Source organism: Hydra vulgaris, chromosome 05, assembly GCF_038396675.1.
Source record: "Hydra vulgaris chromosome 05, alternate assembly HydraT2T_AEP".
In the NCBI taxonomy this organism is placed as follows: Eukaryota; Metazoa; Cnidaria; class Hydrozoa; order Anthoathecata; family Hydridae; genus Hydra; species Hydra vulgaris.
The window spans coordinates 36,695,592-36,767,680 of record NC_088924.1 but is presented as its reverse complement, the minus strand read 5'-3'; the positions used below and the strand labels follow the sequence as shown (position 1 = coordinate 36,767,680).

The window sequence follows — 72,089 nt, the reverse complement described above, 5'->3', positions numbered from 1 at the left end:
TCTAAAAATAAAATTTACATGACCGGGGCTCAAAGAAGTCAATATTTGCCTTATCACTACTTATTAAGTTTGAGACAATTTTTTTTCATAACATCCGCAGCTTATTAGGACTAATTGCAGTAGTGTCTCGCTTAGTTGCGCAAATTGAAACAGGCACTGCGGTGCGCAATTAACTAGGAGTGCGCAAGTAAGAAAAAGATAAGAAAAAATTTAGCAAACTAAATTATTAGCTATATAAACAAATCTTTATTAAGAAATATATTATGCATGACGGAAAAAGTCATGAATTGTAGGCTGATATGCATTCTGCAGCTTTTCTCGTTTAATTTTCATAATTACTGACCGTATGTTTGATGATAGTTGTTCTTAGCTATTCATTAATTTACCGTTGTTGTCTTTTAAAATTGCTTTAGCTTTTTGACATTTTAATTGCTTGCCAATATCGATCAGAGATGAATGTATAAATTCAATACCTAAGAAGTCTGTACCATCGTCTATCTCATCATTATTAGCTTCTTCTTCATCAGAATTGTTATCCATAGCAACTGCATTATCATTATTTTCTTCGAGAGACAAACAATCTTCAACATTTTCCTTGATTGCTTCAATATACGTTGGAGAATCTTCACAGTCAATTGATTCAAAGTTGCTGATATCTTCCGAACTGATCATATTCCCTATTCCTTCAATTTCGTTCAGCAGCAAGTGCATATTAAAAGATGCGAAGTCAGCCTCCTCAGAGCATAGTTCAGTGTTAACGGGACTGGAAATCTGAAATAATTCTGCCTTGTCGAAGTAATTTTTGAGAGATGAAGGTTGAATTGATTTCCAGTTCAAATCGTCATACTTAGCAGCGTCAAGAAGATGTGCGGGCTTCCCGTATTCAACTCCTGCGGCACCTTTTTTGCACACTTTCTTTCAGACATTCCTTTGTATTTACATCGAGGCTGTAATATGACAATATGCCTGAGAGATATAGTTATTTATATCGCTTCTTGAGAGCTGCAATAATCCCCTTATCACATGGTTGCTTCCAACTTGTGCAAATTGGAGGGAAGAAAACAACTTTTACAAGATAAAATAAAAGAACAGGCAAGCCAGTTTTGCATTTAACTATAGGATAAAATACTTCATTGAACCATTTCCAACATATATCCATCCATGCATTTTTCTGTGAAAAATACGGTATAGGCCATGTTTTGCCGACTATACAACCAGCTCGTACAGCTTTCCAATAATAAAACAGGGTATTTTGTGAGATCCTGTTGCCTTGGAGCAAACAACTAAAGCCACTCTTTCTTTTGATTTTTTTTTACCTCTTGTAGTTACTAAGCTTTCTGTAGGTATTAACAGAGAATATCTAGGCAGCGAAAAAAAAGTCCAGTATCGTCCATATTATATACATTTTTGGGTCTGTACATTTTAATAACTTAGTAAGGGTCCTCAAGTTGCTGAAAAAGAACAGGATCACCTTTATCAACTTCAACTCCTTCTTCATAGAGATGCATCGATTTTAAGCCTCAACGACGACGAAAGTTTGCATGCCATTGCCAAGAAGCTTTAAATTCTTCTTCTTTTAAATTTAATTTTTGCGCTATTTCTTTTGCTTTCATAATTGCTAGCGATGGAGACACTTCAATCTTTGAACGACGCAATGCATCAATCCAAATATATAGCTCATTTTCTATTGCTTCAAATTTTCCAGACGATAATCGAAACACTTTTTTTATAGCTTCTTCTGTCATTAGTAAACTTCTTTTTTCTATTTGATCTCGATTATTCCAGAGAGATCGAATTGAATTTTCAGTTACATTATATTCTCTTGCAATCGCTCGTTTGCTTTGCGCATCAATTTTTTTAAGTTTAGCTATAATTTCGACTCGTTGATCTTCTGATGATCTTTTTCCTTTGCCTTTAGCCATAAGAAGTAAGGATAAAAAAAGTGGAATAAGAGAACTGTGAATAGACGGCAAAATTGAAAATGAAGTTTTTTTATTAAAGTCTTTTTAATGAGACTTGACTGATAAATCGTTAAAACTTATTATTATCTGTTTAAAGCAAGATTTATCATTTACTTCGATTCGAATTCGAATTCGAATTATTTATCTATTTACATTCTGATAAAATCATTATCTCAAAATATTTATGATAAAAACTAGTTTTTAACTTAACACAGGAAAATAATAGTTACATTTTCTGATCTAATTACACTTTCAACAAAAAACTCAGTAAAAAATTGAAACACAAATATTTTGAGCCAAAACGCACAATTAACTGGGATGCAAACTGTAAAACTTGAGAAGTGTTTTAGAATGTTTTAACTTTACTTAATTTGAAGTTTACGTACGTTAGATATTTGCATACACGTTCGTTCACGCTTTCTTATAAAGCAAATTGCTGTGACTCTTTCTCGCCACTACCTCCGTTGCAATCGGTGCCAAGGATTCTATGTCAAACAGGCTCGAATGAGCACTAACACTATTAAGCTCGGTAATAAAGGGTTGTCCATAAAGTACGTACGCCAAAAATATTGAAATTTGACACCCTTCCCTCCCCCCTGTTGCCATGCGTACTTTAAGTCCCCACCCTCTCTTAAAAAGTACGTACGTTTTTCAAACTCCCCCCCCCCCAACTTTTTTGTTTCAATAAAAAAGTTTATTGACAAAAAGGTGGAGGAGGTACCTTAATACCTAAGATACTTTATACGACCGCAAACCCCTTTGTTTGCGTCACAGAATCCCAATTTAAAAAACCTCTTTAAATATATACAAAAATGTCAATTTGTTTGCTTGGCCGAGAGGTTAACGTTATTTACTTTGACGGCGGAGACCGGAGTTTGATTCCTTGTAATGTCCTGTTGTACTTTTTTTTTGTTTTAATAACGAATCAAATTAAAAAAAACTATACAGAAGGCGGACGTTTTTTTCAGGCACCCCTCTTTAGTAAGTCCGTAAAAAACGAGTCTTACCCATAACCGTTAATTGGAGGAGGGGAAGCAGCTAATTTGTGCTCTTTTGCTAATTAATAGAGATTTTGCGACCCTAATGTTACGTTTTTTTGGGGGGACCTCCGACCCATTAGCCACTGCACTGCTAAAACTTGTTTTTTGTTGACTCGATAAATAGGTGCCTGAAATACGGCTTACTCAGGGCCAGTATATATGGGGTGGCATGTGTGCATGGGCGCCCGCAGAATTTTTTGATATTCCAAATAGGACACTTTCATACATTGGGCAAACTTCAAACCTAAATATATTTATACCTATGCCAAATGAGGAGGCCTAGCAAAAAATTGGTATAGGGGACGCCTAAAAACAAAAAGCCTTAAAACGCTTGCCCATCTCCCCCTGCCAAACGTGAGGGCACTAATGTAGTAAAACTTTCAAATATAATATCTAAAACTAAATTTAAATTTATCGACAGATTTTAAATTTTGTTGAAATTGTATTGTAAATTACAAATGTTATGATCATGCAAAATTTACAGCCCTTCCTTTTTTTTTAGGAGGAGGGGGGAGGGAAAGGGGGGTTCGCAAACTTTGCTCCCATGCATGTGTGTGCATAGAAGGTAACTATACCCTCTACTCCCTATACCTATATCTTTTTATGTTAGCAAACTAGGATCTTAAGTTAAGGGCATAGGAAATAATAATGCTTACAGCACCTTTATTTTTACTAGTGTTACTGGATGTTGTGTCAGAACACAATCCAATAACTTGATCCGATATTTCATAGTATTATAGCATTGTTTGAATTGCAATGGCTTCATCACTTCCCTTGGAGCTTTTGATTTTTAAGATGCCAAGAAGAGGTCTAGTGGACTAGACTCTGGTGAAGATGCGCTAATAGCAATATATTCTATCCTCATATTTAGATATTCCTTTTTCCCAATCGTATATCTTCAAAATCTTGGTATTGAAATGTACAACAATTTTTAAACCTCTTATTTTATCTATGTTTTCCTCTCTAATTATCTGTACCTCAAACTCCACAACATTATGAGTTTTCCTGTTTAGAGTTGATCTTGATATCGACATATTATCAATATTCAACCACCAGCCTTGTTAAGAGAAGACAAAATATACATACCCGGCCTGACTCCAATCCCAAATCTGGTCATAATTGAAATCCAATTGTTAAGAATATTTTTCATACTTAACTGAAGGCAAACTTTGATGTCACTCTGAAACCTTTCCTGTTTTTTCTGGACTTTAGCTGGAGGTAAATATAGTTCGTCGCACTCAGTTTGATTGTCACAATCTGTACTTGAAAAGTCACTGTCCGAATAGCTAATCTCCTTTTTCTTATTTTTATCTCTATGTCTTTGGATTTTCTCAGACGTCTTAATTATTTTTTCTTGTGCTCTGTGAGCATTTTCACAAAACTTGTTGTCCATGTTGCCTAATTTGACCATATCCCTTCTCAGACTAAGCCTCAAGAATTTTTTGTCTTCCTTCTTAGCCTCATCATCCCTATTTTTATCACTTTTTATTAAATCAAATATGTTTGTTTTATTAATAGAGAAGAGAGCACTTCTCTCTTTAAAAAAAGTGTTTACCTTCTTTTTGTAGCTACCCTCTGGTAGTTCTAATGTTTTTAGCATTTTTAAAGTGTGGTATTCCTTGACTTTCATGGTAATTCTGGTCTTGATAGTTTGCTCCGTCACAATGAAAACATTGTTAAACCCAGCCTGCTCCTATAAATTGACAAGCTCTCTCAGAATACAGACACCAGTAATTATTTGCTTAGTGTTCTCTCTGCGCACTCCATCAGCAAACCTGGAGCATCTTAATATGTCTTCCTGGAAGCAACTGGACAACCAATTTTGATGTTGATCTGTGTGGTGCTAAAAAATAAAAATAAAAACATTAAAAAGTTAACATTAAACATGTAAAAAATGTAATGCTTTTGTTAATTACTTTCAGATTTATCTTATGCTTTTTTCAAGATTAAGCCAGTAATACCTTCTGAGCATTTCTCCATTTGTTGGAAGTCTATTTAGGGGCAAAACTCTGTAAAAGAACCCTAGCAAATAAAATTTTTTGTTTTGTTTTAAATGTAGTATTCCGCACATTAAAACTCGATTTATGATATATTTTTGGGACACCCAAATACACATCATTATTATTAATTTACTGTACTTATAAAGTTTTGAGTTGCAAATAAAAAGTTATACATAAAATTAATTGATTATTTGCTTATATTTATAAGCAAATAATCAATTATGTTCTCTATTTAATCATATTTAAATTTTAGATATTTTGCTTAACATAGTAAATTTTAATTATCAAAATGAGTTAAGCAGGCCATACAGGGAGGCGAAATAAAACCGTATTTGCCAATTTATTCATACCTATAAACCAAATTAGCAAAATGGAAAGATTTAAATGTTCCTTTTGCTTTGACATTATGTCTAAAAATGGAACTCGAATGACTAAGCATATTGAAAAATGTCGAAAATGTCTTGATAAAGTAAAAAGTCTATATGCAAATAAATCGGGTCATAGTCAAAAACAGCAAAAACAGCTTGTCTTTGGTTCGGCTCTCCTGCAGATGCTGAACCAAAGACAAAAAATCCACGATCATATTTTTTTGGAACATCCTTTTTTGAATCAATTTGTTGAAGTAAAACATCAATTTCCATGTTTGATAGCATGACAAAAACTGAAAAAGTGTGTATTGTATTTTTATAATTTTAAGATTTATTTGAAGAGTCAGCTGATATGGCAACTACCTTATTAAAAGTTCATGATGTATAGATATTAGATTTATTTCATGATTGACTGATGTACCAGTATGACATTATCTTTAGCAGGAATTGATTGATACACATCTAGCCAGAGCAATATATGCTACTGGATCGCCACTCCATGTAGTAGAATATAACAATTGCAAAATCTTTTTGAACAAGTTTCGTCCTGCATACGTAAGCTTCCGTCAAGACATGAAGTGTCAAGTGTGTTATTAGATAATGAATTTTCAAGGATTTTAGCAAATGTTTAAAAAATGGTAGCAACTGCAAGTTATTCTGGATTTATGTGTGATATATAATATATCAGTAAATAGGTTTATAATATTTGTTTAGTACAGTATATATAATATATGTGCATATATAGCAAATGAAATAAAGAAAGTTTTAGAAGAAGTAAATTCTAATAAAGTTTTGGGCATTGTGACTGAAAATGCTGCAAGTATAAAAAATGCATGGACTCGTCTAAAAGATTGTTATCCCCATTTTGATTGCCATGGATGCATTTTACATGGTTTAAATTTGCTGTTCACAGATTTTGTGACATCAAAACACTTAAAGTTGTCAATTTTAAAAAATCTGTGAACAGCAAATTTAAACCATGTGAAATACATCCATGGCAATGAAAATGGGGATAACAATCTTTAAGACGAGTTCATGCATTTTTCATATTGTTTTCATATTTTTAATGCTTGTAAGCAACTGATATTGTTAAAGAGATAAAAAAATTCTCATTTATCTGTTGAAGCATTTAGAGATATACAAAAAAGTAAGCTAGTGTAGTAACATGCATTTCCTCAAATCCACGATCACCAACTAGGTATAAGATTAAAAGTACATATATACTGCACATTACAAAAAAAATTGAACTATTTAATTAATTTTATTATACATTCATAAAAATAGATTTTTTTTAGTAAATTACTTTACTCTAAATTTATTAAAGTTATCATAATTTCTTTGTGTTTTATTTAAAGGTGGGGATCAACTTCAGAATGCTTAGATAGCATACAGAAAAATAAGTAACCATTATAAACATTAGCTATTTCTGAAAACAGTGGACTTAATTCAGCAACATAAAATATTCTTCTATCGGATGTCTTTTGGAACAGGGTTGAAGGTTTTTTCAAATTGCTGTTACCAATAGCTGGTGCAATAAAGAAAACTGAATCAAATACTCCATGTTATCTATTGTTGTGGAAACTTTTAACTTCTTGGAAGACCACATTTTTAAAAACTTAACAGTTAGCCCATCCTCAAAAAAGGAAGAAGAAAAAGCTAAAAAGATCTTCAAGAAAAGAAAAGAATTTTATTTAACAGAAATTCATTTGGCAGCCAATATACATCCCAAATTTCAATGCTGATTCTCGACTGGAGAGCAAAAGGTATTTACTACACATAATTCATATATGATTCTTAAAATCAAATACATTTTAACCTTGGGCATTTAAAGTATATTTTCTGAAAAATTTTGAATTATTTTAAATACTATTTTCAAATTAGAAAATACTATTAAAAATAATAAAGTAATTGTAAAATTATTGAAAGAAAAATCTCTTTTTTAGATTGATGCATGTGAGGCAATAAACAACATTGCTGCAAGTATGTGTTCTATTAAAGTTGGTGAATTAAAATTACGTATACGTGGTAAAAGCCACGTAGATAAACGTGATGAAAGTCACGCATTCATTTATGGTTTTTAATGACTATTGTTGTTTTATAATTGTCATGGGAATTATAACTTTGTATTTATATACGATTTTATGTAATAAAACAGAAGGTTGAAAAACGCTCAGATAGTTGTTTTTAATATACACATATAAACGAATACAAGAATGAAACAAGCTGTTTCGGCTATTATGCCACCAGTATTTGATGGCAACCATCAACGGTTTATCCGTCAACTGCGAACATATATGGCAGCAATGGAAATTGACGAAGCAAAGAGAAAAACGATAACATTAACACGTTTGCCACCACAGATTTATTCTGCATTAGAAGATCTATGCTTGCCGGCATACCCAGAAGACGATTTGCGAACTCAGTGACTTACGAAGAGATCGAGGAAAATATTATGAAGGTTTTTAAACCAAAGTCATCGTTAAAACTACGCTTTGAATTTGCAACAGTTGAATAAGCAAGTAACGAGAGTGTGACGGAATTTTCACGACGGATTGCAAGAACTGCTGAAGGATGCAAATTAATGGATAGAGATGACAGGATGCGCAACCAATTTATCACTGCCTTTTAACAATGGAGCTACAATCAAACGGTTATTACTGGAATCTGAAGAACTTACATTTGCAAAGGCTGTTGAGGTTGCTGCTACTTTAGAACGAGTGACTTAAGAAACCCGACAGTTGGAGTGTTCCGCTAATGTGATGGTTACAGCAACATTGCTACTTCCCCAAACAACTGGTTTTGCCGGAACAAATAAAATAACCTGTTTTTAATTCTGGAAAATTTGGACATTATGCAAGAACTGTTCACACAATCATCAAGCCAAAGACTGCATCAAACGATTGCAAGGTTTAGAAGGAAAAGGGAGAATTTGGATATAATGGCATCCAGTATTCTCCCTGAAACAGCGTTGCCATCATTAAACGTTAAAATAAACGGAATGTTCCGAATAGCATTAATTGATTCTGGATGCTCAATTACAGTGGTGAATCTACACGTGGACTTGTTTCAAAAAGTGAAAAATCCATCACAACTTTGGGAGGAACTGTACAAGTATTAGGTGAAATGGTAATCAAATTTGAAATTGATGGAATATATCGGATGGTTATTTCGTTAATTGTAAAGGACAAACCATTCGGGTTTTATTTGACTTTTGGAATGGATGCTATTGAAAAATTCGGAGGAGCCGTAATCTATGGTGATAAAAACCGTACCGTCCGAATGTTAGCATGTGAGCCGGTGACGCGAAATAGATTAACTCCCCAAAAAGTTAACTTCCGGTTAAAACATTTTAACTCCCCGGTTTCTCTCTCTCTGTGCACGCGTGTGCGTGTGTGTGTGTGTGTGTATATAATATAATACAAAGATTATATATATTTATATATATTTACATTTATATATATATATATATATATATATGCATATTTATATATATACTATATATTATATATATATATATATATATATATATATATATATATATATATATATATATATATATATATATATATATATATATATATATATATATATATATATATATATATATATATATATATATATATATATATATATATATATACAATATGTATATATATATATTTTATATACATATATATATATAATATGTAATATAAAAATATACATATATATATATATATTATACATATATATATGTATATTTATATATTACATATTATATATATATGTATGTATATAAAATATATATACATATTGTATATATATATAGATAGGTAGATATATAGATACATATTGTATATTTATATATTGTTATTATATTTTTTCTTTGATAAAGAAAAAGTTATTATTTTGTGCATACAGTTACCTAATATGGTTAGAAAATACAAACGTCTAACTAATCGACAATCCTGGGAAAAAAATTCAATGAAAGCAGCTATTGAATCAATAATAAAGAAGGAAATGGGATATAAGAAGACATCGTTAATGTTTTGTATCCCAACAACGACACTGCGAGACAGAATAAAAAGACTTTAGCAAGGGAGTTTAGAACTAAGTAGTTGTGCAGTAAAAAAAACTTGGGAATTTTAAAAAGTTTTTAACCTTGAACAAGAGCAAGAGTTAGTTAAACACCTAATTTTTCTCGAGAGTCGCTTGTTTCCAGTTTCAATGAAAAATTTGAGAAAATTGGCATGTCAGCTAGCTAAAAAGAACAAGATGCCACATAGCTTTACCAAAAAAACAGGAATGGCAGGCTATTAGTGGGCAGAAAGCTTTTTAAAACGCAATCCTGTTATTTCTTTGCGTATGCCAGAGGGAAATTCTGGAGCTAGAGCAATGGGATTTAACTGACCTGCTGCGAATAAATTTTTTGAACTATTGACTAAAAGCATAGATGAAAATAACATAACTCCAAATAATATATATATAATCTTGACGAGACAGGAATTTCTTCAGTACCAAAAAAAAGTGTCAAAAGTAATTGCTAAGAGGTGTAAAAAACAAGTTGGAACTCTAACATCAGCTGAACAAGGGAAAATCATAACAATCGAAAAGTGTATATCAAGGTAAATCATAAAAATCGAAATGTGTCTTTGGTATATACGTGCCCCCCTTGATGATTTTACGCCGTGTTAGAGCTCCCAAGAATGTTAATATTATCGAAAAAGCTCCTCTCGTTACTATTGCATCATATTACCCTAGTGGTTGGATGCAAGCAGATATATTTTTGAAGTGGTTTGACCATTTTCTGTCCTTTGTAATCTCATCCAAAAAACGGCCTGTACTGCTATTATTAGATGGTCATGCAACACATACAAAAAATGTGGAGTTCATAATGAAATCACGTGAAAACTATGTTACTGTTATTTGCCTTCCACCACATTGTTCACAACGTCTGCAGCCACTAGATGTCTCCTTCATGGCACCATTTAGTAGCAACTATTCGAATGAAGTTCGTATTTGGCTGCGTACACATTATCCTAGAGTAGTGATCGAATATCAGATTCCAAAACTATTTTTATTTTTTATTTTTATATGTTTGCAGATTTCTTATAAACTATTCCAGAACAGCTTATGTGAAATCTGCAAATATGTTGACAGCTGTAAATTGTTTTAGAAAGACTGGAATAAGTCCACTTAATCCTGAAGTTTTTGATGATTGGATGTTTGAGCTTTCAGAAACAACCAACAGGTCATTTCCTGAGATGGATTCAGCAACACCAAACCTAACAACCAAGTCTCAAACACAAACTATTTCACTGCAAAAATTATCCCTGACATCTTGCTCTGAATCAGAAACTTTGTCTTCGACATCTATGGCTTCTTTCACGATTGCTTCACCTGCAGAAATTGTAAGTATTTCGAATGAGAAAACTCAGCAAACTCGCAAACGATACCAAAAGGGCAAAACAGCTATACTCACCAGTTCACCACATAAAGCGGAACTAGAAAAAAGATGGTTATAAAAACTAAAAAAAGAAAAAGCGCTCAAACATTTGACAAGACTGTAGAAACAAAAAATAATACACCTGCAGAAATTGTACCACGAAAAGTATACCCCCAGCGATTTTTGTGATTATTCTTTAATAACATTTTCAAAAACTGTTACATTTTTTCCTAAGTTGCTAAAATTAAAAGTTTTTTGTTGTTGTTGTTGGTTGTTGAAATACACTGATAAAAAAACACAGGTCGTTTTTATTTTCATATTTCATTAATCAAAACCTTACGGGGGCTGTTATGCCCCCTCTTCCCCTATATATATATATATATATATATATATATATATATATATATATATATATATATATATATATATATATATATATATATATATATATATATATATATATATATATATATATATATATATATATATATATATATATATATATATATATATATATTGCCACTATTAATATATGATATAATAATAGTAGAAATATAATTTATATCCATATCAATAACTAATTAACAGATTTAAAAACAACACATTTGGAAAACATTAAGTTAAAAAACTTTTTTTGTAATTCCTATAAATTGTTCCAAGGGAGTTAAAATATTATAAGGAATTAATTTGTTTCGCCGGGTTAATTTATTTCATGACACCAGCAAAATGTGGTGCAAATTATATAAGTAAAAAAAACGAATTAAACGAAAAGAACGAAGTAAACGAAGAGAACGAAATAAACGAACAGAACAAAATAAACGAAGAAAAAGAATTAAACACGCCAAAATGTGGGGCAAATTATATAAGAAGTAAAGAGAACGAAATAAACGAAAAGAACGAAATAAACGAAGAGAACAAAGTAAACGAAGAAAACGAAATAAACGAAGAAAGCGAAATAATCGAAGAGAAAGAAATAAACAAAAACAACGAAATAAAACATCAGGATTTTACGGCAAAGATCGACGGAAAAAAGTGGACGGCATCATGGAACTGGAATAAAGAACCCGCAATTAATAATACGATCCGCGAATATAAGATGAGCGAAGGGCATGAAAGTAGTTACCGAAAAGAAATAATTGAATGGATCAACTCTGGCATTCTTGTGCCGTATAACGAGCAAGCATTGTCTCCACCTAAAGTAATGATACCGATCATGTGTGTTGTGCAAGAAAATAAAGGCAGAAAGATACGCCCAGTGGGGGACTTCCGAGCTCTCAACGAATTTGTAAATTGTCACACAGCAAATGCCGACTTTTGTCAAGAGAAACTGCGTCGTTGGAGGAAAATTGAAAGTGCTCAATATGAATTCTACCGTGAAGAAAGCATGTGATAATTACATTGATGATATATTTGTCGATGAAAGTATAAAAACAGCTGAAAATGTAGCGAAGCATCTTGAGAAATTTGGGTTGCAGTGTAAACCTCCAGAAGAGCTAGAAAAAGGACGTGTTTTAGGATTGAGAGTCAAAGGAAATAAAAATGGGGAATTGATATGGAAGCAGGACAATGTAGTACAATTCGAATCTTCAAATGCAGTTACACGATCACAGCTTTTTAGCAATTTAAGTAAACTTATTGGACATTACCCGGTGGCAGGAAGATTGCGTTTACAAGCTTCATACATCAAACAATTAGCTGGATATTCCATGGAATGAGTATGTTTCTGAAAATTGCAAAGAAAAAATGAATGAGTTGCTTCACCGTTTGGAAAAAGAGGACTCGGTTGGTGGGAAATGGCTGGTACCAGTGAATGGAAAAGCTAAGCTTTACTGTGATGCATCGTCCATAGGATTGGGTGTAGTTCTTCTAATTGGAGGAATAATTATTGAAGATGCAGCATGACTACGACCGAAGAGTGATACGCACCATATTAATATAAGTGAACTAGATTCGATACTACGAGGGTTAAATTTAACCAGTAAAGGGGATATAAAAGAACTCACAGTATACAGCGATAGCAAGAGCACCGTTAAACGCAGTTTTAAAAGATAGCAAGAGCATGGTTAAACGCAGTTTTAAAAGAAGAATATCCCGTAAAGACTCGGGGAATTATGATAAAGGAAATAGCAAAAGATATTATAATTATTGTACAATGGATTCCATCTGAATTAAATCTGTCCGATCGACTTTCACGAATCTCTCAAAAATGGTGCAGAACAGTGTGTGCAACCGGATTAATCCAACAGAAAGACATATGGAATTTCACTCAATTGGTCATTTTGGTGTCGATTGAACATTGCAACTTTGTTTACGAAACAACTAGAATGTATCACGTAAGGAGGTCTCAGCAGTAATTGCAAGTTGTAACCAGTGCAACTCCATCGATCCTTATTCCGTAAAATGGAAGCATGGTCAGCTGAGTGTAAAGCAGAATTGGAATCGGGTTGCTCTCGATGTGACGCATGTAGGTGCAGAACTATACTTATCAATGATTGACTGCGGCCCATCACGGTATACAGTGTGGCGCAAACTGGTAACCAAAACAGCGGCTGAAATTATTGAAAAGCTGGAAGAAATATTTTCCTTATTTGGACCGCCAGTTTGCCTTCTAATTGACAATGAATTTCGTTCACACACGCTAACAAGGTTTGCTGACAAATGGGACGTTGATTTAGAATATCGAGCAGCTTATCGAGCTCAAGGCAATGGTATCGTTGAACGCATACACAGATCAATTAGTAGAACAGTCGCCCGCTCACGTTGCTCAATCGCTCTGGTAGTATTACTGTACAATGAGACGATATCATCAAATTGTAGTAAAAGTTCATCGCAGCAATTTAAGCAAAAACCAACGTCGTTTATTCCAGGTGTCGATACACGTAAGAAAGTCGAAAAATATGGAGTAGACAACATATTCAAGGAAGGTGACAATGTTTGGGTAAAACCAGCTCAAGAGACAAAATGTGATTGGTCTAGGATACCTGGTATCGTACGGAAGCAAAATACCTGGTCGTTTGACGTCGAAACCGCAAATAGGGTATTCCCACGACATATCTCACACTTGCATCGCCGTATTCCAGACTCTCATAATAAAAAAGACTCATTTAATGATGGTCTTGATATACTAAAAGATGAATTTGGTAACGGTAAAGGAAGATATAACGAGGATGCTGTTCGAAATGATTGCAACGAACAAACGATAACGCGCTCCGGACGAATAATAAGAGCCCCACAACGATTAGACTTATGAGGTAATTCACCAAGAGGGCACGTTCTATTAAAGTTGGTGAATTAAAAACTTATACGTATACGTGGTAAAAGTCACGTAGATAAACGTGATGAAAGTCACGCATTCATTTATGGTTTTTAATGACTATTGTTGTTTTATAACTGTCATGGGAATTATAACTTTGTATTTATATAAGATTTTATGTAATAAAACAGAAGGTTGAAAAACGCTCAGACAGTTGTTTTTAATATACACATATAAACAAATACAAGAATGCAACACTATGCCTGAAGTAAACAAAGAAACCATGATGTTTGACTTGGTTAATTACCAATCAAAGGGTGGCATATTTATTTGGACTGCAGTTGGAATAACTCACCCCATAAATTAGTAGAAAGGGTTGTGTTCCTTTACTGAACTATCAAAAGTTGCATCTAGAATTCTTCAGCTACCAGTTTCAAGTGCAGCATGTGAGGGAAGTTTTAGCACTTATTTTAACATTCATAGTGCGAAAAGAAATTGCTTAACAACTGAAAGGGCTGGAAAACTAGTTTTTATTTCACAAAATTTAAAACTCAAAAATATTGAAAACATCAGTTATAAAAATGGTACAAGCATAACTACTCTTCAAATTAATAACTGAGTGTAAATAAAGTTCCTAGCACTTCAATGCCTTGGTCAGAGTCTGAAACAATTAATATAGAAAGTGACAGTGACTTTGTTTATGAATCATTAGATGAAGTTAGTCTAGGGCAGGAAGACTCGGACTCAGAAAGCACATCTAATTAGAATATCCTATGTAGTTTAAATACAAGTTAAAATGACTAAATTATTGGCTTTTTTGCTTAAATATTTATACTTTTTTAATTGTATATATACTACACAACACAGTGCTACACTACGTAGCACTAAATTAATTACCAATTAAAACTAATAAATAAACATAGTGATTATTCAAAAATATCAGAGTTATCAAAATAAAGTTAGAACTTTTTTTATAAGGGGTTACTGGCAATATAATTCAACATATGTAATAAACAATGTAAGACCGATTTATTACATAACAGATATTAGGATTGTCTATTTCTATATAGATTTGAAGTCTAATATTAAATAAGCATGATATTGTTATTAGTATATTTGAATTATAAAAATGGTTATTTTTTTATAGGACAAGTATGTTTTCTGTATATAAGGAGTGTGGTTATTTTGTTATAGGACAAGTATATTTTTTGTATATAAGGAGTGTAACATTTAGGAAATACAACAACACTTAAGAAGTAAAACATGACAAATAAAAACATGACTGTCTAGGTATTGGTCTTGAAGCCTAAAGTCTTGGTCTTAGTTTTGGTCTTCAAAAGGCTGGAGTATATGTCTTGGTCTCGGACCTTTTCTGTCTTTTACTTTCTTGATTCTTTCGAAAAATATCAACTTAATGATTGGATTAGTTATTAATAATAACCGTAGTTATTTACATTATTATTTCTTTATTTGTTTATGTATTCTTCTTTTGATTGGTGTATAAAAATACATAATTAAATAAAAAATAATAAATATTTTTATTTAGACTTACTTATATTTAAAAAACACACCAGCTAAAAAATCTAAAATTGCTTTTTAATGTGACAAATTTGTATGCTAATTTTATTAAGAAAAAATGATTTATTTGCTATTCTCCTAATATAAAAAAAATAAGTTAGAACCTTGTTAAACCAACGCGGCAAGTTGTATCTAAAAAGACGTGTACTCTTTTTCTTTAAGCATACCTTTGTTAAACTGTCAAAATAGCTTATAAATTTCCCGCAATTGTTAAATTCAATACTAACAACACTATCATATCAACACTATCTAATTTGAGTTCAGCTAAAATTCGTGTCACAAAGAGCATGTAGGTCTGGTGAACTTTGCATGAAATAAGATTCAACAGAAGAAAATTTACTTCAAAGACGACGAATATTAGAGATTGATAGATTTAGAGAGCTTGGTTATGATAATGGTTTTTTGTGTTTCATAGTTATTTATACTTTAGTCATTTTTTAAATTGACTAAAGAACTTGACTCAAAGCACAGGTAGTACTCAGTACACTATCTAATAGCCCAAGCAATTGCCTCATTTCTATTAATTAACTCAAAGCCGTAACAAAGGCTCCAAATGAAGCCTGAACAATACACACCAAAAGTACGAACAGCTGTTGAAAATTGGAGACCAATTTTCAACAGCTGTAAAATATAAGAGTCTTAGAGCTAAGACAAAGTTAAAGAAACCTGACCAGCCGCCCTTAGAACCATAAAACTGAGATTTAGAGCTGTACCCTCATGAAGATATAATATAATAAGTTGTCTAGTCATAAAAGCAGAGACACATGCAAAATCCATACAATAAGTTAAGAAGATCCAGCATTCAACATTCTAAACTGGAAACAATGTATTATAAATACATCTACAACATAAATACCCAATAAGTAAAGAAGGGGTGCAAAGTAGGTCAACAGGTTGAACCTGTTTACCCCTATATGTGTGAGCATGACTTTCATCGTGTTAGACATCTTAGAACCTAGGTCTTGATCTCGGTCTTGTAAAAACTTTCAAAGTCTTGGTCTCGGTCTTGGGTTGATTTTTTGATGTCTTGGTCTGGGTCTTCAAGCATTCAGTCTTGGTCTTGGTCTTGAGCCCAAATGTCTTGGTCTTAGTCTTGGTTTTAACCTTTACTCTCTTGACTACATCTCTGATATATGGTATTAATTTTTAAAGGATAAAATAAAGGAGAACTATACATTTTAAAATTCTTTGTTTCTTTAAGTTTTTTCAGCTAAAAAAGTCACAAATACACTAGAATGCGTTATATTTAAAAAACACGCTGGCTAAAAAATCTAAAATTGCTTTTTAATGTGACAAGTTTGTATGCTAAAGTTTTACTTTTTCCAATAGAAATTTCCGTTTTTCAAAATTTATATTAAAAGAAGGAAAATTTTTGTTTAATTTTGTTAAATAGGTACTTTCCGTACAAATATCGAAAAATAGTTCTTTAAAAGTGCGGAGTTTTTTAACAGTGTATAGGGTGACTTATGTAAAACTCTTTCGCCAAGTTCTTCATGTCCGCAAATATTAAAAATTTATCCTTTTTTAAAATTGTTTTGTTCTGTATGCGCAAAATATGAATATAAAGACTTATAAATTCCAATAAAAGACTTATACATTTATTTTTTAGGTATTAATAGAATGCTGAACTGTGATGTGCACCAAAGGTAAAAAAAGTTTACGAAACCTAATTTTGATATCATTTACAATGCTTAAACCATTCAGATGATAAAGAACCGACAGAAAATGACGGAGATATTACAATTTAGTTAACTAAAAATCTATAAATAATTAATTTTATTTGTAACATATATATTATTATTCTTCGAAAATGTAAACTTCATTTTCGAAAAGTTGAAAAAATCTAAATTTCATTTAGTGATTTATTTAGCGAAAGTGCCTCCTACAGAAAATTTGCTGGCCCTATTATTTACTTAATAACGCAAATCATCTAATTTTTATGAAACATGATGTTGTTTCATAGATTTTCACAAATTTTTTAAACTGAGACAAAACCATTATTTTAATTAAGAAAAATCTCCATTATTTAAATTGAGACAAAACACTCTAAACATTTATTGTGAAAAATTTACGAAAAATATATTTATTTATATAAAAGTGTTACGCAAGTTTGTCTTTGTTTATGTGTTTCCTCAAAAACAAAGACCTTATACAGTTAGCTTAAGTCTATTTATTCAGACCGATAGTAGAGCCTTTTCGTTTATGTTTATTATAGAATAACATTTGCGAAAGTTCAACTGCCAATATTTTCACCATAGTGTCTATATTTACACCATTAATTTAAAAATTTATATATATTATTAAAAATCAAAAATGTGATATTTATGTTTTCGTAGATGTTTTGAATTATAGCAGTTTGACTGAGGCCATTTTCATTTTATAATATAAACTTTTTATAAACGATTTATAATTCCCTACAGAGGCAATTTTACGGGTACTAAACGATATTTTATTCCCTTAACAATAGTTGAAGACTTTTGATTGATATACAACGCTTTTAGTTGTGATAATTTAGCAACGTACAGATGGTTTAGCAATGTACGGTCATAATCAGTAAGCAACGTACAGACATAGTCAGTACGTTTTAACTTAATGTGAGACCCTAAACAAAATAAGTTGTTGAATTCCTTACCCCTTACAATCTTATCATAAAGCCCTTACATTACAAACCTTTACCTTAAATTTTAAAATAAAAGACACTAACAATATGTTATATGTTACAAGAAAAAATAAAAGACACTAACAATATGTTATGTGTTACAAGAAAATATAAAAGACACTAACAATATGTTATGTGTTACAAGAAAAAATAAAAGACACTAACAATATGTTATGTGTTACAAGAAAATATAAAAGATACTAACAATATGTTATGTGTTACAAGAAAAAGTAAAAGACACTAACAATATCTTATATGTTACAAGAAAAAATAAAAGACACTAACAATATGTTATGTGTTACAAGTAAAAATAAAAGACACTAACAATATGTTATGTGTTACAAGAAAAAATAAAAGACACTAACAATATGTTATGTGTTACAAGAAAATATAAAAGACACTAACAATATGTTATGTGTTACAAGAAAATATAAAAGATACTAACAATATGTTATGTGTTACAAGAAAAAGTAAAAGACACTAACAATATCTTATATGTTACAAGAAAAAATAAAAGACACTAACAATATGTTATGTGTTACAAGTAAAAATAAAAGACACTAACAATATGTTATGTGTTACAAGAAAAAATAAAAGACACTAACAATATGTTATGTGTTACAAGAAAATATAAAAGACACTAACAATATGTTATGTGTTACAAGAAAAAATAAAAGACACTAACAATATGTTATGTGTTACAAGAAAATATAAAAGATACTAACAATATGTTATGTGTTACAAGAAAAAGTAAAAGACACTAACAATATCTTATATGTTACAAGAAAAAATAAAAGACACTAACAATATGTTATGTGTTACAAGTAAAAATAAAAGACACTAACAATATGTTATGTGTTACAAGAAAAAATAAAAGACACTAACAATATGTTATGTGTTACAAGAAAATATAAAAGACACTAACAATATGTTATGTGTTACAAGAAAATATAAAAGATACTAACAATATGTTATGTGTTACAAGAAAAAGTAAAAGACACTAACAATATCTTATATGTTACAAGAAAAAATAAAAGACACTAACAATATGTTATGTGTTACAAGTAAAAATAAAAGACACTAACAATATGTTATGTGTTACAAGAAAAAATAAAAGACACTAACAATATGTTATGTGTTACAAGAAAATATAAAAGACACTAACAATATGTTATGTGTTACAAGAAAATATAAAAGACACTAACAATATGTTATGTGTTACAAGAAAAAATAAAAGACACTAACAATATGTTATGTGTTACAAGAAAAATAGTTCTACTTCAATACAAACGTTATAGCTTATTACGTTATCGCCACTTAATTGAAGTAAATTGTGCAGTTATCAAAATTAACCTAAACTTAATCATTTAGGCACTAGATTGACAACATATTAAGACGTTCTTATCCTATTGTGATGTGCAAATGGTGTTTTAATAGCCTAAGTTACAAAAAGATGATTGCTTTTTTTGTGCAGTTTAACACCAAAATTCACATATACTCACATAAACGAAACTTGAACATTTGGAAAAACAAAGATTTGTATTCAATCAGAAGTAATTGTTGTAGATTCCAGCAACATTTTATTTGATCACCAAATTTGAAACATCTCTATTGACTTCACATGTAATGCCTATATCTATTGAAGAGATCAACAAGAAACGTCTCGGTAAAAAAGTTCTTAAAAAATAAATTACTCATAAACTTTTAAGTTCCTACTAAAAAACATTTGGAATATATATAAAGAGTTAAAGCATAATATCAAAAAGTTGTGACGTATGTCGATAGCAAGAAGGATAAAATTTAGTATAACATATTGTTTCGAATTGATATTTGGAATTATATTAGTTCTAAAAGTGATTGTGATTTACAGCTAAACGTCGGTTTATTTATCTGAGTTGTTTCTTAGTTGCGCCACTGCTGCTTATTGATTCTTTTTTTTCTTCAATAAAATATTTTTTAAAGTTTCGTTTAAATCAACTTTAAACTGTTTTTCTTATAAAAATTTGAAAAAAAATCAATCTATTACCAGAGAAAAAAACTAATAGTATAACTTTATTAAAGCAAAAGTAACCTATAGATTTTAAAATTCAAATTACAAAAAACGAATGCATAAAACGCTTATTTGCATTATTAGTTATTAAATTTAAATACGTCTTCATGTCGTTGTAGACCACTTTTTGAACCTTTTTTTACTTTTATACTTTTCAAACCATATTTTCTTTTACTCAAAATGTCAGCATAAGCTTGTTCGTGGCTTTTAGTACATTTTCCGGTGAATATTTTACCTCACAGGCAATGGTTACATTAGGCAAGGATTTTTATTGAGAATCTTTTTCAAATATAAATTGTCTGTATTTTTTACTTTTTTTAGTTTTAAATCTCACTAAATTAAAAGTTTATAAAATTTTATTAATTTATGTTCCAAATTTGCAAACGTTTTTGTTACCAATAAGCTAACATCCCAATAAACTTACATAGCCTGTTACCGTAAAACGGAAGATGAATAGGGACAATTTTTAAGGTTATTTTGGTTTCTCGTATTAAATATTGGTCCTTTTTTTACATTTGTATTTATAGTGTTAAGAATGACCATACAATGCTCCTTTGAAAATTTTTTGATAAATAGAGTTATTAAATGACCTTATTTTTTGTTTAATTTCTGCTTGTTCCGACGTTTGTCTGCATGTGGGGTCAATAGGGACCCCAAATGCGGGGTCAATGTTTTATTAAACCTATGTACCTAAAGTGCACAGATACTATTCAACACTTTCCAAGATGTACAGTGGACACACCTTTGTTTACAATCGGACAAAACCTTTATTTACTAGAAAAAAACAATTTATTATTAAAGTTGACTTCACATCTAGTATTTACATCCATTGAAAAGATCAACAAGAATCGTTTTGGTGAAAAAATTCAAAATATGCAAAACATCGAAACCGAAACACCACTTGATTGATTAGTTTTGCCACTAGAGCGATGCCCAGAAGCTCCCTTTGAGGGTTTATTACTTATGTCCAGTTATATACGGGCGAACCTCTTCGAGTAGAGGTAGACAATATAAAAGCAACTACGTTGTGAACCTCTACCAGCTGTCATAGTCAGCCCTCGAGCCATACATGCTTCCTAACATCTTCCACACAAGTCAAGTAGCAGCTAAAAACAGAAAAATAGAACAGATACTACACTTAATTTCAGCCATTATGCCAAGAAGCATTAAAATAATAGTGTTTTAAAACAATTAACAAATTTTCTACAATAAGACAAATCAAACCACTATCTTCCTCTTATCAAAACTTCCTCTGCGGAAATGTTAAGTAAACTAGTCTATTGATTGTGGCTCTTGCTTCAACTTTGTGGTCTGCAATCGTAAATAAAAAGCCGCAACCAAAAACAAGATGTTAGAGTTTATTCATCAAAAATTTATATTTCTAAAATAGAACTTTTTGAGGTTTCTATTCTTTGAAAAGTAATTTACCGACAGTTTAAAAACTTTATTTGCAGTTCACAAATAACAAGAAAGAATCTTTTATATGTAAAATGTAAAATGTTTTATCGGCAATACTCAGAAAATAGTTATGCATAGTTTCTGTTGCGTATATAAAACTCTCTAAATCAATAAAAATAATACGTGTTAATAATAGGGTAAAGCTAACAATGACTATTTACAAATACACCAGTAAACCAAAAAAACTCGTTTTTTTTACGGACAGTTTTACTTTAAGTTTAACACGTGTTATATGATGTTTTAAAGTCAAATTTAAATGTCGCGTACATTAACATATGGTAATACTATATTAACATATGTTAATGGTGATTGAAATCTGAGGAAGATATGCTGTCCACCTTGCACATCTCCATTAGCACGTAAAATATGTAAAAATATTACCAGAGGTAAAGTAGAATTATCTTTTTTTAAATAATTATTGTGTGGCAATTACCAGGGTGAATAAGTATTTAAGATAAAATAGTATAGTATTGATGTCTTAAAAATAATCCACTCTGGATTTAAAAATAGGTACTATTTGAAATAATGTTTTTCATAACCATTTTCTGAACATGTTTGTAGTTTTTCAGTATATATTTGTGTTTATTTGCTTATGATACCGAAAAAATTTATTAAAAAACAATTAAACCCTTTTCATTTATTCAAAAAAATGAAATATAATGTTAACTAAGAAATAATAATATTTTAAATAATAAAATCTTTAGCCTCAATAAATATTTCTGAGCTTTTCTGGTTGGAAAGCAGTGGCTTATTATGATCATTACACTCTGAATATCTTAACAGTATATTTGTCGTAAGGAAGGGGGCCCAAAAAAAATTTTCCACCCACACATTTTTATCCTCTCCAGATTTGGAGAGCACAATAATGGGCAAATATAAAATATATACGCATAACTCTATAAAAACACAAAGTTTACTACTTTTTTAAAATAAATTAAATTTTTACTCTCTCTTACTCAAGATAATTTACTTTACCACTGATAAATAGTAATATAAGGCTACTTTACAATGTTTTTGTAAAGTAGCCTTATATGAAACATTTTTTGTTTTAACTTTATAATTACCTACCATATTAATTGTAATGCTATTTCAAAATTAATGCAAATAAACAATAAATAGTTATTACTAATTTATATTTTTGTGTGTTTTACTTGTGCATCTTAATTTATAATGGAGCCCAGGCCTTAAGGCATGGCAGGGGTCGAGGGGAAAATCTCCCCCCCCCCCCCATAACCTCCCTGGCTAGTTCGACCTTGTTTAATTGGCACAGCATTAAATTGTGTATGGTTAAGTTGTATAACATTTTATATAATATTACCCAGCATTAGTGACACAGACCAATAACAAAAAAAAAATTCAGCTGTCAAGCAAACAATACGTTTTTTGCATAGTATTTACGCTACTTTTAAGAGCCAGGTTGACACACTTTTGAATGATTTTATTTTGACAATCTTAGTGATTTGCTTAAGATTTGAACACAAATATCTTTATTGCTAAACATCAAAAAAAAAATTTTTGTTGGCCTGGCTTTTTTCTAGAAGCTCCAAAAAGAAGCCGCTCAGTATTTTTAAATTAGTTTCTTCTAAGAAATTATTTATGCTTAATGACTCAAAAAGCAAAAATTGCAAACAATACTAAAAAATTTATTGACGAAACTTTGGAAACTTTTTATGATTAAAGTCTCAATTTTATCTTGCGTGTCAAGTAAATCTAATTCGAATAAAGTTAACACGAAGCTACTTTATACTTACATACATAATGTAATATAATATATACATATATAACATACATGTATATATAAACTTTAAAAAGCTCTCTTTCTTCTACTAACCATTTTTTCATTCACTTTTGTAAGTTGTACTATCTGTATGTTGTAAGTTGTACTTTTGTAAGTTGATGTTGTAGTAGCTGCGTGACTATGTAATTAAATAATGGTTGTATTTCACAAATCAACAACATTTTTATGATTTAATGATCAGGAAATATTATTATAAAAAGGTATTTTTTTTAATATAACGGTAATCTTAAAATATTAAGAACGATTTAAACAAAATAGAGTCAATAATTTTATTAAAAAACTAAGCTATCATTATGATTTTTTTTACATATGTAAAAACAAAGAAATATTAAGTTTCAAAGGATGAAATAAAAAACACAAAACACACTTTTTCATTATAAATATATATTCAATAGAAAAAAAATTCTGATAAAAACACAAATTTAAAAAGAAATTCTTTTTCTTTATGTAAAACTAAAAATAAGCCAATGTGAAAGTATAATAAAGACGCGTAGTTTAATACCTAAATATAGTATGTTTATAAATGCCTTAATAGATATTTATTTAAATTGTTATTATATTTAGATCATTATTTAAACAGTTTTATTAGTTCATACATACTGTAAGAGTATTTAAAAAGTCTACAAAACAGACAAAAATAAAATTATTATTTCCAAAAATAGCTATTCGAAATACTTATAATACAAATTGAATTGAATTATATATAGAAACATACAAAGTTATTTAAAACACATACTCAATAAATTGAACAACATTTTATTTTAAGATAGTACACACATGTTTCTAAAAATAGCTTTTAAAATAATATTTTTGTATATAAGGGGGAGGACATGTCAAGATAACTTTAACCTTAGCAAATATCAAAACTCGAGTCAGCTGAAGAGAACATCTGTACAAAATAGTTAAAAATTACTCAAGGTTGGTGAGTTTTTAGAATTATCAATACAAATAAGATATAAGTAAATATTTACTTGACACATACTAAAAAGCTACTTTTAATAATTCAATTAGTTAAATAAATGTCGGACACAAAAGTAACTTACGAAGCTAACTACGGTTTAACTTTTATATAACGCCTCATTACATGTTATTGCAATATTATAAAAAACAAGGCGGATTGTGATAAAATATAATTGAAATTTAAAATCTTCAAATTGCTTAACTGAGTGGCTTTTTCAACTTCAATTTTATGTACCTGCAAATTAGCAGCTGTGGTGCCGTTAAACTAGGAGAATCGGTGAAACAAAATTTCGTGGTGTGTTGTGTCTTAACAAATATAATAAAAGCTATACGCACACAAACACACGCAAGTTCATACTAACACACACTTACACACAAACACATACACAGTATTCGTTATTAATATACAATAACTATTGTCGTTTGAGAAAATACGTCCAAATAGTATTTGCATCAAGTGCTTAATAGAACTCCACCACGTTTGCTGGAATTATTTTCTTTTTTTTATAATTTTAAGTAAATGTACAGAAAGTGGGAGATAATGTATGAGAATATTAAGTACTAATAAACTTACTTTTTAGATATTACCGGAATATTGACGTGTAAAAACATGTGCATCAAAAACGAGGAAATTTACGACAACATTACGTTACCTGGTTTTTATCCAGTTATTTGTCAAAGTTATCCTGATGATGAAGAACCAACTGGTGATGATGGAGAAATCACTATCTAATCACTAAAAATATATGAACTATTTGTACAATTTATATTGTACATAATATCATTCTATAATTAAACTATTCAAACAAAATTGAAAAAGCTTATTTCTTTGCATGTCATGATTATCAATACCAATTCCTCATATAAAAATTCACAAGTTCATGCGACACAGTTTAATAAATAGTTATATAATTAAGCAGTTTATCTCATTTTCTGAAGTATACTGTTATTTTTATAAACACATATTAGCGCGTAACATGTAAATTTAAATCAAATAAAGGAATTTTAAACATTTACAAAAACCTGTATAAAAAATAAATGTTAAGATGAAAATTCATTTTTTTTCCCAAAATTTAAAGTCCCTCTTATCTTTTTTAAAACTTAAATAAACTAAAATTTATAAATTTTTTTTTAACTAGACATCTGAGATCATTATGAATCTACGGTGTATTGATTCATTCTAACTAAATAATAGTAATTTTAGGATGGTAATGGCAGGTTGTTTTTTTTAGGGTGAAAGGGGGCCTCTGACCTACTAGCCACAGTACTGTGCAGAAGCGTATACTGTTGCTTACTTTAGCAGTTGCAGATTTTGATTTGTGAAGTTTTTATAAACTTTGTGATCAGGAATAATAAAGTAAAAAGTTCGACACTTTTGAAAGAATGTAACATCGTTAATGCTTTCCCACAAAAATTCGATTCAGTTGAAAAAGTGTAACTTCATCAATGGTTAGAAATTCTATGCTATGAAATTCCTATCGCTTCAGTCAGGATCTTCCATTGGGCAGGACTTGCATTAAAAAAATAGGTATAAAGCGAAAAGGTTGATTCAACTGCATGAGCGCCAGCCAAGCTCAGACTGTTAGCGCTACAAGGAACGTACAGAGTTTCCGAATAATTTTTCCTTATAAAGGCATGAGCTCTCTTGTAAGCACCTGCAATATGGATCCATAACCGTATCCCTGACCACGACAGTTTCAAATATCCAAATCTAGTCTGGCTACAAAGAGGGGTTAGCACTAATTATCACCAAGTTAGGTAAATATTACATCCTCCTCTGTTGGATAAAGTTCCTCATTTTGACTCTGATACAGTCACTTTGAAATTAACTTAGTTCAGGTTCAGGTGAATAGTTTGAGCCCCCCACAGACCCGCAGTTCTTCGTATCAAACATTTTGAATGCAGCAGGTGATCTTAAAAATGGAGGAGAGCTTATTGGTTCCTCTTAGCACTCATAGACTGACTGGGATGTTCTTTATAATGGTCATTATAAGGAGGATCCGTTAAGAAAAAAGTTAGTAATTATAACATAGATTATAATACCAGAAGTTGTTAAAAGAAGAAAAAATATGATACAAAGAACAGTTAACTTACTGTTGAAGATATTGTTTAAAATAATTTTTATTTCCTGCAAATTTTTCTATTCAATACATAAAAAAACGTCCCAATAGATTGTTACATCAATTTTCAAGGGAAGTTGTAAACAAAATATTAGCTTTTTTTTCCCTTAACTTAGCAACCGCAAAAATAACAATTTAAAACAAAAATTATAATATTGCTTTTATTTTTTTAAGTGCATAAAAATTCCTTACGGTCTTATCACACAACACATCACTCCAAACAAATCTCGCAAAACTTGCCCAGAGATGGCTTTGAACCACCAACCTCGTGCTTCTGAGCCAAGCGCGCCACCAATATCTAAAATATACATATAAAAAATCCTTTTTGAACTATGAACCAACTTATTTAACCTATAACTATTAACTATAAAAATAATAAAACTCATTGTTTATCAATCAACTTGCTTTACCAAATACTTATTTAATAAACATTAACACTTATCCTAAACGTAAATCAGAAGCCTTACTTCAGCAAATTTACCCAACTCATCAAATTGAAATTTCCGAAATTTCCACCAACAATTTGTGCAAAATTTTTTTATCTTATTGGGTTTAAAGTAGGCATTCCGTTTAATCTAACCCGATGCAAAAACTCAAATACTTGATACCTAACCGGGTCCAAGTAGAGAAAAGGTGGCTTGTTTTCCTAAAAATGCGACGCTGGATTTTCTATTTTTCTCCAACAGTTAAATCGTCAACAAATGCCTCGTTCACTTTTACTTCTCTTAACTTTAACTTTAACTTCTCTCAACTTATAAATCACGAGCTAGCATGCCTAACTGTTCATGAGCTTACGAAATACGCCCGGTTCTATCTAATTAAGCTACGACTAAAACCTTTTTTATTTCAAAAATAATTTATAAGTTAATTCTAATAATAGAGTTTAAAATTAAAATTTTGTGCATTTTTATTCCGAATACTAAAGTTTCAACTTTAAATACAAAACTAAGCAGCTTTCTTACTGTCAATCATTAAAATGTTTTCTGCTTGTTGTGAGAAAAAAAAAAAAAAACGGCGTTTCTTCGAGCTCGACACCCGGGTCAAGGGACCTTTTCTCGAAGACCCTGCTAGAAGCTCATATGAAAAATTCTCTAAGATACAAACGATACGCTATTATGTCATTAACTTCATGTTTATGCAAAAAATGTGTTGATGGACATATAGTCAATTAACAGTAGTTTTCAAATACTCTAAAAAGACAAGTTATTAGGTGATTAAATAAAAATTCGTATCAATAGAACATTTAGTATTTAATTGTTATAGTATTATTTCTGAATCTCCCCTAAAACGTCTCGAGTAGCTGATGTTATAAAGTTAAAGCTAAATACACGATTGATACAGCGTAGTTTTTGTTACTGATATAGCAGTGTTGGTGTAGCTATGGTAAAGTTATTTTTTACCATTGCTACACTAACTATTATTAGAACTACCATTTTTACTATTAAAACATATTGTTAAAGTAGCTACGCTTCAAAACAGTTCTAATTAGACTATAACCAATATGAATTAATTATCATTTATTTTTTCATAATATAATTTGCTATTTGTATAGTGTTGAGTATATTTCCTTGTGCTATGATTTTAAATACTAAGGTATAGCACAAATATCGTGCACCATGTACCATATAGCACCTATTGCTGAGCGTTTCTTTTAACTAACGCGATAATGTATTAAAGAAATAATGTGTTCGCACATCAATTGCTAACATGCTAAACATTTCAATGACTCCTAATAACTATTTAATATTTTTCCTTCTTAATTCTAAACATCGAGTTCGATCAACTGACATTGGTCTTATGCACCAATAACACTTTTAGCTTGGTATTAAATAAACGTTTACTTCCTATACATACATATGCAAGTACTTTATATTTTTACTCTAATATCATTCACCATTTTGACTTGTTAAACTTTGCTCAATAAGTTACGGCACATTTTACATTTGACTTAACTTGCTGCTGTTATTGTTGTAGTTGCAGATGTTGTTGTGTGTTAATTTATTGGCTGCCCATCATCAAAGTAACCTTCCGTTACTTTCATGATGGGCAGCCGTCTCTAATATCTTTTATTTTAAATTTTATTTTATAATTATTTTAAATGAATTTTAAATAATAACAAAAACTAATATAATAACAACGGAGTCTATACACTAACATTACATATAGACACAATTAATTTAGAAATTAATTAAAAATAGTCTCAATGTTAGCTTGGTTTAAATGATAGCATTTAAACTTTAAATTTATTGCAAAAAGAAAACACTATAACCAGATATCTTATTGTATAACATAAATGCCAGGGGACCCCCAGCCACAAAAACAGGTTAGTATCCCATAAAAGGATTGACTCTCTATGTACACTAGGGTACATGGAGATTTATGAATATATATGATAAATTCCGGATAAGTTTGTGTTTATATGCATGTATATGTATATGTTTCTTGTATGGTTATGTTGTGTTAAAATTTATATCATTTAACTAGAATTCAAAGCTTAACGGAGGTTAAGATTTTTTCTAAAATCTCTATAAAAAAGCAACTCAGGCTTTTTAAATAAGTTTCTACTTAAAAATTATATATGCTTAATGACTCAAAAAGCAAAAAATGAAAAGAATGCTATAAAATTGACAGTTAAACCTTGGAATTATTCTACAACTAACGTTTCGATTTTGTCACGCGTGCCAAGTAAATCTAATTCGTATAAAATTAACAAGAAGTTACTTTAATTAAAATTAAAACATGCTCTTTGTTTTCTACTAGAACATACTTTCAATCATTTTTGTAAATGGATTTTGGAGTAGTTCGTGATTATACAGATAAATAATGGTTATATCACGCAACCAAACACATTTTTGCGATTTAATAATCAGGAAAGATTATTTTACAAAAGTTTTTTTTTAATATAACGGTAATCTTAAAATGTCAAGAATGACTTTCTTTTTTTTTACTCTTTTTTGGCATATTTAAAAACAAAGAAATATTAGTTAAGTTTCAAAAGATAAAATAAAAAACATAAAAAATATTTTTTTGTCCTAATATATCAATTCAATAAATAAATTCTGATATTAACATAAATTTACAAAGAAATTCTTCTTCTTTATGTAAAACAAAAGATTTATTGTTTCTACCTACTGTTGACAGCATTTAAAAAATTTTTATACGGGAAAAAAAAGATATAAAGCGACAAATATACGCAAAAATAAAATTATTAATTCCAAAAATAGATATTTGAACCACATATATTACAAATTACCTTGAATTATATATAGAAACATTCTAATAAAAAAATCAATTTTTCCAAAAGTTATTTAAAACACAAACTCAATAAATAAAGCAGCATTTTTGTTTAAAATAGTTCACAAATGTTTCTAAAAATAGTTTTAAAAAAAATATTTTTGTATATAAGGTGGTGGATTATTCAAGACCACTTAGCAAAATTCAAAACTCGAGTCAGCTGAAGGGAATAACCTGCACAAAATAGTGAAAGGAGTAAATAAAGAAGGTAGTTCTGTTTTTTTTATTCATGATTATAAAAAAGATATATGTATATATTATCCTGACGTTTACTAAAAAGCTACCTTAAAAAAATCAATTAATTTAATAAATATTAGAAACGAAAGTATGTAGCTACATAAGCTACTACGGTTTAACTTTTATATAATGCTACATTACATAGTATTGCAGCATTATTTAAAATAAGACGGATTTAGATAAAATATAATTATGTTTTGTAATAAGACAAAATGGAAAAATTAATGAAAAAACTTTATTAGACGGCCGTAATGCAGTGCTGCGCCACTCTCTAACCACGTGGTTAGAGCGCTTACTTTAGAAGCAAATGACCCAGGGTTTCAAGCGAGCTCTGGGCATATTTTGCGCCATCGGTAAGAAAAGAGGCATGAACTTCCAAGTTAAATACTCTTTCCCGGTCTCTCTGATAAGACCGCTAGGTCATTTTAGGGCACCTAAAACAAAAATATATAAAAAGAAAAAGACCACTAAGTCTTTTAGAAGTATACTAAAAACTACACGCACATACACACACACACACACACACACACACACACACACACACACACACACACACACACACGCACACACACACACACACACACATACACTTACACATAAAAACACTCACAATTGTTGTTAATAATGTAAAACAACTTTTGTTGTTTAAAAAAAAAACATCCTAGCAGTACTTGCATCCGATGCTAATGACATATCTGTCGCATTTTGCCGGATATTTTTTATTTTAATAACTGTTTGTAAATACACAGAAAGTGTGAGATTTCTTATGACTAATAACCTTATAATTTAGATTTTAACGGAGTATTGACCTGTAATAAAATGTGCATCAGTAATAAAAAATCTTCCGACAACGCTACGTTACCTGATTTTTATCCAGTTATTTGCCAAAGTTATCCTGATGATGAAGAACCGACCGGTGATGATGAAGAAATCACAATCTAACCACTAAAATATTTACTTAAATTATTTATAATATTTATATCGTACATAATATCATTGTACAATTAAATTATCGAATAAAATTAAAAGAGTTTATTTCATTCAGTGTCATAATATACTATTTCCCCATACTAAAATTTATTGTTTCACAGTTGAAACCATTTAATATATAATTAAGCAGCTCATCTTATTTACTGAAGTATGTTGTCATTTTTATGGATAATAATAAGTTTGCAGAAACATGTAAAAAAATTACGGGTATAAAAATGAAAAAGATTTTAAGCTAAAAAATCTTTTTTTTTTTGAAAGTTCAAAATTTGTCAATTCAGTTTGTTAGTTTTTTTCCAGCTTAAATAACGTCAATCTAAAATTTATTAACTTAAGTCCATCTTTTATTTGATCATTATAAACCTAGAGTAAATTGTTTCATTCCAGCCAATAGTTTTGTGGCCTGATGACAGTTTTTTTATTTAATTACCTTTATTTTATTAATTTATTTTTATTTGGGGGAGAGGAAGGAAGTATTAAACCCACTACCCAACAGTACTGTTAAGGAATGTATACTTCCACTTGTTTTAGTAGCAGCAGATTTTGTATTGTTAAGCTTTTATTAATTAAAAAATTTAACAGTAATAATAGAATATAAAGTACTACAATGTTGAAAAATTGTACCATCGCTAACTCTTTCCTCATAAAGGCTTTAAGTTAAGCAATATGTAATATAATTTCTTTTAATCACCCAATAATCACATAAAGTAAAGGTAAAAGTTAAAAAGGTTAAAAAACTGCTAGGTATGCTCTTGCATTGTTTTATAAATGTTCTTCTCCAAGTTCTAAATATTGTTTATTGTTCTTTTAAATTCCATAGTTGGAATAATTGTTTTAAAATTGCCGCAACATTGGCATTCAATAGCTCTTTAGGGCGTGCAATTCTAGTTATATTACCCTCAATGATATATTGGAGCTTATTTACACTAAACTGCTGGCATGTTGTCAATTTCTAGCATTATACATTATGTGATCTAAATCATCAAGTGATTTAGATACGTAAAATCAAATAGAATTGCTAACCGAAAGCTCTGCCATTGGTGGTATAATACTGATTATTCCAAATCTGATGTATGATAAGAGAATGGAAAAATTAATAAAAGAAAAAAAAAAAAGAGAGAAGCTCACTCACATTAAAAAAAAGTAATTTGGGGAGGAGGGAGGTGCAACACCCCCCCCCCCTACCTAAGTTGATGTATACACACTACATGTAAATTCTTTTTAAAAAGTTTGTTGACTGTATGCATTTAAATCTCATTTTTAATAAATAGTACTTTAGTTATTAAAAGTAAACATTTTTGATACTCGGGTGTATTAAACTATTACCACCACATCATCTAAGTTATCTTTATTTATTAATCATACAGGCCAATCTATATATATATATATATACATATATAAATATATATATATATATATATATATATATATATATATATATATATATATATATATATATATATATATATATATATATATATATATATATATATATATATATATATATATATATACATATACATATATATATATATATATATATATATATATATATATATATATATATACATATACATATATATATATATATATATATATATATATATATATATATATATATATATACATATTTACATATATATAATTATCTATATATATATTTATATATATATATATATATATATATATATATATATATATATATATACATATATATATATATATATATATATATATATATATATATATATATATATATATGATATATATATATATATATATATATATATATATATATATATATATATATATATATATATATATATATATACATATATACAGTATCGGACAAAACGAGTGCAACCAAATAATGCTAATTTAGTTTCTTCATATAAAAGTGCTGCATTTTTTAAATTTAGAGAAATAACTATGTGACTGTTTAGAGAAAAAGTTCTTCAAGGTTTATTCATCACAAAGTTCATTATTTGTACACGAAAATTAATAAATTAATCAAAAGTATTAAAAAAAGTTGATTTCCTTCTGGACAAAACAAGTGCAACTCGACAAAATGTTGACCAAGCTGTATTTCGCTATCAATATTTCGTGACGAATCCTTTGTTGTCAATCACAGCCTTGCATCTTCAAGGTATATATTCGATCAGGTGATCAATGAAACTTTGTGGAATCGCTGCCTAGGCCTTTTGAATTTGTTCAAACAGTTGATCCTTATTACGAACACCTTCACGATTAATTCTGCGGTTGACGATCTCCCACAGGTTCTCAATAGGGTTTAGATCCGGAGATTGAGGCGGCCAATCCATCACCGATAGGTGGTTGTCTTGAAACCACTGCTTGACTACTTTTGCAGTGTGTTTCTGATCGTTGTCTTGCTGAAAAACCCATTTTATTGGCATATTTAATTCAGCATGAGGTAACATAACATCTTTCAGGATATTTTTATACATGAAACGGTCCATTATTCCATCGTTTCGATGTATTGAACCTAGACCGTTAGCAGAAAAGCACCCCCAGACCATTACATTGCCTCCACCATGCTTTACGGTCGTATGGCAGTAACGTAAATCGAGGCGTTTTCCGGCCGGTCGACGTACACGGCAAATGCCATCGCTCCCAATGATGTTGAACTTCGATTCATCACTGAACAGGACAGTTCGCCATTTCTACACATTCCAGTCATAATGAGATGTAGCAAACAGGAGTCTTTCTTTTTGGTTTTTTAGTGAAATCAGCGGTTTCTTTGCAGGGCGTCGAGAAAACTATCCGGCTTCAACAGCACGTCGTCTGATTGTTCGGTCCGATACAGGTAGCTCTAATTGCTTTTGTATCTCGACTGATGATATCCAGGGATCCTTCTTGACGGATCTGACGATCATAGAATCCTCTGTAGAAGTGGTGGAACGCGGTCTCCAACCTTTGTTATCTGCTGCCAACTTCCGCGTAGAACGATATTTGGAACATAGTCTTGATACGGTCCATTTTTTCACGCGATATTTATTACAAATACTTTTTTGTGACATTCCATTTACGTAATCGCCAATAATTTTCTTTCTTAGCTCCAATCCAAGACTGTCGGGAGCCCTTTTTGCACTTGAAGTCATAAAAATAATAAAAATAAATAATCACGCTTCTCAAGGCTTACCGTGTTACATTTACCTTGTGATGATACAATAATGCTCTGTGGAACACAACGTCTTGGTTGGATGTGGACTGTATTGATGTAATGAAACACTTGTTATATTTCACTTCTTGTATTGATGTTCTTCAATAAAACACTTTGATAAAACTCACTTCGATAAACTGTCTTGATAATTCTGACTGATTGACTTCCATATACTGACTGAATTACATGTCGATTTACATGTCTTTTGTTTAGTAAAATGAACCTGTGTGAACCTGTTCTGGAAGATTCTAGATGCTTCTTTTTGATGCTTCTGGAAGCTTCTGGATGCTTCTGAATGTTTCTGGATATTTCTGGATGCTACTGGATGCTTCCAGATGCTTCTTCTGGAAACTTCTGGTAGCTTCTGTATGCTTCTGGAAACTTCTGGATACTTCCTTTAATTATGAAAAAACTTCCGTGACGTTGACACGGACCAGACTTAAGAAAATGTAACAAACCAAAAAAGTTGCACTTGTTTTGTCCGCTGCAAAATGACACTTGTCAACGAAATTCTGCCTGTGTGCTGTTACCTGTCAGCTGATTGCTCACGTCATGGCATGGTATGACTCTAGACTCCTGAACTGTTTGCTGTGGTAGTATAGTTCGTTTTGTTTTTAAGACATATAAAATTAGGAACACTTTTTAGCATTGTTTGATGTTGGTTGCAAATGTTTTGTCCAATACTGTATATATATATATATATATATATATATATATATATATATATAAATATATATATATATAAATATATATATATATATATATATAGAGAGAGAGAGAGAGAGAGAGAGAGAGAGAGAGAGAGAGAGAGAGAGAGTGAGAGAGAGAGAGGGAGAGAGCGAGAGAGAGAGAGAGAGAGAGATAGAGAAAGAAATTTTAAAGTTTTTAATTTGAAATATTTATAATTTACCAATTCTATATCAATTCTCTAATATCTATTCTTATATCCTTATCAATCTTTCATCCTTTAGCCCTCACCACCCCGAAAACCAGGTGCTGAACCTACCCTATCTAAATTAAATCCTTCATATTGACTACTAAATTAAACTAATATAAAATCAAGGTGATCTGATAAAGTGTTTATAAAAATCAATTAAAGAAATAAATTTCCATTCAAAACCAGATAAAAAGAGTTGGCTTGCAAAACTGGATAAAGCTTTTTTTAATTTTTTAATTAAAATAAAATAAAAATAGAATAATTTTCAAATTTTTGCCTAAAACATTCCTTTTATTATATCTTCTGTTAAGCATTTCATTTTTCTATTTTAAGCCATAGTTGTTAGTCCTTGGATTGACCTGGCCTAAAGGCCAAAAAATAAGGCCTTGGTCTTAGTCTTGGCTTTGAAACTATTGGACTTGGCCTTGGTCTCGGCTTTGAAAATTTTAGTCTTGGCCTTGATTGTATTGGCCTTGACCTTAAAAAAAGTTCTGCGCATAACCTTGGTCTACTTTTACAAAATATGGTTTTATTGTCACAGCATTTGCTACTTACAGTTTTGTTAATAATTGGCCTTAACGTATGGCAAAAATTAAAATGTTTGGTTTTGAAAATGTTTGCGTAGGCCTTAAACTTGAAACTCTTAATCTTGACCTTGACCTTAAAACTCTTGGTCTTGGCCTTGTCCTTGGTCTTGTTACTTTTAGTCATAGCCTTGACCTTGCTACTTTTGGCCTTGTTAACAACTCTGCAAGTGGTAATCTCGGAATTAAAAAATTGAATTACCTTGTTTTGCAAATCCGCTCCTCATATAAACTCACTAAAACTGAATATTTCTTTTTTAAAAAGTTTTTTTATATTATTTTTTTATATTATATGTATTTTTTGCTTTTTGTTATTTTATAAATATTTACATTACTATTATTAACTACTTTTAACTATTATTACTAATATTAATATTGTCATTATTGTTATAGTAATTATTATTGTTATTATTAGTGTATTGTTTTTATAACAATTATTGTTTTTATTACTGTCATTATTGTTGTTGTTTTATTACTATTGTTATATTATTATAGTATAACTTTTTATAATTACTACTGTTAATGATATCTATATTATATTTATTGTCGTTATTATCAATGTTTTTATTATTATTGGACTTGACAGTTGTTTACTTTCCCTTTCCCCAAAACATGCTAGGTGATGCAAAAGAAATATAAACTTGTACCCCAATCTTACGCGCATCTTTTGATACCAAGATACAAGCAATAGATAAGAAGTGACCAATTTATAACAATTTAAATAAATAAAAACTAAATTTTGACCACTGTTTTTGACAAACTCATGTAATAAAAATTTGCTACTAAAAACGTCATAGTTTTGTAAATTGAAAAACATATATTTTCAAAACTAATTTGAAAATAGAAAATGCTTAACAACAAATATTTACAAAATGAATTTTTCAAGTTTGCTTTCAAGTCTGGTCGGTACTAAACTTAAAAAACCGAGTTGAAAACTTGTTTTTCAAGTACAAATTTAATTCAAGTTTGCTTCTTGCATTACACTTTAGTCAGACTTCAGATTTGAAGTATAACTAAAAATTTTTACTTCGCTCCTCACATTCGGAAATGAATTTTGCTCTCTCAAGTTGGTTTTCAATATTAACTTGAAAAACGCCAGTTTTTAATGATGGCTTGTGTTTTAGTTCGCTATTTGCATAGTTTTAAGCAAAATTCCATATTTGAAGTATGATTTCAAATTTCAAGTCGGCTTCTTGCACTCTACCCGTAGTTTTTTTTTCAAATAACATCACTAAAGACACTTAGTCTGGGTTCAACTAATATAGGTCTGGGTTTAACTAACAGAGGTTAGTTGAACCCAGACTAAGTGTCATTAGTGATTATAGATATTTTGGTAAAACTGTTATCATTGTTATTATCAACGTATTCAAAACTCTCTCTAGTAGCTCATACTCAATTCACACAATATTCAAACTTTTATTGCGACTCATTTTCATTTTATTTGTAAAGTAATATATAAAGAAATATGATATACCACGAGTTTCGTGGTATATCATATTTCTTAATAATATATCTTTTTATGATATCAGATATGATCAAAATGATAAATGCGATTATGTCAATCAATAATCTTCATAAAAAATTAAATGTAAACAGTTTTTTCTTCTTTTTTTGTGAGGTTATTATTGTGCTCGCAGAAGTCTTTACAATCTTATCACCGAGCACCGCGGAAGAGCATTTTACTAGGATGTGCACGCCTACTTAATGACCAATATCGTTTATTGAGTCAGAGCAGGCGTCGAGTCTTTTCGCTTTAATATCTATCTAATGTCTATCTATCTAATGTCGCTTATATAGCAAGAATGTAAAATTAAAATAATAACGGAAATAATAACAAAGGAGTTTATAAATTAATGTAAGGACAAGCCTTAAAAAAAGCAAACTCTCAAACATTTATATATACTCTAGAACTTTTAAAGTTATATAGAATTAAGATAATAGTAATTTCAAAACTTTTAAACTTTATTTTCAGAAACTTACAAGTAAATACAACGAAATAGTTCTTTTTATATTTTGACAAACATTTTATTTTAAAACACTATATATATAATTTTTAATTTTTTTTATGACCAACCAGAGACACTTGTAACTGAAACCAAAGCTACACAAGGTTCTCGAAGACGGGTTTAGTAAAATGCCAAAACTTCGTATTTGGCCTTCTCAAGGGTTTAGTTTTGCAACTAAACCAAAGCCCAGAAGCGCCCACTTAAGCGTTTATTACTTTTCAACGCTTAAAGATTTCCAGTTGTAGAAGCACACAACAAAAATGTGACAACGCTGTGAACTCCTATCAACTGCCACAGCTAGACTTCATGCCATAACTACATCTTAAAAGCTTTCACACCAGACTAAGGGGAAGTTAGAAGCCATACGTCAAACAGAAGCTACCACTTGATATCAGCATTTGCCCGAAAAGCAATAAAAATAGTGTTTTAAACACTGTTACCAATTTTTTTATGTTAAAGTAAAATTTTATTTTTTTTACTTATTAAAAAAACGGCAAAATAATTAAACTAGAATTAGTTGTGGTTTTTTATTCTTTGAAAATTTACCATTAATTTAAAAATATCTTTGCTATACAGAATAACCAAGAAAGGATCATTTCTTAGATACTTTTAATGAATAATCTTATTTTATCTACAACTTTATCAATGTACTGTTGTATACGGAGTTTTAGTCTTTATCTACACCCCATACCATATCGGTAAACCTTATATAGGCTAACAAAGGATAATATCTCAACGTACTCTAAAAAAATCCAGAAATAAGGTAAAGAAATTTTTAATATAAATAGCTAGTGTGTAGCCATTAGCATGGTGAATGTGTATTTAATATTAAATGGTGTAGTATTAATCTCAAGTAAAGTTGCATGAGAGGATATTTTATAGTACAACATAAATACGAGAGGACACCTCTCAGCATTTATGTTGTACTATAAGATGTAAATGCGAAAGGACACCAGAACAGGCTGCAGGAGCAGATTCACCATTTTTTAGAGTTTGAGATAGCAAACATCCAGACATGGAGCAAATCCAAACACTTATGTCTAATATGTCTAACTAAGTCTTATAAGAATAATTTGCAAAAGGTAGGACCAAATAAATTCTGTAATCCTCTCAAAAGCATATGGTCATAATTTTTGGCAAATCATTTTTATTTGAAATAAGTATAAAAATATAGACGTTTGGGGTTTGCTCCATGACTAAAAGTTAGCTATCTCAAGGACCTGGTATCTCCAAAAAAGTATTTGTGCTTATTAACTCAAAAGCAAAGAATGTAAAAAATACTATAAAGACTATAGCTACATTTGAATCTTGGAAATTTTTCACGATTAACGTCTCATCTTTGTCAAGAGTGTCAAGAGAATCTAATTCAAACTAAATTAACAAAAAGTTACTTTATATTTATATGAAAATCTCAACATCCTCTCAAACTTGCAGTCATTTTTGTAAGTGGATTTTGTAGTAGTTGTGTGATTATAATAATAGATAATGGTTGTATCACACTATCCCACAGCATTTTTTTGATTTAATAATCAGGAAATATTATTATATACAGGTATTTTTTTTTAATATAACGGTAATCTTAAAATGTTAAGAATGACTTTGACAAAATAGATTCACCATTCTTTTTTTTTTAAATTAATTAATATAATTTTTTTTTTTTTTTTTTTTTTTGCATATGTAAAAACAAAGAAATATTACTTGAGTTTCAAAAAAAAATTAAAAAAACATAAAAACATTTTTTTGTCCTATATATATCAATTCAATAGATAAATTCTGATACAAAATTAAAAAAGAAATTCTTCTTCTTTATGTAAAACAAAAGATAAAAAAAAAACAAAATGAACATTTAATAAAGACATGTGCTTTATAAATATAGCAAGCTTATAAATGTCTTAATAAATATTTAAATTGATATTATATTTAGATCATTACTGAAATACTTTTAATGTTACATACAGGAAAAAAGATATACAGCTAAATATACGCACAAATAAAATTATTATTTCTAAAAATAGTTACTCGAAATGCATAAAATACAAATTAAATTGAGTTATATATAGTATGTAGTATAATATATATATATTATTATACATACCAAAAATATATTAGATTTTTCCAAAAGTTATTTAAAACACAGACTCTAAAAATTGAGCAACCATTTTATTTAAAATAGCACACAAATGTTTCTAAAAATAGCTTTAAAAATAATATTTTTGTATATAAGGTGGAGGATTATTCAAGATAACTTTAACCTTAACAATTATCAAAACTTGAAGCTGAAGGGAACAATTTGTGCAAAATAGTTAAAAAATTATACAAGGTATGAATATTGAATATTGGATATAAAAGTATTTAACAAACTACTGCGATTTAACTTTTATATAATACTATATTTCATAGCATTGCAGCATTATTTAAATTAAGTTGAACTTTGATAAAATATAATTGAAATTTAAAAACTGCAAAGAGCTTGACTAAATGCCTTTTTAACTTTTTTTATGTACCTGCTAATTAAAAGCCGTGGCGCTGTGGTTAAACTGGCAGCACCTGTGAAATGATATTTTGTGGTGCTCTTTAATAAGACCACTAAGTCTTTTTTAAAATCTACGCCACATTTAGCCAGAACTACTTTGTATTTTTATTACTTTTTGTAAATGTACAAAATTTGGGAAATATTACTTATAAGGAAATTGAGAACTGATAAACTTACTTTTTAGATATTGACAGAATACTGATTTGTTAAAAATGTGCACTAAAGACAAGAAAAATTCCGACAAAATTACATTACCTGATTTTGATCCAGTCATTTGTCAAAGTTATCCTGATGAAGAAGAACCGACCGGAGACGATGAAGAAATTACTATCTAACAACTAAAATATTTACTTAATTTATTTATAATATTTATATTGTCCATAACATCATTCTAAAAAATAAATTATTGAATAAAATTGAAAAAAGTTTATTTTATTTAGTGTCATGCTTATCGATATGGTTTCCCCATATAAAAATTTCCTTGTGGTCTAATTTAATCATTAGTTATTTAGTTAAGCAGTTTATCTAATTCATGTTGTTACTTTTAAGAATACATTTTTTCGTATTAGTTTAAAACGAGATAAAAAATTTTAAACATTTACAAGAACACATGGTTTGCATAAACTCATTAAAAAATATAAATATAAAAAATGCAAATATTTTTATGCTTTCTTTTTTTTTTTTTTAATCAAAATTTAGAATTATTAAAACTATTTCTTAGTGTTTTTCCAACCCAAATAACGTAAACCTCAAATTTATTAACTTACTTACTAAATGAAGACCTTAGCCCTGAATGTACTGAAATGAACCTACATACTAAGTGAAAACCTTAGGGGTAGTCTATAAATTACTTCAGGCTCTAAAGACGACCCTTAGTCATAAATGTACTAAAGTCAGATTTCGTCGGAACTCAAACAAATTCATGTTTCTTTTCAATAAAGTTAAGCCTCTGCATAAATTGTTACTCTTTAAAATGTACCTATCTCTTCTTTTTTTTTTTAAATACAGAATATAAGAATTGTAAAGTTTTAAAGCATATTAGACCACTATTTCGGTAAGAAAATTTTATAATTTTCTATTTTTGTAATAATTAATAAATAATGTATACTTATGTAATTAATAAATAATGTATATAATTTTTTATATAATTGCATAATAAAAACAACTAAAATAAAATATACTCAACATACATTTCAATGCGTTTGGTCTTAGTACTTAGACGCACAGCTCATTTTGAATTTTTTACATACTTTGAGATTATTAAAAATAAACGCACGTTTAATATTATTGTAAAAGCGTTATAGAACAATTAATTGTTAAATAATTCTTTTGAGTTTACGAATAAATTCGACTTTGTTGTTTTTGGCTGATTCGTTTCTTTATACGTATGTTAGTTTTGAATGATAACACTTAACTTTAGTTAGTGATTAATAGTGATTGAAATCTTTATTAAGACTCACAGAAAGAACAAAAATTTTGGACTTTCATTAAGAAAAACTGAGGGTATATATGAAGTTTTATTCTCTCTGTGAGTTTTTTAAAAATGAATTTAATAATCATTATTAATTAAACAAAAAATTGCCAAAATACATAATAAACCAATATTAATCACTGATTTCTTCATGAAATCCTCAAAATTATATATTTATTTATATTATATAATTATATAATATAAATAAATATATAATTTTGTATATAAAACATTTTAAGTCTAAGTATATTTTATTTTAGTTGTTTTTATTATGCAATTATATAAAAAATTATATACATTATTTATTAATTACATAAGTATACATTATTTATTAATAATATGTTCAAATATATCACATCAAATTATAAATGTGGTTTAAAGAACCTCCATTTTACTGCTTAAATTACTTAAAAGCACGAGCATGGACTCAGCGATTTTATATTTTCGAAAGCTAAGGATTTTATTATGACGCATTTGTTTAATACAAATACCCTTATATCGGTTGAGAACAATGAAATCAGCACCTTCCAACCGATAATACACCCTTTAAAATTCCGATAATTTCATGCGCGCCCATATTTTAATAGCACCTCAAAAAAGTAAATACACATAAAAATTTAGATAGTAACCTTAAAAGAAACAATTGCTAACAAAAAACTTTTTGTTTTTTCATAAAAAATATATTGATTTAACTTTATATAATTTTTAATTTAAACATTTTAAGTCTAAAACTTATACTGTTTATTTTTTAGTTTTATGGAATATTTGTGAATATGAAATAAATAAATTTAAAAATGAAGTAACGGATCCAGAGGTTGGGGATGGATGAGGTATGCTCCCACCACCACTACCACCACCAAAATCTGAAAGTCCTAAATTATCTTAGAAATTGAGGACTTTTTTTTTTCAGAAGACAAAAATGTGGTACAAAATACAAAAATGTTTCAACATCCCCCTTATCCCCCACCCCCTTTCCACCAAAAACTTTTTTTTATATTTGAAGCAGTCAAATAAAGTACAGCTAATAATAATTGATAACCAAAAGTTATTTAGTGATTTCAACATTTTTTTCCGACTCTTATAAGAGTCCAATAAAAAATATAAAAAATTATTTAAAAAGTAATCACTTAAAATTTTAGACTCTTTTAAGAGTCCAATAAAAAATATAAAAAATTATTAAAATAAGTAATCTATGACTAGAAACCGAATACTTTAGCTAGTACTTGACATGGTCTTTTAATGATTTAGTTGGTCGAGTATTTGATATTTTTTAACGAAACTATATTTTATCGTTTAATATATATATATATATTAAACGATAAAATATAATATATATATGTGTGTGTGTGTGTGTGTGTGTGTGTATATGCGCGTGTGTGTGTGTGTGTGTATATATTTTAGTTTTGAGATGACGTTTTTTTGTTGATAATAAGTAAAAAAAAATTTAATACGCTTGCTGTTGGAGGAAAAATTAATAAACGTCCTCTCCCGTGTATAAAACACCTAAGAGGAATGAAAGCGAGCTTAAAATAATAAAAAAGTTTGATTTTTTTTAATGTTTTGAAATTATACGAGACGGTCTTGGTTTTGTATGTAAATGTAGAGGCGAAATGGGTCTTCAAAAAAAACTCCTTTGTTCAAAAGAAGGATGGGGAGGGGTGGCAAAACAGTGGTTTTGTGCGTACTCACTTTATGGAAGTCTTCTACTATAATATATTATACTTATAGTTTATATTATAACTGTACATTATACAGTTTTTTGTAGGGAAGGGAGGTGAAGCTTCTTGATGTCCACCCTGTGTGTGACACCAATCTAAAACAGACAAACTAGATAGCAGATGAACTAATGCATTTCTAACAAAAATTATATGTTGTATATTTAACAAACAATATTTTTATACATAAATTGTATACATTATGTATACAAATATTTAATCAAATCATAAATGGATTTATCAAGTGCTCTTGAAACAATTTTAAACCTTTTTTTTTAAACAAAGTTTTTAAATTTTAAAAAATATTTTTTAGCGAAATAAAAAAAAAAATTTATACTACTTTATGTTTATTATGTGAAAATTAGATATTCACTATGCAAAAAACTTTTAAAACCGCCCAAATTTTTTTTTTCCATTATAGTATTTGTGTATTATGTAAAAGAATACTTTAACATAATTTAATCACTATTTTGGAGCCACTTCAAATCCCTTGAACATTTAACAGGCCCCTAATGATATTTAAAAAGTTTTGAAAAGTATGTCTTGTTAGATCTCATATAATCAAAAATATCATTTTAAAAAATAAAAAACTTGAAAGAAACTAAAAACAACATTGTAGAACTCTTTTTTCATTTTTAGTTAAAAAAAAATGTCATTTTCTTAGAAGTAAAAGCTGTTTTTTATTAATATTAGAGACCTGTTCAGGCCCGTAGGAACAAAAAATTTGTTTTGGGGGGAAGGGGGGGACGGAGCAGTACTACCCCAAAATAGTTTTAAGGACCATTTTTATTTTATTTTATTCATTTTTTCAGTCAATTTCTTCAAAATTCTTTATTTAAAAAATTATTGGGGGGAAAGGGGCAAATGCTTCTGTTGCCCCCTCCCCTCCCTCTTCCCCCCCTCCCCCGGTTGCTACGGGCCTGCTATTGACTGAGACATTTTAGGCCTTTGAGGGGGCTCTATAATAGTTACTAAAACTTAGTAAAAAAAATTTTACATTGTACACAAACACTAAAAAGGTAAAAAAAAATTCGATTTGAGTGATTTTGGATTTTTTTTTTGCATGGTGGGCACCCCTCGCTGTTATTTTGGGGTGGGTGCTGCTTTTTTTTTCTTCGGAAGACTGAGATATATACACTTTTTTAATTTTTTGATGTTGTACTGGGATTTGCTATGGGAATTTTGCGTGTCGGTTTATTAATACAAGTGCGTAGAAGTTTAATACTTTCAAAGTAAGGAATTCGACGAAGGTTTTCCTTTCTAAACTTGCCAATAATTTGTACTCTTTATGTGGCCAGTCTGATATCGCCATGTTTAAAAGAATACTATCTATTAAACATTTTACTACATCTCACAAAATGTTGTTTTTCTGGATAAGAAAGTATGAAGATTTTGATTCAGGATGATTGGACATGAGAAAGCAGTAGTTTGATTGTGTACATACCATTTGAGGTTGTGTTTGAATAAAATAGGCAGGTGATTTAGATAAGTTTGACAATAGTTCTTTTAAATTTTCTCCTCTAACATTTTTTTTCAAGTAACAAGTTTGATGCTACCAAGACGTCAGGACCTATGCCATATGAGTCATCCACAGTTTTTTTCAAAGTGGTGACCATGACAGAAACTTTTAAAACTTTCAAATTTCTTTTTATCATATATACGTCTAACAATGCTGGAAGTCAACAATAAATCAAATAATTTAAAACGAATTTAAAAGGATCAGTGTTCTGAATGTCAATATTAATTTTTGTAATTTTTCCTCTAAATGTTGTTGAATACTATTGTTTTCATCATTTGCAGATATAACCTTTTTTAGAATTGAACCTTTTTTACTCCAACAATGCCATTTTTGAAGTTGTTCAGAACATGAATACGATACTATTTTTTCCTAAATCTTATGAAAGTGTTTTATAAATAACAATAATGCAAGAACATGGCAACACTCACATCAACTGGACATTCACAATAGGATTTCTGTGAAATGTTATTTTTAAATAACATTACAGCAGGACGAATTTGTTTTCAGCGATATCTTTTTATACGTCCTCTGACAAAAAAGGTATTAGGTGAACTAAAATTCATTAATGCTTTAGCACTCACAATTTTTTGCTCGTCAAAATAGAATATCCTTTTTGTTGTTGTCGTAAACTGTCTTCTCTTTTATTAAAAGCATACTTTTTAAATATAGATGGAGTTATAGAAAGGTACAACGAATCATCATTATTTCAAGGAGCAAATAAAAGTGGGATGTTTGAAGGATTCAAGAAGGTTACGAATATAAAACGTCTTTCTATTTTTCTTTTTAGTTATTGAGTGGAAGGATAGAATTTCAATTTTTTTATTCTGATACGTAACTCATGTAAAGTGCCACTTGTTGGTAAACCATAGTCAGGTAGCCATTTTATAAAATCGTTTTTTTTTATTTGAAGTATCATCCGTTGTTTTTTATTAAAAAAAGATAGAGTTTATATAATAAATTGTTCTAACGGTTTGATTCATTTATCTCCAATAAAGAAATCTCATACGCCATCGCATCGAAATCTCATACGCCAAAACCATCCCGTATGAAAGTCTCTAATTATAAATGAATTATAAAATGCGTTTGAATTACTGAATTTTACTCTGAATTATAAAAAGGCTGAATTATAAAAAAATTATAAAATATCCTACTGAATTATAAAAAGGCGTTTCGTTAAGTATTCTTTTGTTTGCAAATCCGCAAACAAAAAAATATTTATATAAATAATACAAAATAATAATAAATGAACTCAAAGCAAAAATAAAAAAAATAAAAACGAAAAAACTTTCAAAATTATATTATATATATATATATATATATAAAACTTTCAAAATTATATATATATATATATATATATATATATATATATATATATATATATATATATATATATATATATATATATATATATATATATATATATATATATATACATCAGTTTTCAATTATTACGATTAAGAATTCCGAATGAAGAAATATAATGAAAAATTAAAAATTTTAAGAAAAATTATTAGTTTTATATAATAAAAAAATATTAAAATAAAAGATAGGAACTTTTTAAAGTATCGAATTTTTTAAATCATTGCAAATAAAATGAAAATATACAATATTTTAAAGACCAATAATTAAATATAGCTCAAAAGTTTTGATTAATTAAAAATTTTTCTTTGAGCTTTGATTCAAAAATACTTATGTTTGCAAGTGTTTTGATGTTTTTTCTAATTTCTATACTCCATAATTGGGGGCCGCTAGCTGTAATAGAAAACTTAGTGACTTCAAAGTGAGTTTTAGCTTGAATATAGTTATTGTTTAGTAAGATCTTTGTGCTATATTTTTTTAAATGGCGTTTTAAAAATATTTGGCATCGTACCGTTATTAATAAGAATTAAATGATGATATATATTTATTTGGTAAACATTTAAAAATTTTAGATTAATAAATAGTAGTTGTAAATGAGAGAGACGGTCTGCGTTGAATGTTATTCTTATGGTAAGTTTTTGTTTGTTGAATAGTTTGTATAGTTTTTTTTTTATTGGTGCTGCACCAACCAATGTTAGCATAATTGAGATAATGAATAAAAGAGAAGTAGATAAATTTTGAGCAAATTTGATTTAGGTAAAGTTTTACCTTATAAAGTATGCCAATATTTTTAGAAATTTTATTTTCAATTAACTTTATGTGATTTATCCATGTGACATTTTTGTCAAGAAGAACACCTAGAAACTTCATTGAGTGTTCTCTTTTTATAAATTGATTCCCAATGTTAGCATTTGGGAGCTTTAGAGTGGTTTAGTCTCTCTGATAAAGGCGATGAAAAAAATATACTTATTTTTGGTAACGTTTAATGGCAAATTATTTGTATTAAACCATTCTGTTACTTTTAACAGTTCTTTGTTGACTGTTTTAAATAAAGCTTTTATATTTCTATGGAAATAAAATAAATCAGTATCGTCAGTAAACAAAGCAGAGTCTAAAATAAGTAGTTAATGTGTATTAAAAACAAAAGCGGTCCTAAAATGGATCCTTGAGGAACACAAGTGATTATCTTATTATCAATTGACCACCATCATAAGAAACATACTGGTTTCTATTAGACGAGTATTTTTTAAACCAAACTATATTTGCATTCTTAATTCTGTAATTTACAAGTTTTTTTAATAAAATATGGTGGTCAACTGTGTCAAAGGCTTTGCTAAGGTCTTTAAAAATACCTAATGTATAATCTTTTTTATCAAAGGCTTGATATATATTATGAACAAGTTTAAGAATAGCATGATCAGTTGAATAATTTTTAAACCTAAACTGTTTGTCCAAGATCATCTGTATTTTTCTTATACTCTAATAACATCTGTCCAATATCATCTGAAAATTCAACGGCCCCTAACAACATCTTTAGAAAGATGTAACTACATCCGATAATTTTTTCTCCTAGTCCTATAACATCTGGAAGAGTTTTCTCCAGATGTAGAAACATCTGAAAACATTTCTATATGTAACTGCATCAGGTTAAAATAACGCATTATTAGTTAATATTTTTGACCAAATGTAATTACATCTGAAAAAAATGTCTAACTACATCTGGTTAAAATAATAAATTTTTAGTTATTTTTTTTTTCAGATGTAGTTACATTTGAAAAAATTTCTGCGTAACTACATTTGGTTAAAATAATGCATTATTAGTTAGTTTATATTTCCAGATGTAATTATATCTGAAAAAAGTCCTATATGTAACTACATCTGGTTAAAATAATCCATTATTAGTTAATTTATCTTAAAAATAACTTCATCTTAAAATCAACATATGTAGTTGCACTGATGTTATTACACTTTGATAATTTAAAAGATGTAACTATATCAATAAAATCGGCAGATGTAGTTGCACAGATGTTATTACACTTTGAAAATTTAAAAGATGTAGCTACATCTGTAATACTTACTCAATTTTTGCACAGATGTTATTAGACACCAATGAAATTTCAGATGTTGTTGGACAGATGTTACTAGGTATAAATGAAATTTCAGATGTTGTTGGGCAGATGTTATCATACCTCATCAAAATTACATATGTTGTTGGACAAATGTTATTAGACATAACAAAAACTGAATTGTTACCCTGACCCGAAGAATCACCCGATTTAAAAACTACTAGGAAATTTGAAAATGAATATTTAAAATCCCTGAACCTTTTATGATCATCGAATTAAAGCAAAAAAAAACTATTTTACATATATCTAGCCAATCACCATGTAACATAGTTTAATAAAAATTCTAATATGTCAAGACATTTCAATAATTAAAAGTAATAATTGAAGTATTTTTTCTGCGAAATACATATTTTTTCATGTTTTCTGGCAAAAGTCTGTTTCTTTCATTTAAAAGAACTTCTCCAGGAGTTAAATACAACCTTTTAACTTCGGCAGATGTTGGTGGAGGTCTAAGGAATCTCTTTGCTACTTTTGCCAAACCAAACTTTGCTTTTAATGTTGTTTTCTAATATAAATCTATAAAACTTTTTTTTTTTGTTATTTAGGTGCCCCAAGAAGACCTATAGGTCTTGTCACTGAGCACCGCGGAAATGCATTTAACCAGGAAGTTCACGCCTCCTTCATTACCGTGACGCAAAAATATGTCCCAAGCTCGTTTTGAGCCTGGATCTCCTGCTTAAAAGCCAAGCGCTCTAACCACTGCGCCACGGTCACACAAGAAACTTTCGACCTTCTTTAAAGTTTGAATAAATTTTTGAGAGTTGTAGGACTGCGAGTAGTTGTATTGCTTTTTCAGTTAAGAGATTTTTTTAGAGTAAACTACTTCTTAAATGTGATGAAAGTCCGCTAAGTGATTGAAGTTTTGGATTGTGCGATCCACAAGATATTTTTAAATTGCAAGTTCCGTATTTGAAATCACTAACTGTCACTGTCAAATGATTCCATAAACTAGTTTTTTATCGATTATTTTCCATTGTAAAATTTAGTACTGAGAAACTTTTGATGAAACTATTGGTTTGGGTTGCTTTACTTAAATGTTAATTCATTTTAAGAATGATTTAAGAATTGTAACTTAAAACTATTATGTAACGCGATTTCAATTAAATTTTTACAATTGTTATAATTAAAAATTGTTGTTTCTTTTTTGATGATTTTAATATTCCGGAAGTTATCCATGGATTCAAGTACATTTTATATTTAATAACTTTTGTTATCTCTGGAAATGCATTATCGTATTATGAAATATTTGAAGAAAAGTGTTATAGGCTTTGTTAGTGCTTTTTATTTGTAATATATTTTCCCAGTTTTCAGAAGATCAGAAGACTGTTTAAAAAGTTCAATAGAAACGTCATTAACGATTTGCTTAGTTATATTCACTTTTTGCGAGTTTAGATTACATTTTCGAGTTGCAATAAAAGTTAGAAAATATTCCGATACATCGGATATAAATATTCCAGTTTTAACTTTTGTGTCTGTAAATTTGTTTCTTATAACTTGACCAATTGAGGTTGCACTATTTTTGGTGATTCTATTTGGTTTATTTATGTTTGGAATAAATCCATTTTGAAATACTAAATTAAGAAAATTTCTGACGCCTTTATTTGAGTCATATTATAAAACATATAAATTCAAATTGCCCACAAGGTAAACACATAAACTTGTTTTTTTAAATTAAACTTTTTATGCGTTTATCAAATAGTTTTATATTACCTGAATGCGGTCTGTATAAAACATGCAAAACTACGTTTTGGTAGTTTTACTAAATGAATTGATGTATACAAAAACGTTCTAAGTCATAAAAACTATTTTTTCGGGGAAAGAGAAAAAACTTATTAAACCCAAAATTATTACTTTAATAAATTCAAAAAAAATTCTGGGTGCTTTTTGACATCTTTAAATATTAGATTTGTTAAAATATATATCAAAATTTGTGATATATATATGTGTTATACATAGTTAAAGTTGTCTGACTTAGAACCTTTTTGTTTACATTTGTTAAGGATAATAACAAAAAGCTTGTCTTTTATATATTTATTCATTTTTTGTACAAAAAAATATTAAAAATCAAAGTTCAAACTATTACACATGTTAAATCACACAATGTATAAAAGGACCGATTACAAAGCCTTTGTCAGATACCTCACTGGATATCGTGTTCCTCTTCCCCGCCAATCATCTCGTCGGTTGTTGGCCAGCTCATGAGTTCATCATAAAAACCACTGAACTCATCCGGAACATATTGCATTAGCTTCCTAATATCCTGCAGTTTCACTCTTTTTATTGGAACATTACCCAATGGGTAGCACACATTTTGCGGAAACTCGACGATGCGATCGACGACTTGGGACATCTTGTAAGTTTGGACCATCAGCCCATCAATGAGTGGCCTACAGACAATTAAATGGAACAATATGGAACGTGTTGGATTAGTTTTGTCTAAGACGTTTTTATGAAAACATGTTGCATGGTATGTAATAAAAAAGTTGTTAAAAGGCTAATTGAGTATCGAAATTGCAATACAAATCTCACCTGCAATCAGTTCCAACAGTAATAGCAGGTACAGTTCTTCCTATGTAGTCAATGTACTCTTTACCATTCACTCTAGCTTCTTTAACAACATTCCTTTTCCACTTAGCCTCATTTTTAACCTTTCTTCCACTGCTAGTATTAGGTTCTTCATCCATTATAAGTCTTTTTCATTAAAACAACGAGATGAATTGTAATAATTACAATTCATAACGCAATTCAATTATTAAATTGCGTGGGAGAAACCCTGTATGGCGGATTTGACTGACGTAGTTTCCTTGTGGAAATATAAGTATAGTCTAAACGGTTTTTTTATGAGCATATTTGAGGTGTTTTTTAAAGTATAAGTTGAACGAGGAATTTTTATAGAGGCAGTTTTTTTAATGAATAAAAAAGATCAGAAATCGAAACATTGTGTTCACTGCGAGAAAACTACATGAATAATAAAATAAGCCCAAATAACCTCAAACTCGTAACCAAAACAAAACAAAAATTGGATTAAAAACATCTGAAAGCTACCAGCAGAACACAGCTGGTTTTCTCAGTGCTGCAAACAAAAACCTTCTAAGTCACTGACCTAGAACCTTTTAGTTTACAGACAATATTTCAGCTCTCTATTTAACGTGTACGGAGAGGTCTGATTTAGAATATTTCAATTGTCAATGACTCACAATCATTACTTGCTCTACAGTAATCACTTCGCGGTTTATGAATTAATGAGTTGCGAATAAAGATACATACTCCTCCACATGGTTTTTCAGAGTTTCTAAATTGATGAACTACTTTAAAATTTTTTTAACTGAAAATTTGAATTGTTTTCAATTTCAATATTGTGACACCATGTTTCTGTGTGGCAAATAACTTTAAACTCCGTTTTTGTGCTGAGTAAAAAAAGTTTTAAATTTCTCAACATTATTTTGAATGCTTCTAATATTTAAATGTAGGATAGAGCTTGCATCTATATCGATTTCAGGATTTGAAGTATTTAAGTTGTAATATGATGGACTTATGTTTTTATTTTCATTGCTGTTATTATAAAACTTAATATCTGGATCTGAATGACTCTCTATAAGTATATTTCTGTTTCCTTGGAAAGCATTAAATTGTGATTTTTGAAAAAAAACTTATAGTTTTGTCCATTATAATTAATAAAGTGTAAATGCCAAAAAACATAAATAATTGAAGTAATTAAATTTTAGCGTTCTGATTTTTTTTAATTCTTTTACTATTATATTGTCATAAATAACAATCGAGTACATACCGTTGTTCCTGTTAACTTTCATTTCTTCAAGTAACTTTTTCCATATCACCATTGTATCGAAGGAAAATCCTTGTTTGTGTAAATATCCGTTCCTTCGAGTTTGTGTGTGTTTTTTAATATTTAAATCTTATCTTTATAATAACTGTACTTTTTGAATTTATCTTTCCTGTTCTGTGTGCCCGTTCAATAGTAACTCCTTTTATGTTGAGATTGTTTTCAAATATTTTAATGACATTTAACTCCGTTTCCATCCAGCTTTCCGATTCGTTCTCTTTAACTCCATCAAGTCGTAGATTATTTCTTCTTTGCCTGTCTTTCTGATTGTCTAATTTTATTTTTTTCTGTTTGACCGATTTCTATTTTATTGTGAATCTTTTCCTCAAGGTCTAGGTCTTTCTTTTCTTAAATATCTTGGGAAAAATAAGGACTCTCTTCAATATCTTTTTAAACACAATAATATTTTTTAATCGTTCGTTGACATTATCAAGTTCTACTTTCCTTGATGTTTTTAATAAACAGAGTTTTATGCAATTTATTTATTGATAATATTTCTGCATTCAATTCTGTCATTAGATGATTTTAAGGCTCCGCTGATAAGTTTAAGAATGTCATTTTGCTGTTCTTAAAACATTTCTTTAAATATTTCTCGAACAATAGTAATTGGAATTTCTTTATCGACATTAATGCAAGATTCCGTTGATAACTTTTTCGATTTATTCATTATATAAAATAAACCTTTTTAATCCAGCAAAAAAAAAAAAGTAATAATAACAACAAAATAAGAAGCGAAAAAATTTTTTATATATTTATTATAAATTATATATATTTTTTTCTTTACTAAGCAAAACGCGTCCGTTCACCATGCATGAAAAAAAAGACTTCAGAAACTTTTTTTGAAAAACATTTCCTGCGGCAAGTTTTTTACCAATAGTGGTCTCCAGACATGAATAATATTTAAGTGAAGCCATATAAAACTTTCTATACATGGTTGAAAAGAGGTTGAAAAAAACCCTCAACGTTCTTGCTTATTTATAAAAAAAGATATAGGTGAATAAAGTTTATGAAAGTTACGCATTTTTTGTCAAACATCAAGTATTTTTCGTTGAGCTGTGAAATTGCTAACACTTAACATGAAAGACAAGACAAATAGTCTCCGGACAAAACATGTATATTTTTGCTTGATTAAATGAGAAACGGTTGCCCCCAACAGTAAAGAACCTTATCTTGTTTAATGGTTTATTTGGCAGACAGAAAAAAAATACATTAAGAAGATTTTTTTAAGCAAGATATTGTCGAGTAAACACAACTATGAAATATGCAGAGCTCAATGCGAGAGTAAGTAAATTTTCTGTCAAGATGATCAATGCCACAGATATCCTCTCTTTTAAGTTATGATGGCCAAAAAACATTAAAAAATGGTAGTTTTATAAAACCTCTGGACAAGGCATCTTGATAAATAAAAGAACTCCCTTATGTATATCTAAATTTTTCCAGCTTTACTAAAATACGACTATTGTGGGAAATAAAAACAAGGGAATGGATAATGGATGAAAAATTTGAAAAATGTGTTACTGAGTACGATGATTTTTGTAGTGATATTTACAAGTTGATACCGAATCTACCAAAGGAGATGGTATTAACTGCCTTACGGGTGTTGAAGATTAGAGTTGATACATTATATATTTTGATTCATTCTTTACTACTTTCTTGTTACCATTTTTACACATGCAGTGGTGGATTGTGGCTTTTTTGGGCCCTAGGCTGATTGAGTTTTTGGGGCTCTACCCTGGCATCCCAGAAGTTAAGTTTTCCAAATATCAGATATAGCCTGATGTTCTTGTGAATAAATGAAACATTAGACTTAAAAATCAAATTTTATTAAAACCAAAAATATAACATTTACATAAAGACATTATTGTAATTATAAGTAATTATAACAACAACAAATTCAAAAGAAATTGCTCTCTTCTGCACTGAATTCTGAGCTGATACATATTTGCAAATTGTTTCATCATAAGAAATGGATCTTATGATATTATATTCAATTGGCAGAATTACGAGGCTATTTAGCCTTTCATCTGTCATTTTTGACCTATATTTCTTTTTCATAAAAGCCATTTTTGAAAAAGACCGTTCAAATTTGCAGCCCGTTATAGGTAATGCTAGATAAATTTTAGGAACTCGATAAAGATTTGGAAATATATCAACAAGATTTTTTTCAAAAACTAGTTTCAACATTTTGGAAGCAGTGATTGCAATCATTTTGTTTAAAGCATGCCATATCTAAATAATGTTGAAATTGACTGCATTCACTAAAAGGTTCTTCTCCGATATCATTCTAATATATTGACATAACGGACTCCTTTGATTCAATTTTAATAACTGAACCTCTTTTGCCCAGGTTCATCAAAAGTTGAAATTTATCTTCAATATCCGTATATATAACACTACTTTTTTCAAGTTCAGCCCCCAATTTATCCAACAAAACATTAAATACTTCTATACAAAACTTATTTCCTCCAGTAAAAATATCTCTTCTTTTTTCTCCATCCGAATATATATTTGTTCTTACTCTATTATGTAAATCTTTTATATAAACCTTTTGCTTCTAATGAACAGTCTGCTTTTTAAGAACTTTCATCAAATATATATTTAAAGGCATCAAGTATTTTTTGATAGCTGCATGAACTGACTCATAATGAGAAGACCATCTAGTACAGCTTTTTTAGTGAAGTTTCAGTGATGCTCTTTCACTCAAAATTTTCCAACGGTGTGGGGATCCAGGGAAATAGGTAAAAATTATTTAAATAATTCCGAAATATTCTGTTATTTCTTTTACAACGTACAGTACCTCTATTCCAACCAAATTTAAAGAATGCGCAGCACAAGGGGCAAAATCTGCCATTGCATTTATTCTTTTTATTCGTACTTGTATGCCTGTATGTTTTCCACACATATTTGATGCGTTATTTGTATAATTGCTCACGGATGTTTTCAATAGGAAGATCTGCATCATTTAAAAACTGAATCACTTTTGTATATAGTGTCTCGTTGGGGTGATTTTCGATCTGTAGAAAGGTTGTGAATCGTTCCAATGTTTTTTCGTTATAACAGGATATTAATATTATTGCCAGCTGATCTGTCTGAGCAATGACTTGCGTCGAATCTACAATAAGGGTATAACATTTTGTACTGACATCGTTTATCTGCTCAATAATTCGTTTTAAAACATTTTTTTCCATGAGTTGCGCTATCTCTTCATATACAGTTTTGGATAAGTAAGTGGTAGATTTCATCGAAATCATTTCCATGAGATCCATAAAATTTCCATTGTGTGGAGAGCCCCACTTTATTTCATAACCACTTAGTGGCAAAGCTCTCAGATAGAAGTTTTATTGCTGCTACTAAAAGTGACTGTCAACAGAGCTTAAACTTCGTCAACAATTTAAATGATAATTATCAACACCAGTGCGTGTCCATACTGAGGATGGAAAACAAACAAGCATACAAGATCTTGTAATAGCGGATAAAGATGAAAGAGTTATAGATATGGAAATAGGGCTGCCACTAGGATCAATCAATAAAACACACAATGTCGTTCAATGGAGATTCATTACAAACAGCACTATTATAAACGATATCTATTACAACAAATCGTAAGCCTACAGGAAAGGTGATTATACAAGAATGAATACAGCACTAATACATAATAGAGCTTATAGACTGGGAAAAGGAGTTTGACGAGTGTTTGCTGATTTTCCTGCAAATCATCCACGTTTATCGGCTGAAGTATTAGACGAATAATACGTTTTAAAAAGACACAGCGGAGTCGCCTAAGAGCATCAAGTCATAAAAATATTAAGTTATTAAATGAGTACAAAAAGATCTAAAATAATGTAAAAAAAGCGAGTACGAAAAAACATCTGTTGACAAGATTAAGACAGATCCTCGGATACTCTATTTACATGCGAAAAGACACACAAAGTTGAAATACATATTGCAGTCATTGAGAGACAATATAGGTGCAACTATCTATAAAAAGTAATCAACTTTCAATAGTTTACATGAAAATTTTCAATCTGTATTCGTGACTGAAGAAGATGCAGCGCTTCAGAATTTGATAAAATAATAAATGAAGACATTGAATAGGAGTGGAGGAGTGCATTAAAATCAAAAAACGTGAAAAAAAAAACTAAAAGAATTGGGAGAAAATAAAGCTTTGGGCAACGATATGGTAAGTTCGAATGTACTAAAGCAATGTGCGTCAATACTCTCGAAATCTCTAGCAATCATATTCAGCCTTAAAATTGAATTAGGCACAATACCAAATAGTTGGAGTGAAGCAATCATTTTCCCTTTGTTCAGTAAGGGCAACCCATATGTGGCGTTCAACTACAGACTAGTGTCTTTTACGTTAGTTCTAAGCAAAACTTTGGAAGGATTTATTTGTGTAGCAATCACTGACCATTTACAGCTGCATGATTCTTTATCGCGACACAGCATAGTTTTGTAAAGAAGAGGGCTTGTATAACCAACTTATTGAAAACAATGGATTTTTTGACAACGTACAGGGAGAGCGAGTGTTCAGCTGACACAATATACCTTGATTTCAGCAGGGCCTTTCACAAGGTACCACACAAAATGCTATTACACAAGTGTGAAGCATATGGGATATCTGGTGTTTCGTTGAGATGGATCGAGGTTTTTTTAAACAAATCGTTGGCAAACCGTTGTAATGGGAATAGTTTCATTGTCATGGTTGAATATACTCAGTGGTGTTTTTGAGGGATCTGTTCTTGGGCCGCTTTTGTTTTAGATATTCATCATCGACATATCAGGAACACAACAATGCATATGCAAACTTTGCGCTAACGACAGCAAACTAATGAAAGCGATAAAAAACATTTCTGATACAATAAGTTTGCAAGGGGATATCTACATATTAGTTGAATGAAAAGGTATATGGCAAATGGAGTTAAACAAAGAAAAGTTAAAGGTTAAGCACATTGTCAAAAAGTACCCTCATACCGTTTATACCAGTGGTGAATCCAGCATTTTTTGATCTTTGAGATAGCAACTTCCAGACATGAAGCTAACTCCAAACATTTATATATTTATACTTATGTCAAATAATGAGAGTTTGCAAAAAATTGCGATGATTGGAGGCTGGGAACAAAAAAGCCCCAAAATTTTTGCTACACCTGCAAAACTTGATACCGTACTTAAAACGAGAGAACAGCAAGTTAATAAAATATTTTTTGTACTATTCTCAACTAGACTTATATTCATCGATAATTTTTAAGTTTCATAGTATTATCTCTTAGCGTTCAAAAATTATGACCATATAAAAATTACAACCCCCTCAAATTGAGGGGGGCTTCAACTTTAAATGGTCGTAATTTTTGAACGCTTAGAAATAATACTATGATAATAAATTATAAGAGTAGCTAAGAGTAACTTATAAGAGTAGATAAGAGTTAGCTTCATGTCTGAAAGTTTGCTATCTCAAAGATCAAAAAATGCTGGATCCGCCACTGAATACGATGACAGAAGATGAAGAAGTGTTGAATACAAACTAAGAAAATAACAATAGAACATGACCTCAGAGTGTTGGTTTCATCAGACATCAAATGGCATCATCAAGTTAACGCAGCAGCAGCAAAAGCGCAGAATGTACTCAGAGTCATCAAGCGTCTTAACTCATTTTCGATATGGAAATAATACGTACTCTGTACGCAGTGCTAATTAGACCTCACCTTAAGTTTGCAATCCCTGTATGGAATCCTACTTTGAAATGTGACATCGAAACACTAGAAAAGGTCCAACGTTGCGCAGCTAATTTGGAACAAAAACCTCAAACATTTATGTTATGGGGAACAACTATCCAAATTAAAATTGACTACGTTGGAAACTAGAAGTTTGCGCGGCAATCTCATACAAGAGTAAAAATTATTGCACAATATAGATCACATTACATGGCTTAAACCACAACAATTTGCACAGTCATTACAAGCAAACGGCCCAGGATCAGTAATAAGAGGTTATAATCTAAGAATTGAAAAATAAAATGTCAAGCATTCTTCATCTTAACAAGCGTTCTTCGTCTTAACAAGCATTCTTCGTCACCGTATTGTGAGTGAATGGAATGCATTACGAATCTACGTGGTGAATGCGCGGTCTTTGAACTCTTTTAAAGCAAGATTTGAGAAATTTATTTTAATAAATTTTGTGAAGTTTATTTAACTCCAATTTTTTTATATATAACTTTGATTTGTAAGTAAATTGTTAATTATTATAAATAAAACAAAGAGTAGTGTAGACTGTTATGACATGTGCTTCACAATTTAACTTGCTACAGCATCTATGCTACAATTAATATTACTACCCTTTCTAAAAAATTATAGTAATATTTTTCAGTTTTACTAGCCTGTACTTTTTAACTCTATACCTATTGTGCTCTTATTCGGTTTTCATGTGAAGTAGATCATCATGGCTTTCGTTTGGTCATCAGATTTTTCATGGGAGACTAGAATTTTTCTTATGTTTTTTTCAATCTTTACAACCTTCAAATGCGAATGCTGCAATATTTTCTGAATGGGGAAATAATTTGCATGGTAAACAAAGTGCTGCTCTACTACATAAAGAATAACAAAGTCAGGATCTTATAACTGTTTGACCGTTATTCGTGAATTTACTGAAAAAACTGTTACAAAAAAATCTGCTTTGATCTTTATAATTTTGCTTAGGTTCTGGATAAGAATTAGCTTCCTTTTTATTTTGTAAAAACAAAAATGGCCGGTTTAGGCAAAAACTAAAACTCAGAATTAATTAACTTTGTCAAATATCTAAAATCGCAATAGTTTACTCTTCCACCAATAATATCAGTAATTTCAGACAACTTTTCTCTTTTCATGCATGCAGTCCTTGTCTCTGTCCTGGAAAAGATTTTTGGCTCAGCATTCGGTATCTGCGTTGCTCTCAGCAGTATGCTTTTCAATTAGTTCTACATTATCAGTTACATTTACCTCTTCCAAACATGTCATTTTTTTGAATGATTTACCTACTTCGACAGCGTTGGTTTGGAAAAAGCTGGTTAATTTTGGAAATTTTGATGTTTTAACCTTTTCTTCTTTTATTTTTGACTGCCACTTAAATATTTCTTTTCGGACATTTTTTAAAGAATATTAAAAAATGTCCGGAAAGAAGGTTTCAAAGAAATAAAGTAAAAAACTTGTTTACAAAAAATATGGATGTGCTTAGATCGTTTAAAAGTGAATTTAACGTTAAAAAGTATTGCATTTTTATAATATATATTTCCTAATAATAATCCAAAATCAACTCAACTCTTATAGTCTTATTAAATTTTATTTAATTTTAATCGCCTTGTTTATTTATCACGTTTATTGCTTTGCAACTTTTTGCTGAGATTGCCTTATCACCGAGCCCCATTCTCACGTATTTACAAAAACCGTAATATTTAAATATCTACAGTTAACAAACTATATATTAAAAAAAATATAAAAGTAAAATAGATAACAATTCGTTGTCTCTTAAGGAAAAATTTAAAGAATCAAAATTTAAGGAAAGAGTAGGATCAAGTAAATAAAAATAAATAAATAAGATATTATTATTAGCGTAAAACTTAAAAATTAGATTTAAAAAGACTAAGATTTAAAAATAAAAAGTAAGTAAATTAATATACACCATAGAAATAGCATAAATAAATTAGTATACTTCGTAGAAATAACGTAAATAAGTTAGCATACGCCGTAATACTATAATTAGGGTTATAAAAAAAAAGGCTGATACACTCAGTGGCATAATTTTTGTATTAATTATTTTTTTGTATTTGAGTTTTAATTAAAAAAAACATTTAAAATCGGATATATTAAAATCTATAAGTAATAATGCCTGTTTTGATTCATTTTTAAACTGCTCTATACTAGTTTTATGTGTATTTACAATTTTGGGAAACATTTTCCACTAGTAAGGTCCACGATAAAGAACTGAATATGAAGTTAGTTTTGAATTATATTTTAGGACAACAAAGTTGTTATTTGAAAATTTTGTTGGATATTTATGAACTACTTTGTCAAAATAGGATTGAAATATTTTAGGAGATAATCCTATATTTGTTTTAACATTAAAACTTGGTGTAAGTTGATTTTATATATATTTAATGCTCTAACTATACGCAGAAGAGGCTCACAAGGTACAGTTTTATCAGCTCCAAAAATTGTTCTGCACGCGTGTTTTTGTTTATAGTCCAATTTTTTAAATTTGTATGGTTTGTACTTGTTCATGCAATATAGCAATAAATTAAATAACAATGAATAAAAGAGAAGTATAAACTTTTTAAAGAACTATTATTTAAAAATGGTTTAGTCCTATATATCATTGATAAATTTTTAGATATTTAATATTCAATACTTTTTACACTAGTGGCCATTGGAATGGACATCCCTTCAAAATATTTGAAAACTTCACTTTAGTGTGTTTTTTAAAAGAAAATAACAATATTTATGCGGTTTTCTATAATGATTATTATTTTTTGATGTGTTTAGATTAAAAAAAACTAAAATTTTGATTAAAATTCACAACTTTAATATAAAAATATAACAATTTAATGACAAAGTGGCAAATTATGGTAAATTTACGTTTTACAGCTTACAAAACATGTTATTAAAAAAATGGCTTATAAAAAAAAAAAACTTGATATTTTGTTAGATATCCATTATTTTTTATTACTGCAGCAATCCTACGAGGCATTGAGTCCACTAAATTATCCAAATCTTCAGTGCTGATCACGCGAAACCAGGACTTGATTATGGCCTCTATTAATTGTCGCTTGTTCCCAGGTTTTTCTTTCCTTACAAGTTTTTTCAGTCGAGACCATAGGTTTTCTATCGGATTCAGGTCCGGACTGTTTTCAGGCCAATTTAAAACGTTTATCTTTTTGGCTTTAAACCAATTTTTGACAGTTTTTGTGGTGTGGCATGTAGCACTGTCCTGCTGGAACACACAAGTTTCTGTTTTGTCAAATCATCAATCGATGGGAGTAATTCGGCTTCTAATATGTTTTCTTGGTATTTTTTGGCATTTAAAATACCTTACACAATGTGGATACGACCCACAGCATCTCTGGTCATGCATCCCCATACCATAACACTTATGTGATGCTTCACTGTAACCAATGTGCACTCAGGTAAAAGATTTTCACCAGGCCTTCTTCTCACATAATTGATTCCATCACTTCCAAAAATGGAAATCAAGCTTTCATCACTCCAAATAACACATGCCCAGTCTTCCTTTGTCCACTTCTTGCGTTCTTTTGCCCAAATCCAACGATTCTTCGTTGTTTTTTGTTTAAATATGGTTTTTTTCTGGGTCTTCTTGCTTTTAAACCATTTTCAAAAAGCCTTCGACGAATTGTTCTTGAACTAACAGAAACTCCGGTTGCCTCTAAATCATTTTTAATTTCAGCTGAAGTTGCTCTTTGGTTCTTAAGTGCAAGCCTCATTATCATCCTGTCATCGTTGGCAGTTGTCTTCTTAATTTTTCCATTTTTTGACATATTTTTGAAGGTATTGGTTGCCTTAAACCTTTCGCACACCTTCCTCACTCCAGATTTTGTTGCTCCATTTCCCAACTTTTTGGCGATTTTCATGTACGAATAATCTTCTCCACGTAATGTAACAGCTTTGCATCGCTTTGTAGGTGACCAATATCCTTTCGCCATTGTAAATAAAAGTGCAATTTTAAAAAACACACTAAATCTTCAAGAGCACTGTTGACTTTTCACCAGCAATTGTTGAAACTCAACTAAATGACTATAAAACAATGATCTTGTATTTATAGCTTAAAAGATTTATGGATAAAAGTGTTAATTAATAACGTAATTAACAATTAGTCATCACAATAAATAGACAAATTTTCACAAAAGCACAAAAATAATGAGACATTCAATTTTACTAAAGAAACCCATTAGCAGAGCAATGACTCATTTTTGACACCAATTAACAATAATAATCCATAATTATGTTTAAAATTGATATAAACGATTAAAATTTCCTATAAGCCAAATAATAGATGACGTGGTTTAAATATAAAAATAAATAATTAAACCCACCAAATGCATGATATGTCAACTTTTCTAAGAAAAATCGTAAAAATTACAGGGGTGTCCATTCCTATGGCCACTAGTGTATATGTAAACTCCATCTAAGATTGTTCATCTAAGATTACGCCTAGAAAGTTTACTGAGTTTTCTCTTTTAATATTAATGTTATTGATTATTAGATTAGGCAATTTGATGGGAATATTTTTTAATTTATTCATTTTGTGGAACAAAATAAATTTGGTTTTATCCACATTTAGAGAAAGTTTATTACTTTTAAACCACTCATTAACTTTCAATAATTTTTCGATTGTTGTTTCAAATAGTGTATTAATATCTCTGTGGGAATAAAAAAGATTAGAGTCATCTGCAAAAAGAATACAATTTAATAGGTCTTTTGCTAAATTTAAATCATTAATGTACACTAGGAACAACAGTGATTCTAAAATAGAGCCCTGGGGAACCCCACAAGTTACGGCAGTCGGGAATGTTTGTTTATGTTCATACACTATAAATTGTTTTCTATCGGTCAAATAACTTTTGAACCAAAGTAAATTATTATTTTTTACTCCATAGTATTCAAGTTTTTTATTAGTATATTATGATTAACGGTATCAAAAGCTTTCGACAGATCAATGAAAACTCCTAAGGTAAAGTAGTTACTACTGAATGCACTTGATATTTGATTAACTAGTTCAACCGCTGCATGTTCCGTTGAATTTTTTTTTTAAAACCAAATTGTTTTGAATACAAAATGTCGTTTTCTAAAAAGTTATTAAAAAGCCTATTGTACATTATTCTCTCAAGTAATTTCGAAAAACAAGGTAAAATAGATATAGGTCTATAATTAGAGATATTTGAGTCATCTCCGGACTTAAATATCGGCGTGATTTGTGCCATTTTTAGCTTTTCAGGGACAATAGCTGTTTTAAATAAAAGATTAAATATGTGAAATAACGAGGGTTCTATTATATTATATACTGATTTTACAACATTAATGTTAATTTTATCAAATCCAGCACTTTTGTTAGTTTTAAGGTAATGAAAGGCGGTTTGCAATTCAATTAGTTTTAAATTAGGTTCGTCTATAACTTTATCGTAATTTTTTAAATAAAATTTAAATGGTGTTGAATTCATAGGAATTTTTAATGACAAATTCGGACCAGCATTAGTAAAGAAGCTGTTTAGTTTTTCAGCAATAATTGATTTATCATAAACTGTGTTTTTATCAATTGTTATTTTGTTTGGCATAATGTTTCTCGCATAATTATTTTTTCCGATTATTTCTTTAATTACACTTCATGGAGTTAAAACAGTTTTGGTTTTTACAATAATTATTTTTTTTGGCATTCTACTTAACGACTTTAAAGTCAATTTCATGACACTAAATAATAAGTTTTGCGCACATCTCATGCTCTCATGTAAAATATTGCTGTTTAGATATACCCTACTATAATATTACTATCATTAGGCTGCCTAATTTTTTTCAATTATTTGCATGCAATTAGGTTCAGTAAAATTAACTAAACTTCATAATTTGAGATATTAAAATGATTCAACAAATTCAAGTGTAACTTCGATTGCTTGGTAAATATTTTTTTGGTCACATAATCTTTTATTTTGTTTGTAGGTGAGTACATGACATCTACAATGGACGTTGCATCGAGAAAACCTCCTGGTTGTCCTATTTTTGGCAATCTGAAGCGAATGAAGTTGAGCGTGCTTCCAACACAAATGAATATGTTTATGGAATACATGTGGATTCAACATGACTTGAAAATCAAGAGGGGTCCACAAAAAGAACCTACCGTCACGGAGGTATCGGAAATTCTAGCATCCGCGGAGGTATTGGAAATTCAAGTCAACAAAATATGGTATTGGGCAAGTATTCCAACTGTTTCAAAGAATCGTGTTGTGCAAATTATCAATTCTCGTCATGAAAACTATTTGAAACTGGTTCAATATCCAAAATCTAAAATAAATGCCCAATATGAAGCCGGAATATCAAGTTTTTGAGAAGATACTGAACATAGCCTTTTTGACATTGCGGCTTCCAAACATGCTGAAGGTTCGTCTTGTTCTTGCAACAAAGCTAAAAAAGTACATCTTTCTGAGCAACAGTTTCTACAAGATCAGAGGACTACAAGACAGATAATGATTGGATCAGTTGACAGTCATACTACAAAATTATTGATTCACAAAAGAATGAGGCAGGCTCAAGAACATGCATGCAAAGAAGCACACAAACTCCAAAAATCATCATCTAGGACTATGCCGGATCTAGAATCTGCCAATAGTTTTAGCGGCAGCCCTTCATCGTCTGACAACGAATCCAACAAAAGTGACACTGACTTTGAAGTTGTAAACCATGATGAACATCTCAAACCAAGTTCTCTACAACGGAATGAATTAAAATATATAGCAAATGTTTCAGATCGATGTGCTCTCTCCGACCGAGCTGTTGCTGAAATCACATCAGGTGTCTTACAAGATTATGGCATAGTAACGTCAGGTGATTGTTCAAATGTAATCGAAAGGAGCAAAATAAGAAGAGAAAGTCAGAAGTATTGATGTATGATTTGTTATGATATTTGTTTTGATGTCCATGGCATTTACTTTGATGGTAGGAAAGATAAAACAATAATAAATGAAAATCTTTATGGAAAATTTCATCGGAGAGTAACAGTGTAAAACATATCTCTCTTGTCCAAGAACCAGGATCAAGATATTTAGACCATGTGACCCCAAAAGGTGGCACGGTTAAGAGCATAATTCAGAGTATAACGGTATTTATTCAAGAAAATAATGTAAACAGAGAGAACCTAATGGCAGTTGGATGTGATGGAACAGCTGTAAATACTGGAAAGATTAATGGTGCAATACGCCTCCTCGATAAGAAACTTGAGCGCCCATTGCAATGGTTTGTTTGTATTATACATGCAAACGAAACGCCATTACGACATCTCTTTGAACATCTTGATAGAGCCACCACAGAACCACGAAGTTTCTCTGAACCAGTTGGCACATTATTGGCAAATTGTGAGAAATTGTCCGTGGTACAGTTTTTGAAAATCGAATGTGATTTTCAGAGTGTGGGCATTTCTGATCTTAGTTCAGATCAATAGTATCTAAATGATATTTTTGTAGCTGTTAACAGTGGTCTCAGTCCACGATCTCTGTCTCACAGGGAACCAAGAAATCTTGTTATGTCTTGCTGGGTCAGACTGGCTTATAGAGTGATAATAATATAAGTTGGAGTCATTTGTTAGTAGTGGAGAAACACCTATTATTGAATTTCCTCGTTTTCCATGCCATAACAGGCAATTGAAAAATGTGTAAAAAATGTTACTGAAGCTTCAAAGGCAGTCATGGGGCAGGAAACTCGAGATGGTTTTATCCCGGCGAGGAATGCTGCCTGAATGGTAATGCCTGTTTTCAACACAAAACAAGAATACTGCACATCGTGACAAACTGACTTCAAAATTATAGTTTTTCAATATTTTGAAAAACTAAACTTGCAAACGATGTTGTTTAATTAAATTTTTTGTAATATTTTATCATTTTTCATGCATTCGTGGCCTGTGAATTTTGGGATTTCTTTGAAAAATCATAAATTCATCATTTATTTAAATTTTCAAAATGCTGCAATGACTAGAATGCAAATTCAAACATTCTTTTCAGCACTTCAATTTAAATACATGATATTTAATACAAATTTTCAAAGGATTGCTGAATTACGTCAATTATAACGGTTTTCGAGCAATCGAGACTTATCGCTAAGTATGAATTCTTTGAAATATCACAACTTCATCAATCTTTTGAATACTTTAATAATTTTTATATTGTTAGACTTGGATTTGAATGCACTTTCCAATAGTATAATGCAATCTATGATTAAGCATTTGGGAAAAAATTATTTTGCAAAAAATATCAACTTTTTACAAAAAAATCAAAATTTTCTAAAATTAAATCACCGGTAGAGGCCGAAGACATCATTCAACAATAAAAATTTTTTTTTTGACAAGACACCTACCCAAGTGAAAACTTTTGGTAACTATTAGAATTCATTTAGAAAAAAGTAAGTTTAAATGAACTAGTAAACTATTTTTGTCATTACTCACTCTCTTTCCGCAAAGTCACCTGTGACATTCTAATCAAAACAGCTCCACACCTTAACACTGCATCCACCATGTTTTACAGTCAATAATACACATTATTTTATCATAAGTTCAACGGTTTTTTTTTCAGGCAAACAACCTTATCTTGAAACCAAAGATTTATTTGATTAACGATAATCAATTACAATAAATAAAAGTCAGGGTCAAGATTTAAACAACTTCATCAAACATTTGATAAAGTTATTATTAATCTCAAAAAGCTTTGGTTTTCACAGAACCAATTCTATGTAGTATGTTCCGGAACCAAGTCATTCAATAGTTTGTTTTTTAAATTTGATAAACATGCATTAAAAGGTATGTCATTAAATGAATATTACAAAAATTTTGTATTTATAGTATTTGACAAGTATTTTTATGTGTCATATGATGTGGTATTGTGTTTTTGTCATATGACGCGGTATGTTTTTGTACCGAGATTCGGTACAAATAATAGCTATAACAATTCGCGAAAACCAGTATTTAAAACAGCCTAATGGAAAAAATATGTTGAGACTTGGTTGCAGAAAAGTTTCTATAAGAAATGTCAAATAAATAGAACTAATTTATTTGACATAACTAGGATCCGCGACCCTTTTTCTATGTCGTCTTTTTTTTAAATAAATTTTAATGAGAGAGCTTAAAAATATTAATCTACAAAAAAAATTTATTACAGCCTTAAGTTTCCAAAAACACTCAAAGAAATGTTACGCAATTGTATTAGATACTTTTGTTATGTAAAAAATACTTAAGTAAATTAGTATTTAAATTAGTATAGTTTATTGTTATTTAGTGTTAAATTAGTTTAGTTAATTGTTAACCTGAAGCCAATAATTTTAAATGGATTTATTTATTTGTCGTAAACTAAAATATATTAAGTAAAGAGACAAAATTAAGAGCAAGTTTAGATAACCCCGGTTGTAGAACGAATTTACCATGACCCCTATCGTACCGGTAAAAGTGTATCAATATTTTAATTTTATCTCAAGAACAGTATATTTTTTCTCACATAAAATTGTATATTTTTTTATCTTTGAAATTTTTACTTCGTATGGATTGGCCATTTTTACTTTGTTTATTTATATTTCCTATATTTTTATAAACGAATGGAAACCATCGAGTTGGAAAGGAAACAGGAAAAAACAGATCAATAGTTGTTCGATTTCAAAACTACAAAGACAAAGCCCTAGTGTTATACAAATATACGACGATGAAGCTTTGGAACGAGCGGTTGTACGTTAACGAAGACTTTAGCGATTTTACAATGGATTTACGAAGAAAGCTTTTCAAAGAAGCGAAAGGTAAGTTTGCTAAAGTAACTTACAATAAAATATTTACGCGTGACCTATAATTATAAAGGAATTCTTTTAATGTTCTATAATCAAATTTAAAAACAAAAATGGATGACCACGAATCCTTTACTTTTAATTTTCATGATAAGTACTTAAAATCAGATCTTAATTCAGATCCAGATGTCAACTTTTTTAATGATGTGAACACACGTTGTTCTTATCTTTAACCCAACAAGTTAAAAGAATTTCTTAATAAAAACGGCACTGAAATTCAAAAAATCAGAATCCTTCACGTTAATATTAGAAGTCTAAATAAAAATTTTGAAAAGTTTTATGACTTTTTAGATGAAACTTAAAATATTTTTAGTATAATTTGCTTAACAGAAACATGGATTTCTTCGAATGAGTTTAAAAATAATTCTATTTTCCATCTTCCAGGTTTTGAAACAATTTTGTTAGAAAGACAAACAAATAAACGAGGTGGAGGAGTTCTGATTTACTTTAATGAACACATTGTACATAACATTAGGAATGATGCGTGCGTTTCTGACGGCGATAAAAAAAATCGTAACTATTGAAATTTTAAACAATAAAAAAAAAGTATTATATTAAGCTGCTGTTATAGACCACCAGATGGTGCGTCTGAAAATCTTAGTTTCTTTTTACAGCGTAAGTTACAGCGTAATTCACAAAGGTACCAAAGAAAAAAAAATTACTTTTATAATTGGAGATTTCAACATGAACTGTCTAATTTATAGTAAAGATAAAAAAGTAAAAAGTTTTTATGATGAAATATTTATGGCAGGAGCTCTTTCTTTAATTAATCGCCCAACTAGAATAACCAAAACTTCAACGACGTTGATTGATAATATTTTTACACCAGATTTATAATAAGAAATTGCAAAAAGGAATTATAAAAACCGACATATCCGATCATTTCCCCATTTTTCTTGCAATTCATACCGTATCCTCTAATAACCCCGAAAGACAAAATATAATAAAAAACGTGTCTTCAACAAAAGCAATATAAAATCCTTTAAATATCAGTTATCACTTCTGCATTGGAAACATATTAACTTTAGTGATGACGCAAATACAATATATAATCAGTTCTTTGATACTTTCTTCTCAATATACAATGCAAACTTTCCACTTTGTGAACAATTAACAAAAAAAAAAAACCTTGAATAGTCCATGGGTTACCAAAGAACTTAGAAAATCCCTCTAAAATCAAACAGAAACTATATATAAAATATTTAAAAACAAAATCAAATGAAAACCAACAAAAAAATAAAAATTACCAACATTTATTTGAAAAAATTCGTAAAAAACTAAAAAAAAATTATTATTCAAATTTAATTGGTAAATTTAAAAACGACTCAAAAAATACTTTGTGAACGTTGAAAGAAATAACAGGAAAACAAAAAACAAATTCAAACTCCCTTCCTAAAGTAATTAAAATAAATAAAACAAATATATATGAACCAAACGAAATTGCAAACGAGTTTAATAAATATTTTATTGACATAGGAACTAAATTGGCAAATAAGATTCCTATTACGGAAAAAACTTTTAGTGATTTCGTTGAGCCTATAAATAATTCGCTTTTTATAGATAATTTTTATTCTGACTTATCTTTTGATGAGTTTGAAAAAGCTTACAAATTCCTCAAAAGAAACAAAGCTACGGGTGCGGACGAAATAAATGGCAACATAGTCATAGATTGCTTTGAAAATTTAAAATGTATTCTTTATAAAGTGTTCATGGCATCTATACAGCAAGGTGTATTCCCCGACCAATTAAAAATAGCTAAAGTTACTCCAATTTACAAAGACGGAAAAAAATCAAATATTAGTAATTATCGCCCTATCTCAGTTCTTTCAACCTTCTCGAAAATTTTAGAAAGAATTATATACAATATAACATACAATTACCTTAATCTAAATAAACTTCTTTATAAAAATCAATTCGGTTTTAAAAAAATTGTTCAACTGAACAAGCAATCACACAGTTCATTCGTGAAATCTCCAATTCATTTGGTAGATCACAATATACACTAGGTATTTCCATTGACCTATCAAAAGCATTCGACACGGTCGATCACAAAATTCTACTTAAGAAACTCAAATTTTATGGAATTAATAGCTAATTAATAAAATGGTATAAAAGTTACTTGACAAATAAAAAACAATTTGTTTTCTATGGAGATTATTTTCCAAATGAAAAATTAATTGACATAAAATGTGGTGTTCCACAGGGTTCTATTCTAGGCCCACTTTTGTTTTTAGTCTATATAAATGATTTAAATAAAGCTTCTAACCTTATGAGTATCATTTTTGCGGACGATACTAATTTATTTCTGTGAAACAGTGACACTTATGAGCTTTTTTCAAATATGAATAAAGAACTCAATCACATCTCTGGTGATTTAACTTGTTGCACTTAAACTGGTTTAAGTGCAACAAGTTAACTTTAAACATTGACAAAACAAAATGGATCCTTTTCCACTCCCTGGCAAAAAAACGTTTTTTACCAAATAATTTACCTAAACTTTTTATTGATAAAATTAAAATAAAAAAGGAGTCGGTCACAAGATTTTTAGGCATTTACTTTGATGAAAATATTACATGGAAGTATCATACCGACTTTATTTCTACTAAATTGGCCAAAAGTATTGGAACTCTATATAAGGTCAGATACTATCTAAATAAACAAAATTTAATTCAACTCTACTACTCATTTATTCATAGCTATATAAATTATGCCAATATTGTTTGGTGAAGTACCTCCTAAAGTAAGTTACGAAATCTCTACCGTCGTCAGACACGCAATGCGTTTAATATGTTTTGAAAATCGTTTTTCTCGTTCTAATATTTTGTTTAAAAACGTTAAGCACTTAACTTTTACGAACTCAATGTCTATAATATTTTATGTTTTATGTTTCGTTGTAAAAGTGAACAACCATTGTTCATTTTTAAAGATCTTTTTACCCATAAAGCTATAAACAAATATACTTTACGAAATAATAATTTATTAATTGAACCCTTTTGTCAAACAAAGTTTAATCAATTTTGCATAAACTATCGAGCACCGTATTTATAGAACAAAATTGTTGTTCCAAATTTTGATTTGTCAATTTCGTTTTCCGTTTTTAAAACTAAATTTAAAAACTTTATTCTTTCTACTGACAATATTTATAAATATTATTGAAATGCAAATTTATTTTCTGTTTTTGTTTCTACATTGTTAATAGTTATTAAATCAATTGTATTTTTATTATATTATATATACACGTTTGATATATTTTATATGGTTGTAGCGACAAGACCTTTTGGATCTTCTTTCAGATACCAAGTTTAGGTATTGTTATATTGTTATATTACGATTAAAAATTGTAAACTAAAAAGAAAAAAAAGTTTCTGCTTTTGTCACCTTTCGTGATTATATTCCAGATGATTTCTATTTGCATTAAGTATCAATAATTGAAAGACTTTGTCAAGAATTTATTACAGAAAAGTTCGAGTAAGAATATCAAACATATAGAGCTAACATAATTGAAATAACTAGATTTCGTGAAATTTCAATGTGATTTAGTTTAATTCCTACCTTGAGTCCTTTATTTCCTTAATTTTATTTTTTTTTTAAACTAAAAATAATCAGTGATTATCTTTAAATAGAAATTAAATAAAGGTTTAAAGGTGTTTTTTAAAGTTTACGTAAAGGTGCTCGTCTGTTCGTTTTTTGAAGTTATAAATTTATAATTTCTGCTCTGGGGAAAAAAATGCGATGGTGCACCAACAAAAATTAGTCAAATTAGATTCAGTTAAATCAGTATTTTACAGAAAACACAATATTCTCTAAGAAAAACTGCACAAACTGTATTGACTAAGCTTATTTACGAAGCTGATATTGTTGTATCAGATCGAACCATTTGCAGAAAGCTGAAAGAAGAAGGATTGATGCGCCATCGTGCAGCCAAGAAATCGAAACTAACTTTTTTCATAAAGAAAAAAGACTGGAGTGGAGTTGAAAAAGACTGGAGTGGGCTTGAAAAAAGTCTGAAGAAAAAAAACTGAGCTTGAAATTATTGTCACTAATTTGTTGAGGATTTGCAAAAGGT

At 29.5% G+C, this 72,089-nt stretch overlaps 2 protein-coding genes and 2 long non-coding RNA genes across 5 annotated transcripts; 2 read left to right on the top strand and 2 right to left on the bottom strand.

Annotated features, from left to right (window-relative positions):
- Positions 1-12,537: 12,537 nt before the first annotated feature.
- On the top strand, positions 12,538-14,044 carry LOC136080352 (uncharacterized). The gene is made up of 2 exons (XM_065796969.1): positions 12,538-12,690; positions 13,118-14,044. Exons 1-2 carry the CDS (start codon positions 12,538-12,540, stop codon positions 14,042-14,044), a joined length of 1,080 nt encoding a protein of 359 aa, XP_065653041.1.
- Positions 14,045-24,418: 10,374 nt separating this feature from the next.
- LOC136080825 (uncharacterized) lies at positions 24,419-25,369 on the top strand. The gene is made up of 2 exons (XR_010638675.1): positions 24,419-24,508; positions 25,132-25,369. It is a non-coding gene; the product is annotated as an uncharacterized LOC136080825 (long non-coding RNA).
- On the bottom strand, positions 24,488-53,001 carry LOC136080824 (uncharacterized). 2 transcript variants are annotated; one of them, XR_010638674.1, is made up of 6 exons: positions 52,407-53,001; positions 40,685-40,767; positions 31,064-31,146; positions 26,863-26,968; positions 25,204-25,286; positions 24,488-24,856 (listed from the first exon to the last, which is right to left on the bottom strand). It is a non-coding gene; the product is annotated as an uncharacterized LOC136080824 (long non-coding RNA). The 2 variants fall into 2 exon arrangements; XR_010638673.1 differs by lacking the exon at positions 52,407-53,001 and adding an exon at positions 41,620-41,727.
- On the bottom strand, positions 50,641-52,407 carry LOC136080823 (uncharacterized). Its single transcript, XM_065798065.1, has 2 exons — positions 51,149-52,407; positions 50,641-51,006 (listed from the first exon to the last, which is right to left on the bottom strand). The coding sequence occupies exons 1-2, from the start codon at positions 51,301-51,303 to the stop codon at positions 50,760-50,762; spliced, it is 402 nt and encodes a 133-aa protein (XP_065654137.1). The 5' UTR covers positions 51,304-52,407; the 3' UTR covers positions 50,641-50,759.
- Positions 53,002-72,089: the final 19,088 nt, after the last annotated feature.

Excerpts from the sequence above, each read along its gene's own strand:
- LOC136080352 (XM_065796969.1), top strand. The coding sequence starts at position 12,538 with ATGAATGAGTTGCTTCACCGTTTGGAAAAAGAGGACTCGGTTGGTGGG. Across the intron at positions 12,691-13,117 it reads GAATAATTATTGAAGATGCA|AATGTATCACGTAAGGAGGT; the intron begins GCATGACTACGA and ends CGAAACAACTAG.
- LOC136080823 (XM_065798065.1), bottom strand. The coding sequence starts at position 51,303 with ATGGATGAAGAACCTAATACTAGCAGTGGAAGAAAGGTTAAAAATGAG. Across the intron at positions 51,007-51,148 it reads ACTGTTGGAACTGATTGCAG|GCCACTCATTGATGGGCTGA; the intron begins GTGAGATTTGTA and ends AATTGTCTGTAG.